We start from the raw sequence: 72,089 nt of genomic DNA on the forward strand, positions 1-72,089 counted from the left end.
CCCCATTATAGCCAAGCATAACCTGTCGTCTGCAAACATCATTAACTCACACAAACCCCCAAACGCCACCCTTCTTCAACTTCCATCTCCTAGTAACCCTACTATATACACTATTCCAACATCTCCTCTGTCGGAACCAAGCATCCACCTAAACCCTCCCGAGCACCCCGTATAAGTACAATATCCCTATCACCCTTCATAGCCCATGTGCCCCGTCACCAAAACAGTCTTGACAGAGCTGCGCTGTCTGCTCCACAACTGCAGATCTGCAATAAAACACAAGCTTGAAATCTCCGACACCATCACCGTTCACAATATTGACATGCTCTTCCTCACAGATACCTCGTTCAACGATACCTCTCACTCTATGTTCTATCTTTGATCTATATTGCAGTCATCTTTAGAAACACCCTTCAACTTAAGGTTTTTCCTGTCAGCTCCTTCCGCACTTTTCAATGCCTATCTCTTGAGCTTCAATTACACCACCGCTCACCCCTCAGATTCCATGCCATTTACTGCCCACCTTGTAGTGGCACTTCGTTTATGGAGGAACTCACTGACTTCATCAGCGACCAATACTCGCAAAGTGACAATCAGACCTTCGTGGGTGACTTCAATCTCCACTGGGGCTCACCGCAAGACTGTTCTGCAAATTTGCTGGCCACCTTCCGCTCTGCAAACGATCTTATCCAACACTGCACAGAATCAACACACTTTAAAGGCTCAATCCGTGACCTATTTATTTCTAAAGCAGGCATGCTTTCTATCGCTACCCTTATTCATGTAGACTGGTCTGACCACCTCCTCATCCCATTCGCTCTTCACCTATCACACTCTATAACTCTTGGCCAACCTAAGAGGGCTATCTCCTGGTTACGTGACACTAAAAATATTGACGTCGATTCCCTCTGTGAATCAGCTTTGCCATCACTTCCAAGGCTAGACCCGAACCTAGATGTTGACGAACACACCTCCCAATGCCTCACAGTCCTTGCAGTCGAAATCAACAACGTCACTCCTCTCCAAAGCAAAAAGAAAAGGACCACTTCCTCAGCACCTTGGTTCGACAAATCCCTCTATGAAGAAAGGAAGTACCTAAGATTCTTGGAGAAACAATGGAGGCAAGCGCCCTCCAACGATAATTTGGCCACTCTTCGTTCAGCAAGATCCAAGTACTACAAGCACATCTTCCTTGGAAAAGCGTCGCACTTCAGAACCCTCCTTGACTCAGCCAAAAATAGACCCAAAAAACTATTCGATCTCATCAAGAATCCTAACTGCTCTCCCCCAACCTCCAAGTTGGAGGATTCTACAAAGAAGCAGCGGATTTCGCTATATTCTTTGACGAAAAAGTGAAATCACTTGTGGATCAGGCCGTTCATCCTACCCCTCCAGAAGAGCGCAAATCCTTAGCCATTTGGCAGAACTTTGACCCCATCTCTGAAGATGCCCTCCTCAATTGCATCTTCGAAACAAAGCCCTCCAACCATTCTCTTGACCCCATCCCTAGTGCCATTGCCATTGACTTCTATACCCATTCTCTTTCCTGTTGGCTCACTCTGGTCAACCTCTCCCTCTGTCAAGGCTCCCTTCCTGTCTCCTTCAAAACTGGGCAGGTCACCCCTCTGCTTAAAAAACCCACTGCTGATGCGAATGATCGCAACAACTTCCGCACCATCACCAATCTACCCTTTCTTGCGAAGATCACAGAAATATGTGTAGCAAAACAACTCTCTTATCATATCAAGGATAACGATCTTCTTGACAATTTCAAGTCCGGCTTCATCCAAAACTCCAGCACTGAAACAGCCCTGCTGCAAGTGATTGATGACGCCCTGCGGATACTCGATTCGGGGGGGTCTTGTCTTCCAATTCTCCTTGAACTTTCTGCAGCCTTTGACACAGTCAATCACAACACTCTCCTCAACACTCTTCAACAGAGAATGGGCATGGAGGGCACTGTGCTTAAATGGTTTGCTTCCTTCCTCTCCGATATATCCCAAATGATCAAAATAGCGAACAGTCTTTCATCTCCTTTGGCGGTAGGTCAAGGTGTTCCTCAAGGCTCTATACTTGCACACAATGTGAGCGTTACTAAGAATTTGGACCACCGCTGTCATTTACTTAACTCCTCTCCACAATTACACGTAGAAACGTTATTGGCTTGCGTAATTTCCATGCGTGGAGCCTGGGTAGTGTATGGTATTTATGAAACGTATATAAGAAAATGTCTTCCTATTTGCAGTTGTATCGGGGCATTTCTGACAAACTGCTGTGATATGTCCGCATTAGACATGAGATTTCATAATATCAGCCCCCATTGCAAACGCCGACTTAGGATTTTTTCTGCCACCAATACCACTCGGTCAATGGCAGCCTCACTGTCCATAGGCGGCAATAGATGTCAATGAGCATGCGCGTCAACACAGTGTTCAGACACTGTTGTCTGAAGTAGCTCGCACGTACGCATGCGTGAAGAATCAGCGCTGTGTTTGGCCGCGACGAAAAGGTTCTTTTCTCGATAGCGGCACAGTGCGAGAGGGAGGGACATATGCAAACCACGCCGTGATAGGCGGCAGATCCAAGCACTTCGGATATTTAAATCAGGTGGGTGATCCCGCCGGCACCTTCCCTTCCGCTCGAATCCAGTATGGGGTACCGACGGAGAGGTAAGCCAGTAGTTGTTTTGTTTACTTTGTCTTACAGTTGGTTTACTTTGGTTTACCATTGGAAAGAGGCGCCTTTTTGTGTCTCATATATATATATATATATATCCTTAGCCATTTGGCAGAACTTTGACCCCATCTCTGAAGATGCCCTCCTCAATTGCATCTTCGAAACAAAGCCCTCCAACCATTCTCTTGACCCCATCCCTAGTGCCATTGCCATTGACTTCTATACCCATTCTCTTTCCTGTTGGCTCACTCTGGTCAACCTCTCCCTCTGTCAAGGCTCCCTTCCTGTCTCCTTCAAAACTGGGCAGGTCACCCCTCTGCTTAAAAAACCCACTGCTGATGCGAATGATCGCAACAACTTCCGCACCATCACCAATCTACCCTTTCTTGCGAAGATCACAGAAATATGTGTAGCAAAACAACTCTCTTATCATATCAAGGATAACGATCTTCTTGACAATTTCAAGTCCGGCTTCATCCAAAACTCCAAAACACCTGATATAGGTGAAGGATATTTAGGTGTGTATATTTTCTCAGCTGTTGTAATAAGAACAGGAAACTAAGGTCCTATTTGTCTACTTAGATATGGGATCTTTCCTTTTTTCGGCACATTTTTACCATAATGGTGTGCCGTGCAGACTTCAGCATAGCGTGACCTAGATGCTTGTCAGTGGTCGCAGTTACTACCCGACCAGAGCTTATTGTCAAGTCTGAGCTACTATTATGGGCCGTGTTCTTGAGGCATAAAGATAGAGGGGTAGGCTGGTGTCTATCACACGTTCTTTGGGGTAGATGTGTAGCATAATTTGGTGGGGTACAGAAGCTTTGTGCGTTGACTGTGCCCTTTCTTCCCTACACATCAGAGCGGGGCCTCCATTTCCCGAGCGGTTGCCGGGTGAGGAGAGGTCGTCACCCACAAATAAGCTGGGTGAGTATCACGAGGAGGAAATGCCTCCGTGTGATTGAGCTAATATGTTCGTTGTTATGTGGAACGCAAATTGTTTCCGCATGAGTGTCTTGTATGTGCGGTGTCAGTGAGGTTATGTGGCTGTTTGTGTACTATTTAATAAACAGGGTGTACTTTCTGTATTTTGTTAACAGGAAGAAGATTACCTTCCTGTCTCCAGCGGACATTGGGGCTCCAAGTTCCTGGCAGATACCGATTTTTCCAAGTACACTTCACGTTATTGGTTTTGATGCAAATATTCAGTTGTTTGCAATCTCAAATATTAAGTATAATTTGTTGCAGTAGCTGATTAATTATTAGGTCCTGACGAAAGCTGGAGCAATTCTCCATTAAGCTGAAACTAGTTGACCACACAGCACAGCGCCATAGTGTATTTTTTCCTCTTCATTCACTAGGCGTGTTTTTAATCTTGGCACCCACACTTGTCTTTAGTAAATCATTATCTCAAGTTCGGGTAGTCATTTTTAGTTAGCACTATCATTAGAGCACTGCACCCATTCAGCATGACTCATTGAGCAACACTGTGGCCTTATGCGTCGCTTTATCCATCCGCACCGTCAGTTGGCGGTTGGGCGGTAATTGGAGCGAATGCTTTTTCCCACATGATGTATTTCCACCACGAGGGTGGTCTGAAGGGAAATTTAATAGCCCAGTGCGACTCAGTTAATGTTACACACGCATCCATGTGATTCTGCTTACCGCATCTTACAGTACACCACACCAGACCTGGTCCTCTCTTTTGTATGTATGCACCCACATTGTTCAATCTCTATTTAGAACCACTGGGAAATCTCCTGAGTAAATCCGGGATCCACTATCGTCTATATGCAGACGACACTCAAATCTACCTCAAGGTTGCCTCCACTCACGATCTCTCCATCCTAAGCTCTACTCTCGACTCCATTCAAAACTGGATGTCAGCTCATCAACTGATTCTATATCCCTCCAAAACTGAATTCCTCCTCCTCTACTCCTCACTTTCTCCTCCCCCGGTTCAATCATGGATGGATCAGATGAATCTACTTAACAATAAACCCATCATTGTTGACAGCGCAAAATCCCTTGGGTCATACTCAACAAAAAACTCAATCTAATCCCCCACATCAATTCCATTGCAAAGTCTGCTCGATACCAACTGCACCTCATTTGGGGAATTTGTCGCTTCTTCTCGGAGCAAGAAATTAAAACTCTGGTCCAATCGCTGGTCCTCTCCAGACTGGACTACTGCAATTCTCTTCTTACTGGCCTCCCCAAATCCCACCTGGACCCCCTCAAATCTGTTCTCCATTCAGCAGCTCGCTTCATTTATGGGGCCAAAAGAAGCGACCACATCACACCCATGTTATCCACCCTCCATTGGCTTCCCATCGAGGCAAGATCTATCTACAAGACTGCCTGTATCACCCACAAAGCCTTGCACTCCTCCTCTCCTCGCTACCTGGCGAATAAACTGAAACTTTCTGGAGGCTCAAGACCATCTCGTAATGCGGAAAATCTACTGCTTGAACCTCCCACCTTCAAGAAGGAAAGATCGATGGCCCAATCCTTTTCAGGGAATGCGGTGAGAATCTGGAACTCACTTCGGCCTCAGCTCCGGACCACCACCTCCTCTCAGGCCTTCAAAACGGACCTCAAAGTTCTCCTCTTTCAAAGACACTTCCAAATTTAATTCACACCCTCTCTATTATCTGAAGGAAGACCTTCCATTATAGAAAATTCTATTCTCCATGACTATGGAAGTGCCTTCCCAGTGTGCTCTTGCGGTTTGAGTGTCTGCCATTTATTGCAGTCTTATCCTTCTGTTAGAATTGGGGGTCTCTGGTTGGCACAGGTATGCACTTGTGACAAGCAGGGACCCTCTCCTCTAGTCAGGGCCAAGGACTACTCTTAGAAATAACCCCTGCTTACCCTCTAGGGCGGCGGCGTGGCGTGAGCAGACAAGGCTAATCCCCAGAGCATATATCGTTAAGCATTTGTAATAACACACATAGTGACTTAACAACACACCACAGAGAGACACAAGGCTGATCTTATGTAAAAATATAGTTTTTCTATATTTAGACTTTCAAGCAGGCTTAGTTTACAGGCTTAGTAACTTTCAAACGGTTCCAGTAACTTTAAAAGTGGTTCTACAATACTTAAATCAAAATGCAGGCCTTGGTTGCAATGTTTATCTAGACTGTGCACTTTGTAGCGCTCCTGTACGCTTGTACGGCTTCAAGAAACAATGCCCCGCTAAGTCTCACGTGCCTCGCGTTACGACGCTTACGGCGCGGATGGCGTACACAAGGGGTACGAGTCATAGCACTCCTGTGCGACCCGTACCTCGATGATGAAAAGCGGCTTTCAAAGTGACACGCGCCTTGCGGACACTGCAGTCCGGAGCGCGGTGTATGTTACAGAAGTACCAGGGGCTTGCTTAGGGAAGAGGCGTGAGGGTCGTAGGCTGTAGCGAGACCCGCACGGCGTACAGTTCACGGCTTTGAAGTCACAGTACCTTTGCTTGTAGTTCGGTGCGGACGGGGGGAAGATCCGACGTCCCACGCAGCGGTGCCTTCCTCCTTTGATGCGAGCTACGACTCGATGGCTCAGCAGTCTTTTCACCTTGAGGGCAGCGATGCGTTGTGGGGCAGGCTCTTGACCTCGGCGTACGCTTCGATCCTGAAGAGGGGGGAGCGGCTTGAGGCGATGCCAGCAGCAAAGCGCTTTCAGCAGGGCGTCACACGGAGAGGTGAGCCCAGGCGGAGTACGTCTTTACTTGGTGAGCTACGGCTCGGGGGCCACAGTATCACGGTGCTCGGACCGGACGGATGCGTTCTTGCGTTGCGAGCTTCGGCTCGATTTTGCAGCAGTCACGGTGCTAGGGCCAGGTGGGGCTAGCCTTTATTGTGCGAGTTGCGGCGCGATCGCCCAGGAGTTGCGTTGCTCGGCGGGATGGGGGTGCACAGGCTCTCAGAGTGCGTGGCAAGCTTCACAGCGCACTCAGTTCTCCGTGGTTAGCGCTGCAGGGGAAGACAGCACCTTCAGCAGCTTTCTTCTTCAGGGGGGTAGAGCCCACTGTTCCTGGGGCTCAGTTCAGGGGGCAGGTTCACACGCAAGCCCTTGGAGATCTGCTTCAGAGATTGCACAAGTTGAAATAAATAACGTCTTTCTCAGTCTTTTCTCCTCTCCTTATTGCAGCAAGGCACCCACCACAGGCCAGTCTCTCAGGCTAGAGACAGTAGTCCTCCATGCAGCTTTCCCAGGTCCTTCTCTTCGGGCAGAGTTTCTTCTTGGCACAAACAGGATCTAATGTTGAGGAGCAGGGCTCCTACTTTTATACACAGCTTCTTTTGTTTTTGCAGGCCAGGGGGCCTGAGCCTGGTTCAACCCAGTTTTGGATCACTTTGTTGAGATGAAGCTGCCTTCTTCTTTCAGGGTCCAGGTAAGAGACATCAGACGCTCCGCAGGAGGTGGAGCCAGCATTGTGGTGGCAGAGCACAGCCCTATTCAGAGTCAAGGGGCACTCCTCCCACCTATCCTGGGGGTAATCCCTCTATTCACCACCTGGCAGCCCAGACTGTCTCCTGGAATTCCCCAGCCCTGTCACTCACACAAACCAGACAGCAGATACACATCCTAGCAGAGGCGGGCTGAAATAGTCAGGCAAGCAAATGCTAACTTTCTAAAAGTAGCATTTGCAAACACAGGATATTAAAATAAACTTTACTAAAAGAATATGTTATGATTCTAAGTTCATTTTATACAAAACAAGGGAACCCAAAGGTATAGCACTAGGGACCTTGGGCAGTAACGTATTACAAAAAACAGGGGTCCCTAGTAGTTCAGGGATCTTTTCGCAAAAATACAGACCGCCTTGTTCGTTCTAACCCCATCCCCTTGTTTTGTCTTGTCCCCTGTGGGTTGCTGGCTGCACCCACTGTGTAAAAAATCCTCTTTATTCTTGCTTATCACTTTAATTAAAATTCCTGTCCGGCTGGACAAAGGTCATACATACTATTGAGCGTATGTCTATCATTTTTGCGAAAGATCCCTGAACTACTAGGGACCCCTGTTTTTTGTAATATGATTCTAAGTTCAGGCATAGTAAACTTGACTTTCTACCATGTTCTCTGAGCCTACTGGGATTATAGAGTGTAATAATTTCAGCAGCCCATTCTGGCCTATGAGAGCAGGTAGCCTTACAATAGTTACAAAAATCAAGCCAGAACAGGGGATTAAGGCTACTATGCCCGCACTGGTGACAAAATCCCTAAAGTAAATGTGTGTCTAGGTGCAGATAGTCTGGGATACAATCCCCTAGATCCCAATTTTCGAAAAACAAGAACTTGTTTTACAAATCAAAGTTTGCTCAAGTTGACCCCGCACACTTAAACAGTAAATGTTACAATATCATTAATGTTGTTCACATTGTTCCAATATCTTTTCAGTCATTCTCCCAAGAATTCCAAAGTCAGGTTTCTTCAGTAGAAAATTCTTTATTCTCAAGAAACTTTTAAAATCAATAGCCAACGCGTTTCGTCCGTGACCGGACTTCTTCAGGGCTACATTAAAAATACAAAACATAAAAAACAATATATTTACATATGAGTAGCATAGACCTATTCACAATTCATCTATACAATATTTTCATTCAATTAGTAATTTCATCTGAACACCAGACACTTTATGACAAGCATTAGTCAAAAAACTGCTTTGGATATAATAGTTCTTTTAACCAGGGAGAATACATATTATTGAAAGGAAAAAGGTATAATTGTCTTTCACATAGATTTACGCATTACAAATCATCAAACCTTTTCATGCATGAAATGACATAAGATTTGCACACCAACAAGTAATAGTTAATCTACATCTTGTGAGCTTTTCTGGTCAATTGTATTTAAGGAAAAAGCACCTCAATAACCTCTATCTCCTTCTATAGTTTTTTTAAATTTTCAATCATTGAATACCTTATTTAGAATTCTCTATGTAATGATGTTTCACAATGGTCTTCAAGCTTGAGGTATAAATATTCTGTGAAAGGATAGTATAATCATAGTCATTTATAAAATCGTTATACCACGCTTAAACATTTGGTTAAACATGTTTCTAACATCATGATCATATTTATGAGCAAACAAATTACATTACTCTCCTCAAAAGATTTTATAAGTTCATATCCATCTAATGTGTGATGGATTGTTTTATATACATAACATGTTTATTCATTCCTAAGGACAGATGATCAAACAAGTCATCATTGGTAACACTTATCCTAAGTAGATGCATTTTGACTAACCGATTTGCTGCCATTAGTATGGTAATAATTTATTTAGGAGGGGATGATCAATTGAATCACTTACTTCCATATGTCTAAGGGTTATCGTGATCTCAAAGTCAATCAAGTTTCAGTATATTTTTTGAGAAGATTAAAGTATTAGTGAAAGCCTACGGAAAGAAGAAAAAATAATAATAATAAATAAAATATATTTTTTTTGAGAGTTTATTTAGGAAATATAACATCACAATTTTCTAATAATGTTCAATATCTTTTCTCCCCTCATAAGTATACTAGTGTAAGCATAGATAGCACAATCAAATCGATCTTATAGAGAGCTATCATGTTATATTTGAAAATAAGAGAACAGCAACAGTCAGTTGCTGGTACTATTATGTTAGGAACTTTTTCTTAGGTGGCTTAGTACAAAAGCATCATACGACTAAACTTTTTCTTCTCTTTTCTAGTAGCTGAGTACAATTGTAAATAGATTTTACATCATTACGCAGTTAATGAACCTTATATTATGACTGTTGCTGTTCTCTTATTTTCAAATATAACATGCTAGCGTTCGCTAGCAGTGTGGCTTTCTCCTTTAAAAAGAAGGGGGAGACTATTTGTTAAATGGGCCTTCAGTATTTTGCTCTCTATAAGATCGATTTGTCCTTAGGAATGAATAAACATGTTATGTATATAAAACAATCCATCACACATTAGATGGATATGAACTTATAAAATCTTTTGAGGAGAGTAATGTAATTTGTTTGCTCATAAATATGATCATGATGTTAGAAACATGTTTAACCAAATGTTAAAGCGTGGTATAACAATTTTATAAATGACTATGATTATACTATCCTTTCACAGAATATTTATACCTCAAGCTTGAAGACCATTGTGAAACATCATTACATAGAGAATTCTAAATAAGGTATTCAATGATTGAAAATTTTAAAAAACTATAGAAGGAGATAGAGGTTATTGAGGTGCTTTTTCCTTAAATACAATTGACCAGAAAAGCTCACAAGATGTAGATTAACTATTACTTGTTGGTGTGCAAATCTTATGTCATTTCATGCATGAAAAGGTTTGATGATTTGTAATGCGTAAATCTATGTGAAAGACAATTGTACCTTTTTCCTTTCAATAATATGTATTCTCCCTGGTTAAAAGAAGTATTATATCCAAAGCAGTTTTTTGACTAATGCTTGTCATAAAGTGTCTGGTGTTCAGATGAAATTACTAATTGAATGAAAATATTGTATAGATGAATTGTGAATAGGTCTATGCTACTCATATGTAAATATATTGTTTTTTATGTTTTATATTTTTAATGTAGCCCTGAAGAAGTCCGGTCATGGACGAAACGCGTTGGCTATTGATTTTAAAAGTTTCTTGAGAATAAAGAATTTTCTACTGAAGAAACCTGACTTTGGAATTCTTGGGAGAATGACTGAAAAGATATTGGAACAATGTGAACAACATTAATGATATTGTAACATTTACTGTTTAAGTGTGCGGGGTCAACTTGAGCAAGCCTTACAATAGTGAAAAACGAAAATGGCTGTAATTCACTATTAGGACATGCCACACACATCAGGGCTTGTCCTACCTTATGCTTACAATGCACCCCGCCCTTGGGCCTACCTTAGGGGTGACTAATATGAAGTTAAGGGAAGGTTTAGGGACTGGCAAGTAGGCGTACTTGCGCAGTCAGCGTGACAGTACCAGACTGCATGCAGGTTCTGCAATGGCAGACCTAGACACATTTTACTAGGCCGCTTCTGTGGGTGGCACAACCAGTGCTGCAGGCCCACCAGCAGCATTTGTATTTACAAGCCCTGGCACTCCTGGTGCACTTTACTGGGGACTGACAGTAAACCAAATAAGCCAATCATGGAAACCAATCAATGTATACACTTTTCATAGGGAGCACTTGCACTGTGGCACTGGTTGGCAGTGGCACAGTGCTCTGAGCAGCTAACACCAGGAAAACACATGAGGCACATCAGCAAAAAATGGAAGGGAGACTCACGCCAAGGTGCCAGGTCTAACACCTTCTACCTGTGTTTGGTACTCTTTTGTAACATGCACACGTCACTTTTCTCTTGTAACACACTGTTTGCTACCTCTTACATTTTGTTTGCTTTAGATACTTGCACAAGTGTCACCATTGCCTACGTAACGTTTCTTCTTGTGCTTGAGTGTCTGCCATTTATTGCAGTATTATACCTCTACTTGTACTTTCTACGCAATTGTAACTTGCACACATGCCACTTTTTCCTCCTGTAATGTACCGTTTGCTACCTCTTGTATTTTGTTTGCTCACAATTGTCACTTTTGCCTCATGTAACTTAACGTTTGCTTTTGTAATTTGTTCTCATGTAATTTTCTCCTCATGTATCATTACTGTTCCTATTGTGAAGCGCTCTGACACCTTCGGGTAAAGTCGGCGCTATATAAAAACGCATAAAATAAATAAATAAATAAATCTGTTACCCTCCAAACAGCCCGGGACATTCTAGGCTAAAAAAACTACGACCTCTTCAGTACTGAAAATCGCAATCCCCTTAAATAGGATCCATAGGCTCACGCTGACCATCTGTATACTTCCAAACACACATGTCCCAACAAGGTACAGAAAGGCGGCACTACCCGCAATGGATAAACTATATGGATGAACCAACTGCATCAAAATGAACAGACACCTTGTGGTTGGGATGGGGGGATCAGCCTTTGGGCACGGGGGCACCTACCCCCTCTCTTTCCTCCCTATTTTGCTCGGACCCCCCTGGAGCACTAACATATGGTTGCCGAGGAGCGAGGATGACCGCGGCTGGTCTACTTTCCCCCTGCGAATGCTTGTACTATATTTAATATGTTGCCCCTAATGGCGTATGTTTGGTCGAACACACGTTCAAGGATGGACCATTGTATTGAGATGGTTCTGATAAATGTTAGCAAGAGTTATGAAGGGCACACTCTCACACAAGATACCACCCTAGCTAAAGAAGGGCAGAAAGTAGAAAGGAGCGTCGCTAACACACAGGCACAGCACAAATGACAGCGCAGTCCACATATAATTTTATAACCTGGAACGTGAAGGGCATGGGCTCTATCCACAAACAGCATCGTATTCATGCACAATTAGGTAGGCGTAAATTCCAGATAGTGTTCCTGCAAGAAATACATCTAAATGCCGCTGTGGATCAGGGCAGAGGTTCCCTTTGAGATACATGATCAGTGCATAGATGGGGATGTCAGATATGCGATGGTGAGAGGAAAACTGGATGGTATGCCAGTGGTACTGGGTAGCATTTATGCCTCAAACTCGGAACAAGAAGCCTTCTTAATAAAAGTTAGTGCAGCGTTTGCAGAAAGGGTCAATTACCCGTGCATTCTGGGTGTTGATTACAACCCAGTTTTAAACACGCAGCTAGATAGGTCACACCCCCACTCCCCGGAGCGCCGGCAATATGGCAGGCCAAAGCGTTGGAGGCTTGGATACACGGAAAGGCACTAGTAGGCACATGGCGTAGTAAAAATGAAAGAGGGCACAAATACTCTTTCTATTCCCCAGTACATAAACGGATAGACAGCATCCTATGCTCCCCACCCTACTGTCGCAAATAGCAGACAAAACAAATTTGGGCAAAACACTGTCGGATCATAGCCCTCTTGAACTCACTCTTACATGGGGTGGAGAACCATACCAGTCCTGACATGGAGATTTAGCCCCCAATAGCGTGAAGATGGCGCTTTCCGAGGACATCTGGCGGGCGCAATTGGCGAATACTTTTCCAAGAATGCCGATACTGTCTATACGCCCATAATGAAATGGAAAGAATTCAAAGTTGTGGTGAGGGGAACAACGATTGGTGCTATAGTAGGAGCGAGGCTCACGATTACTCGCGACCTCGCTGAAGTGGAATACCAGCTTGGAGCCCTAGAGAAAGATGCTGTAGTATCCCCAACAGGGGCTAAGAAGCTACAAAAGGCTTGTATAGAGTACGCTGAGCAGCTAGAAAGAATGTAGGTGATAGACTACTGTGCCCATACACAGAGAGTTCATACAGAGGCGGCTAAAGCAGGCACACTGCTAGAGCGGATAGTCAGGGACCCCCATCCAGCCACCCCAATAACGAATATTCGTTCCCCGCTGCGGACAACAGCAACTACCCAGGTGGAAATAAACGATGCATTCCGGGAATATTATGAGTACTTATATAAGGCCCCCCAAATTGCGCCTCCCCAAGCGATGCATGACTTTCTCCAGGCTGCGCAGCTCCCTACTCTAACTGCGGATGACCAAGAAGTGCTGAAATTACCAATCACTATGGCAGAAAATAAGGAGACGATTAGGGACCTCCCGCGTAATAAAACCCTGGTATTAGATGGCCTCCCTGTAGAGATTTACACAGCATACGCAAAAGAGTTATTGCCCCAACTAAAAAAACTATATAAATTTGTACTGGAAAAGGGTGCCTTGCCCCCAACCACGATCCAAGCACTCGTAACCTCCTTACCAAAGCCTGGCAGAGATCACTATAAAGTGGCACTGGAAAAGGGTGCCTGGCCCCCTACTATGATCCAAGCACTCGTAACCTCCTTACCAAAGCCTGGCAGAGATCACTCTATCCCTCTGAAACACTGAATATAAAATACTAAGTAAGGTACTAGCAGGCCATCTGCTCCCACATCTGGCTAAGCTAAAAAACACAGATCAATGTGGGTTTACTCCTGGAAAGTGCACGGCCCACAATGTACACAGATTATACCAAGTGATGTGGGCTCTCCCAGAGTATTTCTTGCAAGCAGGCTGTCTCTCATTGGATTTGATACCCTGAGCTGGGACTATATGCTGGCTGCCCAGGAAAGATTTGGGATTCCCGAGGAATTCCTGCAATGGGTTAAGCTGTTGTACACCGCACCGACAGCTTGGGCGCGAACAAGTGCAAATAATTTTAACTCGCACATGATCCATAGGGGTACTAGACAGGGATTCCCATTTTCACCCATGCTCTTCGTGCTGGTATTAGTGTCTTTAGTGCAGTTTATGCATGACGGCTGCGGGATGGAGCAGACCAATTGGACCTATTACTAATGCAATATCCCAATATGCAGACAATATTATACTATATGTTAAAGATCTGCACTGTGGGTTCCACTCTGTCGCGCCAATATACACTCAATTTCGTGCACTGTCCGGCTTGGCCATCAATTTTGATGAATCCCTTGCCTTCCCCTTTCGGGAAGTAGCCGGATGATTGGTGATAGCAAAAATGGTCATGCTGCCATGGGTGCTATATTACTTTACTGCGCTCCTTTAAGAACTGGCACTTCTTGGCGTGATTACCCCTGATTTTTTTGCCTCTAACTCCTCTATTTTTGATGCTGTGATGGATTGCATTTGACTGGCTTAGATGCTATGGGCACTTTGCCACTGCTGATCAGTGTCAAAGTGCAAGTGCTCCCTGTGTAAAGTGTAATGGTAATTGGTTGTCCATGATTGGTATGTTTGCCTTATCAGTAAAGTCCCTAGTAAAGTGCACTATGTGTGCCAGGGCTGGTAATGCAAATGCTACTAGTGAACCTGCAGCACTAATTGTGCAACCCACACGAAAGCCCTAAAGAGAGGATTCAGGCCTGCGCGCAGTTTGTTAAACTGCCTTGTCGTCCTCACAAGTGCACCCACTTGCCAGGCCTTGCCCTTCCCTTTTTATGCACATCAGACACCCCTATGGGCGGCCCAAGGTACCCCCCTGGGCAGGGTGCCAGTGTATGTGAAAGGTAGGACATGTACTAAGGTGTGTACCCTTTCCTGACAGTGAAAAACTGCCACATTAGTTTTTCACTGTTGAAAGGCCATCTTGCCCACAGGACAGAATGGAGGATGTTGTGTAATATGCTACCAGCCTATCTTCCCATAGGCTTAAGATGGAGAGGTGAAGTTTAGTGTGCCTGAACTCACAATTTAATAACACATCTTTTTGTGAAGGTGGTTTTTGCATTGTGTATTTAGAAACCTCGCTTTTAGAAGTGGCTGGTTTTCTTGTTCTAACAATTCTTTTTTTTTTTTTATTATTTTTATTCACAAATTGATTAGGAAGACATGCCAATCTACATAATAAGTATAGTTTGTGCCATAACAAAATTATTTCATTTTCCACTTGGAGCGTATTTATACAGTAGCTCAGTTATTTACATTGAAAGCAGAAATACCAGTAAAAACAGAGTTATCCACATTAGCAAAATAAATATCCAACTGGAAGAGAAACATTAATTAACCAAAAAAGAAAAAAAAAGTCTTCGAAAGTCTTCAAAACAGGAAGTTACGCCAAATTTTCTCAAATTTCTTTAGTGAGCGGGCACCTCTGAGCTTTGCGAGCCCTAGCTCCATAGAGTGAATTTTGTTTACTAGTGACCACCATTCCCATATGCTAGGGGGATCAGGATGTATCCAGGCTCGAGCTAATGTGAGTTTAGCGCAGGAAATAAGGATGGTTATCAAAGCAGATTGGGGAAGGGAAACAGGGTAGATGTCGAGTAATATTATTGGTATTGTGAGTGAAGGTAAGAAAGTTTTCTTGATTTCCAAGACTTTAAGCATTTCTCCCCAAAAATCTTTAAGAGTTGGACAGGAGAACAGCATGTGTCCTAAGTCTGCTGCATAAGCAGAGTATTTGGGGCATTTGGTACGATCGCTTTGATTGTTATTAGGGGACCATTTAGAGATCTTTTCCGGTGTGTAATATAGCATGCATATTGTTCGAAACTGCTGTAATCTTAAGCTGGACGACCGTACAGAATTATTAATATTAGATAGAGAGCGTGATATTTGTTTGGGGGTTACAGTTGAGCCAATTTTACTGTTCCATTTCTCTGCAATTTTTTGACAATCGTCAGTTTTAATAACACTAAGTTGTTTGTAGGCCTCACTTATCAAAGATTTATTTTGGATGCTGTATAAGCAGTTCCAAATATCACCGTCAAAGATGTTATGTATCTGACTCTTCCTTATTAGAAAGTCATATATTTGTAAATATTTGAATCTCATAGTTTCCGTCAGATTATACAGAGTTTGAAGTGTATCAAAATCTAAGAACCCTTGCGCGCCATACAAGTCTCCCAAAGTTTTAATTCCGTGAGCAGACCATCTAAGGGCCATGCCATCGTTGAAAATACCCGGAAAGCCTGGGTTACCCCATAGCTGTAGTTTAGGATGGTAAAAAGATGTTTTACAGTAAGAGAGAATGTTAGCCCAAATCCTAAGGATATCTTTTGCGGTCTTGATGTCACCCTCTTGTAATAGTTAGGGTCGTTTGCTCTTAGTAGAAACATTTTTGAGTTTGAGTTTAACATAAAAGTATGAAAGAAAAAAGTATTCTCAGTTTGTAATAAAGACCGAAGACGTCTAAAAAAAAAGAGGACCAGAAGTACAATTTAAAATCCGGGATGTTTAGGCCTCCTTTATCAATACTGTTTTTTAGGAGCTTCAGCGATCTTCTAGCTTTTTTGTATCCCCAGATGAAACTACTAAATATTCCATCTAGTTGTTTAAAAAAGGAATTGTTTAATGCCAAAGGAATAGACCGAAAGAGGTATAAAAATTTCGGTAGTACCTTCATTTTAATAAGGTTAATTCTGCCTATTAGGTTCAGAGGCAATCTATGCCATTTTTTTAGCAATATGGTGGTAGATTTGATTAGTTCGTTATAGTTAAGATTGTTTATTTCTTGTATTTTGGATGTAATTCTGACTCCTAAGTTTGTGGCAGTTTTACAGATCTCTGGGATTTTTACCGCTGGTGTGTAGTTGGCTATGATTTGAGTTTTCTTTGTGTTTAGCTTATAGCCGGATACTTTGCCAAATTTACAAGCTTCGATGTTAATCCCGATTAACGCCTTAGTGATGTCTGAGGAATAGATGGCAATGTTGTCAGCATATGCCGTAATTTTCAGTGTTTGTTTGTTAGATTTAAAAGGAACGATTCTATGTTGTGTCTGAAGGGAGTATAAAAATGGTTCGAGTGAGAGGGCAAATAATAGAGGTGATAGGGGGCAGCCTTGGCGGGTACCACGAGAAATCTTGAAATCTGTGGAGGTCTGCCCCCAATAGCTAACGTGGGCTAGAGGGTTATCATATAATGCCTTTATCCACTTTAAGAAGTACCTGCTGAACCCCATTTTAGTCATGACTTGCCATAGATAATTCCACCCCACTCGGTCAAAAGCCTTTTCAGCATCCAGCAAGATCATGCCGAGCGGGGTGGAATTAATCTTAGCAACGTTGAACGCGGTTATAGCCATGTTAACGTGAGTGGTAGTGTCTCTCCCGGTGACAAATCCGTGTTGTTGTGGGTTAACAATTTTGGGCATGTTGGGAGCTAGCCTAGTGGCTAAGATTTTTGCAAATATTTTTGCACCAGTGTTAATCAAAGAGATGGGTCTGTATGACCCCCTCTCCTCTTTTGGTTTACCCTTTTTAAGGAAAAAAAATATTTTTGCTCTGTTCCATGATTTAGGGGCCCTCCCGGTCACCCCAATGGATTGTATGACCTGCAATAGTAAAGGTAGGAGTTCCTCTAGGCATATGTTGTATATTTCCAAAGGGATGGTATCTTCCCCTGCAGCTTTTCCTATCGGTAAAGTGGCTATGGCTTGGCGTATATCTTGTCCTGTAATATTTTCAGACAGTGAATCTAGTTCCGACGAGTTAAGTATAGTTGTTAAATTCTCGTCTAGGTAGTTCTGTATAATAGTTTCGTTTGGAGTGAGTTCGGGTGTATATAAAATCCTATAAAAATCCACAAATTGTTCCAGTATATCGTGAGGTTGGTCGTATGTTTTGTTGTCAGAGCCACGAACGTGTGTGATTGTGGTGCTAACTCTATTTTCAGCCACTTTGTAGGCCAAGATTTTGCCGATTTTGTCCCCTCCCTCATATTGTGCGATCTTAAATTTATTTTTTGAATAAACTTTGTTTTTGTTTCGGATTTCAATTGGTTTAGTTTGAGGCCTATCTCTGTTACAGCAGGTGAATTTACCCGAAGTGCTGTAGCTAATTGTGCTTCGTAGTCAGAGATATTGGTAATCAAAGCTTCGCTGAGTTTACGACGTTCAGAGTTTTGTTTAAGCACATATCCCTGCGTGAATCCTCTAATGCTTGCCTTACACGTATCCGAAACCGTATTATGTGAGGCAGAATTCCAGTTAATTTCTATAAATTCAGTGAGATGATTTTTTAATTGTGAAGTATAAACAAAATCTGAAGTTAAGTATTTGGGAAATGAAAATGGTCTATGGCATGTACCAGTACGTGGAGTATCAAAAGTCAGTATTATTGGGTTGTGGTCTGACGAGATACGAGGACATATTTCCATTGTGCTGATATTCAGTAGTCTGGCGTTAGCTAAAGCCATATCTAGTCCGGAGCAGAGTTTATGAGAAGCGGAATAGTATGTGTAGCCAGGAATATGTGAGTGTAGATATCGCCAAGCATCTTTGATATCATGTGTATGGCATAGGTCTAGGATTGAGGCTCTAGTTTTGCGCATACGTTGGAAACTCCTAGATACTTGCTTACGCCGATGACGTGGCTGTCGTAACATCAACACCCACAGAGGCTATTAGATATGTGGAGCTGGAGGCCAAAAAATTTGGGAAAGTTTCGGGATATTCCTTGAACACTGGAAAAACACAAATTATAAAAAATAATAAGGTTATATGCCAGAATTCACGGGTGGTACAGACAGGAACTTATCTGGGTATAATTATAACCGCTGAATTAGGAAAGCTAGTAGAGCTAAATATAGACCCCATTATACGTAAAGTGGGGATAGAGTTAGATAGACTTAACAATCTACACCTAACATTGGTTGGCAGAGTAAACATCATAAAAATGCTAATATTGCCAAAATTCCTATATTTATTCCGGACAATCCCATTATGGTTCGATAATCTTTGGTTTAAAAAAATGGAAAAAATGATTAATAGTTTTATCTGGTCTAAAGGTAAGACTAGAAGAGCAGCAAGATTTATGGCACTACCACGGGAGAGAGGAGGATGGGCACTACCGGATTTGAAATTGTATTATTGGGCTACAGCCTTACAATATATGGCCGGATTAATAGGTGGAGCAGAAGTGGAAGGAGAAGATGATCTGGGTTCACTAGCGATATATGGTATACTGATGGGAGAAGAAGTTAAAAATATATTTTTGAAACATTTTGACACAGCTTATTTTAAAAGAACACGATTCAAGACTATTTGGGGTGCACATAACATTTGGAAGGTGTTTATTAAGAAATTTGGACTGGGGAAAATAAATAGATACACGAGGATAAATGATAATATAGTATTTCCTGTAGATATATTTTCTGACTCAATATATATAGAATGGCACCGGAAAGGGATAATGAAAGTTGGGGATTTGATGTCCCCACAGGGGATGAAACAATTTGTAAAACTACAGGTGGAATATGATTTGCCATCAAGACACTTTTTCAAATACCTACAAATAAGAAGTTTCCTGCAAAACAAGAGGGGTGGATTGAGAGGATTTGAGAAAAATTCCATATTAGAGGCATTACATAATGGAGTAGATTGTACAATCAAAAGGTTTTATGCAGAGCTAATCGAATCTAAAACAGATGATATGGTCAAGTGGGGGGAAAGTTGGTCGGCGAAGTTAGATATAGAGCAGGAGTGCTTTAGTATATCGCTAGAATTAGGAAAGAATATTCTGTGCTCTGCGTCCCTGCAGGCTCAGCATTATAAAACCATCTATCGGTTATACTATACTCCAGCGAAACTCGCACAATGGGGGGCGACCACTGGTATAAATTGCCCCAGATGCAGAAGTTTAGATGCAGATATTATTCATATTTTTGCAACATGCCCATGCTTATCGACATTATTGAATGAGATAGAAATGTTTCTTCAAAGGGCATTGAAATTATCTATCAATTTAACACCTGCGATTATACTATTGGGTGTAGATTCGGGAAATGATTATGAAAAGGGTAACTACTTTATCTTTGTCGCCATGGCAGTTTTTAGATTATGTATCGCCTCAGCGTGGTTAGAACAATCTGCACCAGTATTTCAGCAATGGTTAGCCAAGGTTTTAAGTATATATAGTCTGGAAAAGGCAATATATGCAAGAAGAGGAAAGAATGCGAGGAAACTGGGCTTGGAAATATGGGAGCCAATAATGAAATGGAAGGAAGAAGAGTAATGTATATATAATGTATAAAAAAGGGTGTAAAGATCTTTGGGATAAAAGGGAGGGGTTTTGGTATCAACAAGAGATGAAGTGATGTTTAAATTGTCTATATGTAAATATGTAAATACTAGAAGTTCAAAGGATATGTTGTTTCTGTGGTACATATGTTTTGTGTAAATACTAAGGCACGAGGGAGGAGTTTCAGGTGGAATATAAGTTATAATGTGTCATATGTTGTGCATACTTTAAAAAGATATATTGTTTCTATACTTCCAGGGTGGAAGCATTATTGATGTATTATAGTAAATTGTTCCTCACCCCCTCTCGGCCTTGAGGGGGGGAAAACAAACTGTTAAAAGTCATTAATAAAAAGATTTTTAAAAAAAAAAGGAAACTCCTAGGCCTAGTAGTATCTCGTTGGTAATCCATAATGCAGTTAAAATCCCCCATTATAATGAGCTCTCCCTCCAAGTTTGAAAGTTTTATGTTTAAATCATCAAAGAATTTAGGTTCATCTTGGTTTGAGCCATACACCACACAAACTATGTAATTATAATTTTCAATATTCAGTTGGGTAATAGCCCATCTACCATCTTTATCATAGATGATTCGTAAGGTTTCTACGTTGAAGCGTTTATCTTTAAGAATTGCCACCCCTCTAATTGAAGCTCCAAAAGTAAAGCAGCAAATAATATCATAACCTAGTTGGGAGAGTAGTTTTTTGTCCTTGCCGGCTATGTGTGTTTCAGTTAGAAGTATAAGATGAGGGTTGTACAACCTCAGTTCTTCCGACACGAGACGTCTTTTGTTTTTACTGTTAAGCCCTGCAACGTTCCAAGCAAGACATTTTATTTTATACATTTAAAGAAAGAAAAAAACCCTTGTGATGCAAAACCAAGTAGAAACTTTCATTGAACCATACAAAAAAAATATGCATTTACTTTTTTTTTTCCTTAGCATGTCTCCACCTCAAAGTATAATCCCTTTTTTTAGTTCCCCTCCCCAACCCCCCACCCTGCGGAGAGCAAAGACCCCCCCCCCGCCCCCCTGTCACCCACCCGCAACGGGAAGGGACCACCCTTCATCTTCTGCTGCTGTTGAAAGGGCAGCAGCTGCAGCAGGCTGACTGAAGGGACCCCACTACCCCCACCTCTGAAGTGTCATATTTTTTTTTCCCTTCCGCCCCCCCCCCCCCATTTTCCCCTCTTTAGATGTCTTTTTTCCCTCCATCTCTTTCTAGATAGTGTCACTTAAAGAGAACAATAAGCGGAGCGAGGATAATCATCCATTGAGGTTCATTTCAAATAACTGATAGAAACAGAAAGTCCTAAGAAATGTGATAAATAAGGTCTAGCTTTTACTTAGGCTAGATAGGAATTGTTCAGCTTCTCTAGTGTCGTTAAAGAAGGGCGTGTGACCGCCTTTGATGACTTTAAGACGTGCAGGCTCCTGTAGGAAGACTTGCCCCCCCATAGATTTAATAGGGTCCATCAGTTTGCGTAATTCCCAACGTCTGTCCATAGTAGCTTTACTAAGGTCTGATCGAGCAAACAGTGTCAAGTTCTCTATAGTAATTGGGGCGTTAGGTCGTGCTTTCTGCCAAACAGCCTGTCTCAGTAAGAAATTGCCAAAATACAGAAGAAAAGGACGTGGAAATTTGCTCTCTTTATTCTTTTGGACTAAAGGTAAGCGGTGTGCCCGCTGAATTTGAGAGTCCCAGTCCCAATCTGCTAAGTCTGGAAAGGCTTTCTGAAGTAGCCCGACAAGATAGGCTCTAGGATCTGAGCCTTCTGACACTTCTGGGACCCCAAAGAGTCTCAGATTAGATCTTCTCTGTCGATTTTCCAAATCTTCGACTTTGAGTTGGAGAGTCATAATCTGAGTGTCGTGTTGGCTTATTGTTGAGTTCATACGAGATGTTACTTCCTCTACGCCTACTACTCGGTGCTGCAGTTCTTCGATGTCTTGTGAGACCCCACTAAGGTTAGAGGTCAGCTCCGATATGGAGGTTTGTAATTTGTTATTGTCCTCCCGTAATTGTAAATAATGTTCTTGTGCCTCTTTGCGTTGATTGGTGAGTATTTGGAGTATAGTGTCCAGTTGGGAAGAGTTCGACTCTTGTTTATCTTCCTCTTCGAGATCTCGGATTGGAAGGCTTTTATCAGTCGTTCCATCTTTGTCAGATATGCTTAAATTGCTGGGCTCTGATGGTTCACAAATTGGTGGATTTATTACTTTGAGTTGTAGCAGAGACGTAGGTGTAGGTGTCATGTCTTGCTCGGGTGTTACGTCTAAAGTTGTATCCAGGAGTTCGCAAGGAGCGTTATTCTCCAGAGAAGTGGAGGGATCTAGAAGGCCTGAAGTAGGGTCAGGGTCCGTGGGACTTGTCCCAGATAGCCTTAATGTCATGCTCTTTACGAGCCCCTTTGCCTCTATCCATTTCCTAAGGGGGCTTTTATCAATATGAATTTTCTTGATAGCCGAGGTGTTATTTGAGATCAGTCGCTTTAGATTGGTGCTAGCTTTGCCCCTTTTTTTAGCCTTAGGTTTGGTTTTTATCTTGCGCTTTCTGGCCATCAGGGCTCCTATTGATACTTCTAATGGATCCGTTTCTTCTTCTGTCTCTACTTCATATTCGTCTTGAGAGTCCAGATTTCCGTTAGTCTCTGCCAACTCCTCATAATCGTTATCGGCCTCTTTATTTGGTAATCCAATTTCATTAATTACTTTGTTCGTTGTACTTATTTGTTCATCTGCCATTGGCCTTCCGATTGTATCCCCCGGTACACTGATAGTAGTTAGATCGTTTGAGCCCCCATTAGTAGCTGCGCTTAAGTCACCAGCATTCATAATACATCTTTCCGCTATAGTCGCCGCACCAGTTATATATTCCATGGATAGCAATAAGTTGGAGGCTATGTTAGTGGTTAAGTTTGAGTCTAAGCTTATGCATGGCAGTGCTTGATTTGGAGTCGGTACTTTGCTAACAGTCGGTGAGTTAGCTTCAGTGCTTGTAGGTACAGTGGTCACAGTGACTAAACAGTCAGTTGCAAACACAACAGTGATGGACAGAATGTGGATCAATGTCACACATTCACCCCAGCCCAAAGATCTGGGCCCAAATCCATCGTTTTTCCACTCCACACCACCCTGGGTTAGACAATGGCGATATGCAAATCAGCGCTGACCCTGTGCCCCATGGGAACAGTCCAGTCCGAACTACAAAAGCCATGTCCTTCCCAGAACGGAAACAAGCATCCGAGGACCGGCCCGGTTTCGAGGTAACACCTCTCATCAGCCCGGCTAGCTTGATTCCAGTGGTGTGGAGTGCCTGGGACTCACGTCTGAGCATCCCCAGTACACTTAGAGCGGTAATTGCAAACACAACAGTGATGGACAGAATGTGGATCAATGTCACACATTCACCCCAGTCCAAAGATCTGGGCCCAAATCCATCGTTTTTCCACTCCACACCACCCTGGGTTAGACAATGGCGATATGCAAATCAGCGCTGACCCTGTGCCCCATGGTCAGTTGCAGCGCCTCCCTCACCTCCCTCTCCTCCGTTCGTGACTGCGGTTAAGTCATTGATCTTTGCTTTAGTTTTGACAGTATTTTTTGTAGGTTTCTTAGAGACAGATAGCATAGGGGGGCGTAGTAGTGGCTTACCGCAGTTTGCAGTTCCAGTGTCTTTATGCGTGTCTACAGCTGCTATTCCTGCCGAGGAGTTGGTCTTGGCAGCGTCCGCTACCCCCAGGGATTCCGGAATCAGAGCCGAAGCCGAGGCTGTGTCGGTGGGCGGAGCTTCTGTGTCCGTTACGCTGGACGAGGACGAGGAAAGTGGGACTGCTGGGGCCGGAGTCATTGCCGTGATCGTCGCATTCGTCAAAGGGGGTCGAAGCGGAAGCAGCGATGGGTTTTGTGTTTCGTGTGATACGAGGTGGATTCTTAGGAGACATCCTGAGTAGCTGCCTTGCGCGTGTCGTAGGTCGTAGACCGAACCAGCTGAGCTCCGAATTGACGAGCAAGCTGCGAATCGCTTGCCCGATCGTTTCTCTAGCGGTCCGTGAAAAGTCCAGCAACCACAGCATCAGCGAACGTCGGTAAGCAGTTTGCTTTAGTCCAAAAGTTTAGGCTTTCTCTTTGTGTTTGTAGTTGGGGGGTAGTAGGGAAAAACTAGTACCGGCGTCTGTATACGGTAATTCATTTCAGAGGGATGAGGAGCTCCCTGGTCAGCCGCTCGCTTGCATCCTCACTCCGCCAACTTGGATCCCTTTGTTCTAACAATTCTGTGTGTCTCTGCCTGGTTGTGGATTGACTGTCTGGAATTGAATGTGACAGGGTCTGGGAAATGTCTTATCCAGGGGAGGACTAGGAGACAGCAACAGGCTGACCTGCATCTGGAGTGTAGGGGGGAGGAGTAGTCCCTGAAGGTGAAGAGGCCTGGCCTGCTGCCATAAAACAATGGCTCCATCTCCTGCTGAGTTATTGAAGATCCAGACACCCACTATCAAAGGAAGAAGGTGTCACTGGCAGGGAGACACCCAGAACTGATTTGGACAGGGGTCAGTGCTCCCCTGAACACAAAGACTTCAAAGATATTTAGGGGTATAACTATAAGAGCTGAACCCCTGGACTTTGGACTGATCAAGACTGAAAAGGATTGAAACTACTTCGCGGTCAAGAGGAACCTCTGCCAAAGGAAGAACAGCTGAAAAGAAGGACTGACCCTTGCTGTGTGTTCTGGGGCTGTCCTGCAGGTTGCGTATTTAACTAATGAGAGGCTAAGGGACTTTGTTGTGTGTTGTGTCCCCCTGCTTGAAAGATCTTTGCTGTGTGCTGTGTCCCGAAGTAATGTGTCTCCAAGGGCCCGAGGAGAGCCGACTCCCTGTTATGGAAACTCAGGAACATAAAAGTTTTCCAAGTGAGCCTCAGCAACGCTTTGTGCATGTGCTTCGTGCAGCCTGAGACCTTCGTGAGGATTGCCCTGTGATCGTGTGCACCCGGAGCTCAAGTGCGTTTCAGCGACGCTGTGAGTGTGTGCTTCGTTCAGCCTGAGACCTTCGCGAGATAATTCCCCTGTAATTGTGTGCACCTGGAGCTCAAGTGAGTCTCAGCTGCGCTGTGTGCGTGTGCTTCGTGCAGCCTGAGACCTTCGTGAGGATTGCCCTGTCATCGTGTGCACCCGGAGCTCTCAGCGACACTGTGTGCGTGTGCTCTGTTGCAGCCTGAGACATGCGTGAGAAATTGCCCTGTGACTGTGTGTCCCGGAGCAGTCTTGTTCTCTGCTTCGATCGACATCGTGTCCAGAAGTGCTGCGATCGTCATTGCCATCTGCCCGGACCAGCATCCCCAGAGGAGCTGTGGGAATTTACCGCCGCCGGCCTGAGCCTGCCTTTGCCAAAGAGAGACCTCGAACCATCACCGTCGGGGGTCCGAGTCCCACTGCTCACAATCAACAAAGTCGCATCGGAGGCTCAAGCTGCGAGGAGAGGAGAGTGAGATCGTATCCCCCAGGTAACGCTCAGCGAGCAGGGGCGTAACACAGGCCCCCGCAGCCCCCGCGATGCGGGGTGGGGGCTACGCTGCAGGGGCCCCCTCCCTTTATTGATTATGACATCATTTTATTGGTGCGTAGTGCGCATGGCACACCGGGCAGGCCGTCCTCAATAAATTAAAGGGTGCACACGGCAGGGGCGTAACACAGTTGCGAGTGGGGGCGCTCCAGAGGCCCCCTTACTGACTTTGTTTATTGTGATTTTAAAAGCACCGGGCATGCACACACACTCTTCTAATTAAATGGTGGTGCGCGCACACGCCCGCCCCGGGCCTCAGAGGCTCGCTCTTTGACTTTGATTGATTTAATGGTGCGCAACTGCTGTGCGGTGCGCACGCGTGGGCCCCGGTCGGTCCGCAGTCTGAGCCTCTTGAGTTAATTGGGGGGCGCCGCGGGCCCGGCCGGGCCTCTGCCCTCTGAGGCTAAAATGGTTAGTGGGTGCACGCGGCGCGCAGTTGTCTTTGTGACACGCATGCGCGGGTTTCAGGGGTGGGTTCAGGGGCTGATGGTGTCGTGACTTGTGACCAATGCACTGAATTGAATACTGGTGTGGCGCCAGTCATGCTAACATGCTTGCGGTCTTGTGCTTTGCAGAGCGAGCAATTAAAAGTGCGGCGTGCCGGTGAGCTGAGACCGGAGATCCGATACCGATACCAGGTCAGACCAAGGCAGACCAGACGCCACACTGAAAAGGACCGTCCGAGGTTCGGCGACGTCCGTCACCGACCGGCCAAAATTTACACATTATTAATAGCCCAGGGCCCTTCCTGGCTAGCCTTGCCCAGTTGCCCTGCCAGGCCCAGCTCGGCCTCCGTAGGATCAGCGTGAAGCAGCCAACCAGTCACTGGCAGCTTCCCTCCACGCCAGCCACTGCTCGGAGTCAGCAGATGCGAGCAGCTCCCGCAATTGTCAGCCCCTGGCCGCGGGAGAACTTGCAAAGCCCGGCTGCTCACGCGGATGCCCCGGTGCCCTTGGCTGGGCTCTCCCTCTGCTCGTGTTTTACCTCCCCTTGGTGAAAGTATTCTGCTTTTGTACCATGCCCCAGGTCTGAGGTCGCTGCTCAGCACCATGGTCCCCTGTACTGGGGGCAGCCCCCTGCCCTGCTGATGCTTCTGTTTCTTCTACCCCCCTGTGGTTCTACTTCCACCGGACCCTCCTTGGAAAGACCCGAACCAGCGATCCAAAGGCTGAACAAACAGCGGGAAGCGCCCCTCTATCCCATCCCGCCCCCCTCCTATTCTCCCACAAACCCAAGTGCATCGGGCCGGGTGGGCCTTCAACTCGCAGCCTCGTTAGAACCTCACATCCGAGCCTGGGAAATGCCCCGGCAGACAGCGAGACGGCAGGAGCACCCTGGAGAGCCGGAGAGAGGATGCTTCACAGTCCGGGGGTGGCAGAGCCGGTGGCCAATTTCAGAACATTAGATTTACATCCATTTTGACATGATATGATGGGCTAACCTTAACAAGTAGCTAATACAGCGTGGTTCCAAACCGAATCTAACATCCTGAAAAATTAAATTTGCATTCTAATCATTTTTGTCTTACGGCAAGGTCGCTAACCGGTGTCAGATCCTTTTTACCAACTACGCTCTCACGTCCGAGATGCGCATGCGCCACCCGGGCCCGTTTACCCGCGTGCGCTCCCTGAACTCCATTTAACCATAACAGGAGGGCCCTTACACTCGCGCACCTTGATGACGTCATAGTGTATGTGAGGGGTGGCTACCAGCCTGAGGAAAGCGTAAACTCCCTCCCCCGCACCCTTCTAAGCGATGGATACTTGCCCCTGAAGTTCTGGGAGAGACCAGTGGCCCCTCCCCCTGGGGGGCCCCTTTCGTGAATGGGACCGCCCCCCCCCCCCCAAGGACCTTAAATTGCTGCTCACCGATTATGACCTTACCGCCAGATCCACATAATAAATACGACATAACTAATCTAAGAGGGAAAAAGAGCCTAAGGAAAAAGAGTTAATGCCACGGCAAAACACACCCAATTTTTTTTACATATTTACATTTGCCTGTAAACGGGAAAAGAGCCTAAGGAAAGAAAACATTTACTCCTATGACATTGCATAGCGTTACACCGTATACCTACCAGTGCCCTCACCAAACTTCTGCTACAAGGGGATGGAGGGTGGGGAAAATTAGACGGCCCCACGGTGGGGCGAGGAGCGAGCATGGGAAGCGCGGGCACAAAGAGGCCGCTTCCCGCGCTCCCCAGGCTCTTAACCCCTTCCATGCTGCGGCCCCGCACCCCCAACCCGGAAGCGCAACCACCGCTTCCGGGGCGGGTGTGGGACGCGCAACCAAACAGGGATCGGCCAGAAAGGGGGGGGGGGCCGGGCCCAGCCATGTGTGCGTGGGGGCCGATTGGCCCCCCCTTTTCTCATGGTCTGGGACTGCCGGCCACCCCCCGCCTCAACACACAGATTACATTACCCATTTAACAAGTCAACACATAATTCTTTGGAAGGCAGGGGGTCTGGGACCCCCTGGCCGTATTTATTAAAATATGAAACATAATTACAAATTTTAATAAAATAAACATTTACACGATTATTAAATGCAAATTTCAGAACATTAGATTTACATCCATTTTCACATGATATGATGGGCTAAACTTAACAAGTAGCTAATACAGCGTGGTTCCTAACCGAATCTAACATCCTGAAAAATTAAATTTGCATTCTAATCATTTTTGTCCTACGGCAAGGTTGCTAACCGGTGTCAGATCCTTTTTATCAGCTACGCTCTCACGTCCGAGATGCGCATGCGCCACCCGGGCCCGTTTACCCGCATGCGCTCCCTGAACTCCATTTAACCATAACAGGAGGGCCCTTACACTCGCGCACCTTGTTGACGTCATAGTGTATGTGAGGGGTGGCTACCAGCCTGAGGAAAGTGTAAACTCCCTCCCCCGCACCCTTCTAAGCGATGGATACTTGCCCCTGAAGTTCTGGGAGAGACCAGTGGCCCCTCCCCCTGGGCGGCCCCTTTCGTGAATGGGACCGCCCCCCCCTAAGGACCTTAAATTGCTGCTCACCGATCATGACCTTACCGCCACAGGCCAGCATAGTTGACCGACTATCTGGCCCCCCAAAGACTACACTGCAACAGGTCATAACCCCCTTGCAAAGCCCTCTACCCATGCTAAGATGTTCCTTATGAATAGGGCATTCCCTGACTCTGTTAAATGGACCCCGTCCCGTACGTAGAACTGCTCTCCCCAGATGCACCCATGAGGTATGGTCTGTAGGACCGGAGTTCGGAATAGCTTGTTCAGCTTATTGTTGACCCTCTTTACCGAGTGATTCAACGCGCTGACTGAATCTCCCCCCCTCCACTGCAGCCTTGGTATCAACTGAGACCACACAATAGTGCAACCTGGTAACAGTTTTGCTAGCCACCCTGCTGCCTCTATGATTTCTTCCAGGAGGACCCTTCTCCCCAGATCCGCTAAATCATTCCCCCCCAGATGTAAGATCACCGCTTAGGGAGGTGAGCTGTGTCTCTTGAGTAGTCCAGACATATAATCCCTAAGCTGACTGAGGCGAAGCCCCCCCCTGCCGTGAAAGGAGACCATACAACCCTCACTCTCCGCCCTCTGTCTACCTGCTCCTGCAAGGAAAATGGGGTTAGCACGTTTCACATATGAATGACCAACTACCCACACTACCAAAGTCTTCCTTGTGTCATCCTGCCGGTTCCTTGATGTTGATGGATGGTTGTGATGATCCTTGTGCAGTTTCCGTCCTGCGTCACAGGCCAGAGAAACTGTAAATAAACCAGACAAAGACATCAGGCGTAAGAAAAGGTGGCGGCTGACCCTCACAACATGTGCAACCGCACGTAACGCTTATATGCATTGGAAGACCACCTCCCAATCCTTTGCACACTATTCGTACTCAAGCCGCGAGCCGTGGCTTCCGTGGCTGCCCCTATCCGGAAAGAGTGTGTCCCAAATTCCTTGTGGTTAAAGCCCGCCTTGGCCATGCTCATAGCTAGAACTCTTTGAAATTGAAACCTGGTCAAGGGGGTACCATCCTTATGCATTAGCAATGCTCCCCTAGACCCCTCCGCTCGCTGCCTAATCAGTGCCTCCGCATGTGTCACCGGGCAGCAAGGGTTGTTCTGCGCCCGGTGTAACACCAGGCTTTGACCCCTAGCCTCCTGGTCAGTCTTGGATTTTCTAATATGAACCCGCATCGTGTCGCCCCTTACGTTGACATCATGCAGCTGAAGGCCGCCTTCACCATCCAGCCTGTTGGCCGCTACCAGTTCGCCTACCCTAAAAGCCCCATAAAATGCCAAAGAGAAGGCAGCTCTAAATAAAGCCACTTCGGCTGTAGCACTGCATACGTCCGGCAGGGCGAGGAGCACCGCTGACAATCGCTCAAAACCTATCGGTTTCCTAGCATCAGCGGAAGGAGCCTGCAAGCGCCGCCATCCTTTCAACGCTTTCTGCACCTGGAAGCTGTTTGTTGGGTCCCTCACTCCCTTGGCGCGTGCGAAAAAGGAGACTGCTGCCTTGTGTCTGCTAGCTGTCGCCGCCGTGCACCCTTCCCTGTGTAATGTGCTCATGTACCTGTTGAAACTAACCTCTAGGTTCCACTCGCTCTCCCAACCCTGACCCAGAAAGTTACAGTAAGACCTGAACACCCCTTCGTAAGCTGTCCTTGTCTTTGGTGCTAGGCTGGCTGCCACGAGGTCATGTAGTTGGGGGCACCAATCTGCCAGAGCGTCGCCGGGAAAGGGCCGGGGATGCCTCTGCCTCCGGCATGTGATCCCTGAATACCTGCATCTTAAAGCGAGAAAGGGCATCAGCTGCGTTATTTAAAGCCCCTGGGACATGCTTGGCCCTGAAATGTATATTCAATGTCATGCAACACAGCACAATCTCTTTCATTAGGCGCAGTATGAATGGACACCTCGCCGCCTGTTGATTGATGCATTCAACCACGGTCATGTTATCCGACCAGAAAATCACAGAGCGATTGGCCAATTCCTCCGGCCACACTTTTACTGTCACCCAGATTGGGAATAGTTCTAGGAACCCGATGTTCATCGTCAGCCCGCTCTCCTCCCACCAGGCGGGCCACTTCTGCGCCACCCACTTCCTGCCAAGGATTGCACCAAACCCCACACTGCCTGCAGCGTCCGTCCATAATCCTAAGTCCTCTGACGACAGCGTGGGGGCACCCCACAGCACTCTGCCATTGAAGTCCTCCAGGAATGCAATCCATATCCGCATATCCTGGCGAACCTCAACAGATAGCCGTGTCCGATGATGTTTCTCCCGCAGACCCTTCATGGCTTGTGCAATTGAGCGGGAAAACGGGCGCGCCATGGGGATCACCCTCAATGCAAAGTTTAGCTGACCCACTGTCTGCTGTAACAGTTGCAAAGTGACTTTCTTTGAATGTAAGCATAGTTCCAGAGTTGCCCTGAATTTTTGGATCTTTTCTGTGGGAAGCCTAAAACAGCCTTCCACTGAATCCAATTCAATTCCCAAGAATTCTAAGCACGTCGCTGGCCCTACCGTTTTCCCCTGCGCTAGCGGGACCCCAAAAGAACGCATGAGCACGCAAAACTCCTGCAATGCTGACGCGCACTCCCGTGATCCCGCCGGACCCAGGAAAAGAAAATCATCTAGATAGTGCATGACATACTGGTGACCTGAAGATTGTCTGAAGACCCACTCTAGAAAAGAGCTGAATTGTTCAAAGTATGCACACGAAATAGAGCAGCCCATGGGCATGCACTTATCCATGTAGTATTTACCTTCAAAGGAGAAACCCAACAGGCGCTGGTCCGCTGGGTGCACTGGGAGAAGCCTAAAGGCTGACTCAACATCTGATTTGGCCATCAGTGCCCCAGGGCCCAAGCTCCTCAACATATCCGCTGCCTGATCAAATGAAGCATATTTCACACTACAAATTGACTCGTCTATTGCATCGTTCAACGATAGGCCCTTAGGTGCCGACAAATTGTGTATGAGCCTATACTCGCCCTTCTCCTTCTTTGGCACTACTCCTAAAGGTGAGCAGACAAAATTCTGTGCCGGAATGTCATTAAATGGTCCCGCTACCCTACCTAAGCGCAGCTCCTTCTCTATTTTACTCGCCACCACCTTGGGGTTCGTCAGAACTGACAACTGGTTCCTGCACTGCGGTGTCCCGATATAACCCCCAGCTGGAATTCGGAAACCATGCGTGAAACCCTATTGTAACCTCCTAGCGGAAGTGTGATTAGGATACCTATTGAGCCAGGGGATCATAGCCGTCAACAAAATAGGGGAATGTGCCATAATCGGATGTATCTTGCTATTCTGGTTTCTTCCTCCCTCTGTTGCCAGACCCATTTCCCCTTGCCCTGCATGTCGTCTCTGGGTGGGAAGGATGGCCGCATAAGTTGCACGCGTGCCTGAATTTGCAAGTGCCCGGTGCTCTGCTGCATGTCCGCCTGTTGAAATCCCAACACACCCCTTTTCCACCCGCACTACCTCTGGTTTTATTGCCCATCTCCCCACCCTGCGCTGGTCGAAAGGGCTGCTGAAAGGGCTGTTGGGGTTTGGGGGAATAACCTTTGTTCCAGGCAGCACGAGTGCTTGCGACCTGACCCTTCTCAAACTGGGAATGCCAGGAAATAGAATCGACCTTGTCCCATGCTAAAGACCTGTTGAACTCCCTAGATTTCCTGAAAGCAATGTCGTATTCTTTCCATGCATCCCCCCCATGATTCTCATGGTACATTGTGATCCTGCTCTGATAGCAGGCCATAACTGATTGCATACCTGGGAAGCGTTCTCCAATCACTGCACTATACACAGAAAAGGCCCTGAGCCAATTGATGAATGTCTCCTCCACCCTAAATTTGGGCAGTTGTGATCTCCATTCGCTAGGCAACATCATATCTTTCTGTGATTTTGCATATTCCCATTCCCTGTTATCAATCAGCAATGAAAAAATATTAACATACTTGTCTGCCCAAATTAATTCCTTCACACTCTGAGATACATGCTGCGCTAGACACTCCCCCCTGGAGGGAATCGCGCCCTCGCCCAGCACCGGCAGGGCAACCTCCTTACCACTGTCGTTGGGTTGCGTCGAGTCCACGGTCTTGGCTGCTCCCCCATTGCTTGCTGTACCTGTTTGGGGAGAAATTGGTGCACCCGGCGTGCTGCCCTGACCACTAGCCATCAAAATTTGAGCAACCAATTTTTGAGCCTCTGCCGTGGGGTCTGCTGTGGCAGGCAACACTCCCCCAATCCCTAACCAAGGCAGTACTGCCGCTATCTGTGCCGCCAATTCTGGTGGCACTGGTCCCGGCACGGGGAAGACCGGCGGGACAATAGTCGGTACCGGGATACTCGCTGGCGCAGTTGGTGGCGGTATACCCACGGGGACCGGGGCGGTGGGTGGTATGACCGGCGCCACTGGCACACCCACTGGAGGCTGAGGGGCAGGAGCCGGGACGCCCGCAGGGGGCTGAGGGTTAGGTGTTGGAGAGCTAGGTGTCACTGGCAGCCCATTAGGAGCTGGACTCGGGGACCCCACACCCTCCCCAGATCTCGGGGGGCGAACCACCACTTTCTTGGTTCTAGCACGCTTGGGCGGTGATTCAAACTCACCCCTCGGTTTGGGGGGCACTATTGTCCGTTTAGGCCTTCCCGATGGGCCTGCCTGAGCATCCACCCTCACTCCCAGTTCCGCCACAGTCTTACCCAACTTGTCAACCTTCCCCAGTCGCTTGTCCATTGCTGACATCCTACGCATCATTGTCTGAAACATCCGTCCAACGCTCGGATTTCCTGACCCCCGTCTCGCAGACATATTACTCTCGCCCTAAACTACACAATAGGTTACTTATGAGCACACCGTGCTCCGTACCTGACCAAGTTGGAGGCTCACGAGCTGGCCGTCCGCACCGTGCAACTGTGACCGCACACCCCAGCTAGCCTGGAGTGCTTAGGCGAGTAAACTCAAGCCCAACGGCCCGTCAGAAGCAGTGAAATGCCGGCCTGCCCGCGTCCTCAGGATCCGCCGTCTACCCTGAGCTCCGCAGCTACCTGGCCCGCAGAGATCCTAGTCTTTAGCTCCTATGAGATAAAATTCATTAAAACCGAATTGCAGCAGTATGTAAATGCAACTCAACTGTTGAAAATTAATAAAGACGGGAAAGCACGGCAAAGGCTACTGCAAAAGAACCATGCCCAATGGCTATTCCACTTGTGTCAGCATATAGACGTACTATTAAAGAACACCCATAAAGCTTATGTCCATATCATAAATTTAACATTGCACCAATACCTAAAGAAGCACTGCTAACTAACACTCTAACAGATTAATTTAAATAGCGACTGTTGAAACTTGCATCAAATGCCTATCCCCCCTGTATGAGCAATACAGCGGTACTGCTAAATCATATACTTGCAAGGTTATACACCTATAATCAAAAACTGTAACTCCCCTTGCAACCCCACCAACGATATTGCTGTAAGCAATACAGCAGTACTTGTCAAAAATATACAATTTGCAATTTTATACCCTTTTTATCAAAAATGCAACACCAATTACAACTCCAAACAAAATTGTGCCTTTTAATAGCACGACATTATCACCCACAAAACACTGCTCCGCGCTCGATTTTTTTTCAAACCACCCTCTGGTCTCCCATCCACTCAGTGCCCTAGCTGTCCCTGCTTAGCTTCACAAAAACAACAGGCCTTACCGCTGCAACCCTTGCATCGAGCGGCCGCTCCTGAGCAGCTGAAAAGTCCCCGCCCGCCCCGCACAATACCTCGTGTCCCGCTGGCGTCCTGCTCCGGTGGGCGACTCCACGATCCACCGCTGCCCTGCACACTACCTCAGGTCCAACCGGCTTCCCGCAAGACCCGATCCGCCTTTCAATATCCTCCTCTGGCAAGCCTGGTCACCGCAACCGCTCCGGCTTCTCGAGGATTCCGCTCCCGTTTGCCTGCTTCTTTGTTCTCCGCCACACCCCGACAGCCGCTCCTAAAGACTTGCGCCGCTTCCTTCACGCTGACACGCTGAAAAATAAAACAGAAAATTAGACGGCCCCACGGTGGGGCGAGGAGCGAGCCTGGGAAGCGCGGGCACAAAGAGGCCGCTTCCCGCGCTCCCCAGGCTCTTAACCCCTTCCATGCTGCGGCCCCGCCCCCCCGACCCGGAAGCGCAACCACCGCTTCCGGGGCGGGTGCGGGACGCGCAACCAAACAGGGATCGGCCAGAAAAGGGGGGGGGGGGCGGGCCCAGCCATGTGTGCGTGAGGGCCGATTGGCCCCCCCTTTTCTGGGGCCGATCTCTGTGGCAGTGAGGCAAAGGGACTACGCTCACCCTGGAGGGGTGGTAACTCAGTACACCCCGTCGGAAATAGAGAAGACAACATTTGTTACCGATTGGAATCCAGTGCAGGGGTCAGGTCACCACCTCTCGCAAATAATGGACCCATCCATGCAGGAGAGCATGCAGACCAACGTTACACCAGGGATGAGGAAAGCACACCCTCACATCTCAACAGAAGCAAGGAGGCGAGAGGTACAAAGTAACATTCTATCGGAGCCAGACAGACAGGAAGCACAAACTCACATCTCATCTCAACCAGGAAGAAGAGAAGCACAAACTCACATCCCATTAGAAGCAGAGACGACAGAAGCACAAACTCACAGCTCATCTCCATCAGTGAAGCTAGAAGCACAGACACACATGATAGCTTGACCAGGGATGGTTGAAGCACAAACTCACATCCCATCTCAACCAGGAAGAAGAGAAGCACAAACGCACATCCCATTAGAAGCAGAGACGCCAGAAGCACAAACTCACAGCTCATCTCAATCAGTGAAGCTAGAACCACAGACACACATGCTAGCTGGACCAGGGATGGTTGAAGCACAAACTCACATCCCATCTCAACCAAGGGGACGCAATGCACATATTCACATCTCATCAGAACCAGAGATGGCACAAGAACACACGTATATTCCATGTGAATCAGGTAGACAAGAAACATACACTCACATAGTACCAGGAAGACAAAAAGAACAGGCCAGCATCCCTTCAGAAGTTACAAGAGCATATACTCAGGCTCATAACCCATCAGAACTAGAGAGAGCAGTACCAGAAACTCACATCCTATCAGAACCAATGAGTGCGGAAGCTCACATCCCACCACGATCAGAGAAGTTGAAGGTGCTGGTCTCTTCAGAATCAAGGAGATCTGAAGATAGGACATCCTCACAACCCTGGAGGCCAGAGACTGGGCATACAGAAACACATATCCCCATAGAACTGGCTAAGGCAGAGCCCCAGACGCTACCAGAACCTGGCAGAGATGGTGGTGGATCTCGAGGCCGATTAATACATGCTAGGTCACATGTAACGAAATTAATAGCTATCACACTTTCAAAGAACAAGATGCTTCTTCTGTTCAGACCCAAGGCACTGAGACCCTGCCTGAACAGGGAAGAACACAATCCCCATCAGAATGGAAAGGAGTTCGAGCTCTGAACCGATCGAAAGGACGGTGATAGTGACAAGTGCATCAGGTGCAACCAGAAGTTCTTTGGGTTTAGATGTACTGGGACAAGGAACAGCAAGGCCTGCTGAGACTCTGTCAGGAGAGCCAAGAGACCCAAACCTATCAAAACCACCAGACACTAGAGGTGAAGCCTCCTCAGAACCAGATATGAGGACACTTGTAACCCTGCTGGAGCCAAGGGGTGCAAGAACCAGAACACCCCCACAGCTGGATGGAACCAATAAAGGGACCACTTCCAGAGCGTTGGAGAACGAACCTCACTCCCCACCGGAACCTGGTGAGGCAGCAACCCAGACCCCCAGCGGTCCAGAGTCTTGACAGACAGCAGCTGAGGCAGACAGGAGGTCAGAACGGACAAGCGCTCAGGCATCCAGAGGTCCTAAGCCATCTTGGATGAGAGACCCTTTTTCAAGTGAGTCAGAACCAGATAGGACAGAGGGCCACATTTCATAGAAGGCTTGGACTAGTCCTCTTGGAGTCTTGGATTGAGACTGGAGAGGAGGTCTGGAGCGGAAGCAAGTTGAACCAGTTAGCATGTCCGAGCCAGGTGAGCCCAGTCTGTGGCTGCAGTTATAGGACTGTGTTCAACTCCCATTGTAGTCTGTCAGCGGGTGTTGGGAACGATTGTATGACTAAACAACTACCTACTAAATCACGAGTGCCTGAACCACGAAGGCTAAACAACGACCTATGCCAAACCACTAATTATTTATCCACGACTTACTGAACCACGAACTCCACGTTTAACTACTACACACAACGCACTCAAAAAAATCCATCAATCGTAACGTCAGAATCCTCGGTAGATTTCCCAGATGCGCGCGCTGCCAAGCTGCTGCAACCTTGTCATGTGAAATCAAGACGTTTCTTTTTTCACCAAAATCTGTGTAGGCAAACTCCGCAGCCTCTCGAGCACATAAACTTAAAGAAGAAGAGCACGCTGCAAGCGCCGACTAGCTAACCACTTCTTCCACATGTCAGAAATATTGAAGCACATTAAAGCAGATCTATTTATTTTTAAAAAAATACGCAGTTACGAGCTTCTACTCCCTCGTGTCCCTACCCTACAGTTTTATTATTGGAAAGTAAACGTTTGCGTAGAGATACTAGGTTGGCTACGGAGTGAAAGACTTTTTAACACGCGCTTTTGTGAACCACACCAAAAAATTCATAAATTAAAAATAATCTGTGTCCGGTGCTCGGTAATACTCCCTGTGAAAGTCCTACATTTCCCTTACGAGTTCATTTAATGCGTTAATGATCTAGAAGCAGATAAGGGTGTGGGAGGCGAAGCTTTCCTGAAATGTTTCTTGTTTTAAATCCGTAGAAAGAAAATAAACAAGTATGGTCCATAAATCTGTCATGGGAGAGAACTGCAGCACCATCCGTGAATTTCTGCTTACGCAGCTGAACCTTGTGTGAGACATCGACTGCGACGAAACTTCTTTTAAAACTATTTGAAAATGAACGCAGTACTGAATTTATTATAACGATCACTGAAACTAGATTCGATTTTTATTTATCTTCACTTTGTATTCAGGGCGGTGCCCCCCAGTCCCTAGAAACGAACCCCTCTTACCTGTTCCTGTTTTCAAGCTCCTCAGAACAACGACTTTCACAAACACTAGACCGTCTTAGCCTGAACCACGCACATGCGTGGTTCAGGCTAAGTCGTTGTTCGGCCTTCGTCACTCAGGAACTCGTTGTTCTGGAGTCGTTGTTAAGGTTGTTTCCCGTTGGGAACGGTGTCTCCTTTTCTCTTAATAAAGTATTTGGAGTTGTATGGATGTTTAGCACCTCTTTTTTATTTCACTGTTCTCCTTTGTACATTTTTTGGTATAGATAATCACACGGTCCTTCATTTTTGGCTACCCCACAGATACAGTTCTGCAGTGGTGTGAGAAGCTGTCTCTAAATTGGTGAAACCCACTATACACAGCAATAACACATTAACTGCCCCATAGAGAGAATATAAAGGTGGGAGGGACTCCTAATCCAATGGTGTGACTTAGCAATGATAAGAATGTAAGGTTCCTTCCAAATGAGTGTAACGCCCAGTGAAGGAGTAAAGGGCTAATTTTCAATTGGTGTAACTCACTAGTGTTAGGAATGTTGGTCTCCTTCCACAATGATGTAACTAACTAATGACGGAAGGCTGGACTTCTCTTCCATTGTTTTAATTCACTAAGAGTAGCAATGGCGCACTCCACAACCAATTTGTGTAATTCACTAATGATGGGAGCGAGGGGCTCCTTTCTCATTGGTGTCACTCAGCAGTGTTGGTAAAGTCTAATTTCTTGCATATCACTGTAACTCACTAATGAAAGCAGTGTTTGTTCTTTCATTTAGGTGTTACTTACTAACAGCAGTAATGTGGGCTCCCTTCTACACGAATGTAACTCACTATGTTAACCGAGTTAATATCTCGGTGTTCTGAAGGTCCCAAGCCGTCAACCTTCAATTACCACAATTTGCCCTAGCCATCCCTCCCGTTCTAACCGTCAGTGGGGAGTGGTCAGAGATGCTGCGTGCCATGTATTCCGCCTCACAGTCATTGCCCAGTGCCCGCCGCGGGAGAAAGACATAGTCTAGCCGGGAGTGCGTTTTGTGCGCGCCAGAGTATTATGAGTAACTTCGAGTGTCTGGGTGTAGATACCGCCATATGTCTGTCAATCCCAGCATGTTCATCACCTCCGCCAAATGCACTGTCGGGGGTGGTCGGTACAGTTCCCTGAACGGTCCATAGGGAGGGACATGACGCCGTTGAAGTCACCCCCTATTATATGAAATGTGTCCGGGGTATCAAGCAGGATGTCAGTCAGCCCCCGTAGGGTCCTGTCCTGTAACTTCAGAGGAGCATAAACCGAGATCATGGTAACTTTCCGTCTACCCCATGACCCTGTCACTTCCACGTATGTGCCCAGGGGGGTCTGCCCATGTTCGAATTACCCGGAAAGGGGGAGATTTCCTGAGTATGATTGCCACCCCCGGGAACCAGCAGTGAAACCCGCATGTGCCAATACGGTGTAAGCTCCCCTTGCCAGGAACCAACACTTTGTGCCCCTAAGGCAGGGGTCTTCAAACTGTGGGGCGCGACCCCCAGGGGGGCCGTGGAGCGATGCAAAGGGGGTCGCGCCTTCACCGTGTCACTTGTGCCCTGGCCTCCAGGGCTTCAGCCCCCCTCCTCCCCCATCCTGTGTCTCAGCCCAGGCTGATGCAGTGCAGCTCGCACTCCTGGGGCCTCGGCTGGGCAGTGTCTGGAGTCTTATCTCCGCCTGAGTTATTCACAGGTCTTTAAAGACCATTAGCATATTTACATGCCTTTGGTAACTGATTACCAAAGCTTAGTTTTTTTATGGTTCCAGTGCCCCCTGGGCCCCCACTCTGCCTATTCCTTACATTTGTATTTTTACACTTTCTGCTGTAGTGTGAGATTGCATTTAATGAAAAGAAATATAAAGTTGGGTTGCCAAAAGAAACATGCCTGCTATGTGTTGTTTAAAGATCCTGCAGACACCTGCTCTTGACACTAAATTGAGTTATAAATAAAAAGGTAAGTATTAATTAGTTATGTGACTTTTCTGTCTTTATTCTCTTTAATTATTAGTCATGGATCATTGAGGCATCCCTAGAACACAATTAAACGTGCTTTCTATTTATATTTGCTGTTCTAAGTATTCACAGATAAGTGCAACAAATACAGCTGTAGGTGACTGCTTATTTCTGGGCCATCAAAATAATGAGCTGGTAACCCTAATCATTAGACTGGAAGTTTGTTGCAGGATCAGCACATTATTTATTTCCTCCACCCTCGAACCCTGATTAATGCCATTATAGCAATAGTTTAACTTATATCTGAAACCCTACGCTTCAAGTTTCTGGGAATGCACCCTGCTTTCAGACTACTCACTTCTCATTCTCGCCTTCACTTTCACGTTCACCCTGCACTCCCAGCGATCACCATGCACTCACCCTGATCACCATGCACTCATAGCGATCACCATGCACTCATAGCGATCACCATGCACTCATAGCGATCACCATGCACTCATAGCGATCACCATGCAATCATAGCGATCACAATGCACTCACACTGATCACCATGCACTCATAGCAATCACAATGCACTCACACTGATCACAATGCACTCACACTGATCACCATGCACTCACAGCAATCACAATGCACTGAAACTGATCACCATGCACTGACACTATTCACCCGCTCACCCTGCACTCACACTGATCACCATGCACTCACACTGATCACATGCACTCACACTGATCACCATGCACTCACACTGATCACCATGCACTCACACTGATCACCATGCACTCACACCAATCACCATGCACTCACACCATTCACCATGCACTCACACCATTCACCCGCTCACCCTGCACTCACAGTGATCACAATGCACTCACACTGATCACAGTGCACTCACACTGATCGCCGTGCACTCACAACATTCACCCACTCACCCTGCACTCACAGTGATCACAATGCCCTCACACTGATCACAATGCACTCACATCATTCACCCGCTCACCCTGCACTCACACCAATCACCATGCACTCAATCAAACAGGGCCATCACTAACTATGCACTAATTCGTCCCACTCTGTACTTACAGCCGAACCCAAATTCATATGGTCACCTCACTCACCCTGCAGTCACTCCTTTTATCCTACTCTCACACTGTTGCATTGCTCACCGTGCAGTCACATGGGCACTCTTGTCACCCACACAGTGCAGAAGGTTAAAGTGACTGGTACAAAGAAGATGTACCATGCACATCACAGAACTGAGTGTGAGTAAAATATGAGTAGCGCTATAAAAAAATGAAATGTTTGTCGGACAGGTGCTATAGAGAGATGAGGTGTATTGTTGGTGAATGGTAGTGAGGGAATTCATGGAGAAGGTGGAAAGACTGTTGCACCGTGTGCGACCAGTACTTGGACAAGCCCTGGCTGGGAGTGTTAACCCCCCCCCCCGAAGTTCGGGTCTAGTGGATATCCCCTGCTTCTGCCTATTATTTACATTTGTAGTGCGCTACTGTTACCAAAAGGTGTCCTGGGGCTAATAACCATCTGCCTGCAATGTGAGAGAGGGATCCGGGGTTGGGAGAGGAGAGAAGAGAGGGATGGAAGGAAGGGGGTTAGAGAAAAGGGGCATGGGTAAACTGCTTAACTCTGCACAAGACGGCCACGGTTTGAATGCACCCTTGCTGCTCCCGGCCATGGCCAGGTGAGCTTCTAATGTGGCAGCGCGTATTCCTGCGGATTGGGAGGCCCTTCACAGAGGTTGACTAGACATCTTTCTGATGTTAATTGCTGTATTTTGGTTATAAACTGGTAATGATGGGGTGAAATATTTCCTCAGTATTACTGTGTTTAAAAAAATTCTAAATAAAAAAGCAATGCTACCCCAAAATACGCAGCATCAGAGAAAATTATTTACATTTTCTACTCACACAATTTAGTCAAGCCTGTCGCATAATTTGGTCCTCACCTTCCTCATAACCTAGAGGTTTAGAAATGTTTGTCAGGAGGGGGTCCTTACGCTTGAAAATGTTGACAGGGGGTCTCGGCATCCAAAAGTTTGAAGACCTCTGCCCTAAGGTGAGTCTCCTGCAGTAAGACAACACAACATCCGGGTGGGCCCGTTTTATACATGTTAATACCAATACCAGCCCCCTCTTCATTTTATCCCCTAGGCCATTTACATTCAATGTAAGTATCCTGTAACTATCTGCCTCCATCCCATCAGCAGTGGGGGTGCATTGAGTCACAGGGGCCATAGCAGTGGGTGCTCAACGTATATCCCGGGTGGGAAGAGCAGGTGAACGCACGTCTCCGAGTGACCATGTGACTGTCTGTACACAACAAACGTATAACAACCCCCAACTGTAGAACTCTGGTGCCCCCCCAGCCCCTGACCTCCACCCCACCCCTCCTGAGGTCGCATACCCTGCCAGTCGCCGGAGAGTGAACACTAGGTTGGTGGAGGTTTATCGCCCTCCCAGTCCCCACTTACGCCACAAGTTCCGAGTCCCTCAACAAACCCAAAATCCTACCAAATGAACAGATGAGTGAAGAGGAAACAGGGACAGAGATAGAACCAAGGAAGAACACTCCTGCCAAAACAGGCGAGCCGCTACGGGTCCAAGTCCACAGCCACACCAGGGCAGTGGCCTGCGGCACTTCGGGTGTCCTATATGTCTCTGTATGTACCAACAGAAATAACGAAGAAAGAAAAAGGAAAAGGAAAATAAAGAGAAAAAGAGGGGGAGGGGTGAATACCCAGCCTGTTGGCTTCGGCATATCAGTTTAAACCACGGCCAACTCTGCAGACCACTCTTCATGAGTGCGAATCCGGCGGTTCTCCCTGCGACACTGTAGTCTTCTCCGCCGCGTCTCGTTCCATCGCGAGGATCTCAGCCGCCAAAGAGAGCATGGAGGGAAACGCAGCCTCATCCTTACCGGAGGAAGAGTCTCTAATTTCGTTATCGTGTCTGGTTGGAGACGGTCAGGAAGGTGGAGCATGTGTACGCCTGCTGAGAGCCGTGAGACCAAGGAGCGTCCACCGCATCGTCTGATTCTACATGTGTCTTTGGCACGTATGGAGTCGTCCCCAAGAGTCTTCCCCTGCGAGATGTCACGAACGGAGTGATCGCTGTGCGCCTGGGGATCGTCTGACTCCCCCTCCCGAGGGCCCTGTTGGACCCGGCCTCGTGGCGTGGTCCTCATTGACCCGTGGTACTCCCCCCTGACCCGTGCAGCCCCCCAGGGCCCTGATTCACCCGACCATTCCCTCCATGACCCACATCCCCGACACTGGGCTTCCCCGTCCTCTCCCTCCATTTTCCCTGGTACCCGAGGCCGATGCCCATGTCCCTGCACCTAAGGTGGCCGCCCCGGCCCCAGCCCGACCTCGGCCTTCGGTGCCATACCCGGCCAGGGGGTAGAGCGCTCCCCGTGAGTGAGAGAGGGAGGAGAAGCTCGATCACACCTCCCACCTCCCCTCGAGAGATGAGTTTCGATCACCCATCCGGCCTCCCTGAGGGCTGGTTCCAGGCCTGCTGAGTGTCTGGGATCCCTCCAGACCCAACTTGAAAGGATGAAAGGAGCCGCCGAGGCGAAACCCCCAACAACCGGCTCCCAGGTGCTAAGACCCCTGCCTGCGAGGACTCCGGACATCAAAGGCGAGGAGTCCTATATCAAGGGTTGCTCTGGACTGATCAAGTTAGTTGTATCCTGGACTACGTGAGCCCTGCTGACCTTGTCGCGGCTCCTACCTAGCAGAGAAGGACTTCTGCCCAAGACCACCTGAGCCCTGCTGACGCTGTCGCGGCTCCTACCTAGCAGAGAAGGACTTCTGCCCAAGACCACCTGAGCCCTGCTGACGCTGTCACGGCTCCCCTGCAACCGTGAGACTCCTGAGCCCTGCTGATTCGATCGCGGCTCCCTAAGACTATCCTGGTCCGGCTGGACCCAAGATCACCCCGTATCCCCCGGCTCGAGGATTGAGAGCTGTGCGCCAGATACGCAACCGCAAGTGACTTTGAACCTTGAGACTGTCCCGCTACCCTACCCCTACCGAGACCCTTTGAGCCCTTGCTCGCCTGTACATAAGAATCTGCGGATCATAATGATCCATTTTACTTGAAGATATAAAGAATACGTTCTCTTAATCCTACGGTGTGGTATCCCTTTGTCGAGAGGTGCTAGCGCAGCGCGTACAATCCTAGAGTTGAGGTCCTCTCCCTGAGGATCTCCCACCAGTGCTCGGCTGCGTTCCTAGGAGAGGTGGGTCACTGGGTGGTCAGGTGCGGACTCTGTCCTCCCCGGGGATCGCCCCTCTAACATTGGTGGCAAGCGACGGGATCAGAGTTCACAATCTAGAGATCGTACAGTAAGCGGCTGACGCACTACCGAACAAAGATGGCAGAAAAGAACACCAAGAGTACCACTGAAACCGACGCGAGTATCGCTTTCCGGGAGGAACGGCTGGAAGAATACACGCACATAGAACTGAAAGAATTTTGCAAAACACGAGGCATCGCTACCACAGGCCTGAATACGAAGGAAGACATGCAGCAAGCCCTACAAGCTTGGGTTGAGTCCGAGGAAAACCCTCCCCCGTCAAGAGGAGGGGCAGGGCAGCCGACCGAACTCGACCTCAGCCCAAGATTAGGCAGCAGCGCTCCGGTACGGAGCAGCGCACCAGATGGGGGCCTCTCCCCAGAAGAACTAGCGGACAGAGACCGAAACCGAAATCATGAACTTGAATTGGCGAAACTCAAAATTGAGTGCGAGTTAAAGCTAGCAGAGAAGAGGCTAGCAGTAGAGCAGCTACGAGTGCAAGGAGAGATAGAGGAGAAGAAACTCCAATGGGAACATGAGGACAAAAGACTCCAGCTGGAGCACGAGCGTGGCCTAAAGGAGATCGAGCTTAAGGCCCGGAGCGAAGAAAACCGAACCGCGGGGAACAGAGAAACCGTTCCCCTAGTAGAGCCAAAAGTCCACATCCCCAAAGATGTGGTGAGAGAATACTATAAGAACGATGATATCCAGCAATGGTTCAAGGCCTACGAAGTCGCCATGACCTCCCACCGAGTTCCACAGAAGGATTGGGGAGCTGGGTTGTGGGGTCGATTCCTGAGCGAGGGGAGAGACACCCTGCTCGATCTGCCGTCCTCTGTGCAGACCTCCTACAGCCACATGAAGGAGGCCCTCCTCACGAGATACGGACTCACCCCCGAAATGTATCGCCAGCGGTTCCGAGAGTGCAAGAAAATCCCTGGCACCACGTGGGTGGAGTACGTGAACTTTTACAGTCGAGCATTAGAAGGGTGGATCAAGGGCAGCCAAGTTACCACCTTCGAAGGACTTATCGACCTCATTGCATGGGAACACTTGTCCGCAAACTGTTTTGTGGACCTACGCCAGCATTTGCTGGACAGCAAGCTTTCAGACCCCAGGAAGCTGGCCGTGGAGGCCGATCGCTGGGTAAACACCCGGGTCCCCCGGGGCCCCGTAGGAGATCACCCCCGAAGCAGTCAGGGATCTCCCCGCCAGAGGGGAGGGGGGAACCAAGGAAGACAGAGGGATTCCCAGTCAGGACCCCAGTGTAGCCCTCCCCGAAACCAACCCCAGACCTTACCAGCACCCCCCCTCCAGCCAATCCCGCTCCCTCGGGTAACCGTGGGCACCGGGTCACGATTTCCTGTTTCCGTTGCCTAAAGCCAGGGCACTACGACAGTGACCCCCAGTGTCCCATGGCCCCAAGACCCTCCACGACAGCTCCCCCAGCCCGACAGGTAGCCAATGTAGCCCTAGTGGAGGAGATGGAGGACACCGAAGAGTGGGAACCTGCTGCCATGGCCCTTGTCTCCTTAGGAGACTGAGAGATGATTCCCGGGGCTCCCCTACCCGACAATACCAAGAAATGCCGGCAACTGGTGACGGTGAACGGCCACCGAGTGGAGGCTCTTCGCGACACTGGGGCGAGTATCACCGGTGTCCTCAGCCACCTAGTCAGAGAGGATCAGATCATCCCGAATGTCCTGTGCCCCGTACTGTCCGCTGACAACACCGAGAGTGTATGTAGGATGGCCCTAGTCCCGTTCGAATGGGGGGAGTGATAGGAAAATTACGAGTTGCTGTCCGAGCATCCCAACCTGTAGATTGCCTCCTCGGCAACGACCTCGAAAGTTCCCCGTGGAGACAGGTGGAGCGCAAGACCCACCTGGGCATGATGGGCCTACCCGAGTGGGTGTGCGCCACCACCCGATGCATGTCTGCTCGACTACCCCCCTCGGGGCCGTCGACGCCGAACCTCTCAGCCACAGCCCTGTAGAAGAAGATAGGGACGGCCGAACTGAGCCCTCCGGCTTCTCCCCAGGAGGAGAACCCATCACCGACAACGAACCCTTGCATCCCGATCCCGCACAGATCCCTGAGCTGGGTGATCTGCCCGAGTTGGCGCAGTGGCGTCACGAGGGGGGCCCCTCCCGAGAGGTGTTCTGCCGGGAGCAAGCCACTTGCCCTTCCCTGGTCGGACCCCGGCGACAGGCCGCGGCCCAAGCTGCGGGCGACCAAACGGGAACCCATTCCGTGTATTGGGAGAATGGCCTCCTATACAATGAGCAAAAGTCTGCAGAGCTAGGGTCAGCCCGAGTGCTGGTGGTTCCCCTACGCTTCCGAGACTTCCGCCTGGACCTGGCCCACGATGTACCCCTGGCGGGACACTTGGGCCAGGACAAAACCTATGACCGCCTAGTTACACACTTCTGTTGGCCCAAGATGCGAGCGAATGTAGAAGCCCACTGCAAGTACTGTCTCACGTGCCAAGCTAGTGAAAAAAGTGGAGGAACGTGCAAGGCCCCCCTCCAACCCTTTCCTGTCGTCAGTACCCCCTTTGAGCGGGTCGGAATCGACATAGTGGGGCCACTGGACCCTAGGACCGCCCAAGGTCACCGATTCATCCTAGTCCTGGTGGATCACGCCACCCGATACCCCGAGGCCATTCCCCTCCGCACCATAACGACCCCCGTGGTGGGCCAAGCGCTGATGGGGATCTTCTCCCGAGTGGGTTTTCCCCGCGAGGTCGTGAGCGACCGCGGCACAAACTTTATCTCCAAATACATGATGTCCCTGTGGCAACAATGTGGAGTGTCCTACAAATTCACCACCCCGTATCATCCCCAAGGAAATGGCCTAGTGGAGCGGTTTAACCGGACACTGAAGGGGATGATCATGGGCCTAGAAGAGCCCCTCCGGCGCAAGTGGGACATCCTCCTCCCCTGCCTCTTGTTCGCCTACTGGGAAGTCCCCCAGAAGTCCCTGGGGTTCAGCCCATTCGAGCTGCTGTACGGGGACCCCGTCCGGGGGCCCCTCAGCCTGGTCAAGGAGGGATGGGAAACGGCCCCCCGAGAACCACCTCCGGATGTGTTCCGCTACATCCTCACCCTCAGAAACCAGACACGGAAATTCCGAGCGCTGGCCGAAGCCAACCTCGAGGCAAGTCAGGAGGAGATGAAGCGCTGGTATGACCAGAATGCCACTCTGGTCGAGTTTCAACCGGGCCAGCAGGTCTGGGTGATGTCCCCGGTGAAACCCTGCGCCCTCCAAGACAAATGGACCGGCCCCTTTAAGGTCGTGGAGAGGAAAAGCCAAGTGACCTACTTGGTGGACGTCCAGTCCCCTCGGAACCCCCTTCGGGTTCTCCACGTGAACCAGCTCAAGCCTCACTTTGTGCGGACGGAGTTGAGCTTGCTCTTAGCCACTGACGACGGAGCGGAAGAGGAAACAGAGCCTCTCCCTGACCTCCTGTGTGCCAAAGAGAAGGATGGCTCCGTAGACGGAGTGAGCCTCTCTCCCTCCCTCACTCCTCAGCAGCGTGAGGATTGCCGCCAGCTCTTGGGGCAGTTCCCAGATTTGTTCTCCTTGGTCCCCAACATCACTGACTGGTGTGTCCACGATGTGGACACCGGAGACAGCCCGCCGGTGCGACACCGAGCCTTCCGAGTGCCTGACCGAGTCCGGACCTGCATCCAGGCCGAGGTGTCGAAAATGCTCGCCATAGGAGTGGTCGAGCCCTCCGACAGTCCCTGGGCCAGCCCAGTGGTACTGGTCCCGAAAGCCGCGGCCCCTGGTGCCGTCCCCGAACTTCGGTTTTGTGTGGACTACCGGGGGCTCAACGCAGTCACCCGAGCAGACGCCCACCCCATTCCCCGCGCAGATGAGCTCATCGACCGCCTGGGGTCTGCTCGCTACCTGAGTACCTTCGATCTGACCTGCGGCTACTGGCAAATTGCGCTCACAGAGGGAGCCAAGGAGCGGTCCGCCTTCTCCACCCCAGACAGGCACTATCGCTTTCGAGTGATGCCGTTCGGGATGAAAAACGCCCCGGCCACCTTTCAGAGACTGGTGAACCGAGTCCTGGCCGGGTTCGAAGAGTTCAGCGCCGCATATCTGGACGATATTGCGGTGTTCAGTTCACAATGGGATGAACACCTCCTGCACCTCCGGAGGGTGTTGCTAGCCCTGCGCCAGGCAGGCTTGACGGTGAAAGCCAGCAAGTGCCAGATTGGGCAGGGGTCAGTGACCTACCTAGGCCACTAGGTCGGGAGCGGGCAGGTCGCCCCTCTCCAGCCGAAGATCGATGCCATCTTGGCCTGGGAACCCCCCATCACTCAAACCGAGGTCCGAGCCTTCCTGGGCCTCACCGGTTACTACCGGAGGTTTATAAAGAATTAAGGCAGCATAGTGGGCCCCCTCACAGAGCTGACGTCCAAGAAGCAGCCCAAGCGCGTGCACTGGACCCCCTCATGCCAAGAGGCGTCCGAAGCCTTGAAGACAGCCGTGTGCTCTGCCCCCGTGCTCCAAGCCCCAGACTACTCCAAGGAGTTTGTGGTCCAAACCGACGCTTCCGAGCATGGCATCGGAGCCGTACTGTCCCAGTTCAATGAGGAAGGCCTAGATCAGCCCGTAGCCTTCATCAGCAGAAGGTTACTGCCCGAGAACAGAGGTGGAGCACCATCGAACGAGAAGCGTTCGCAGTAGTCTGGGCCCTCAAGAAACTCCGACCCTACCTGTTCGGAACCCACTTCCGAGTCCAAACAGATCATCGACCCTTACGGTGGCTCATGCAGATGAGAGGAGAAAACCCCAAACTACTACGATGGTCAATCTCCCTCCAGGGGATGGACTTCACAGTAGAACATCGCCCTGGTACCGACCACGCCAACGCTGACGGCCTCTCCAGGTTCTTCCGCCTCAGCGGAGAGAACCCCCAAGAGGATGGGTAGTTCTCCCCGACCTTCAGCTGGGGGGACGCGTGTTGGACCCGGCCTCGTGGCGTGGTCCTCATTGACCCGTGGTACTCCCCCCTGACCCGTGCAGCCCCCCAGGGCCCTGATTCACCCGACCATTCCCTCCATGACCCACATCCCCGACACTGGGCTTCCCCGTCCTCTCCCTCCATTTTCCCTGGTACCCGAGGCCGATGCCCATGTCCCTGCACCTAAGATGGCCGCCCCGGCCCCAGCCCGACCTCGGCCTTCGGCGCCATACCCGGCCAGGGGGTAGAGCGCTCCCCGTGAGCGAGAGAGGGAGGAGAAGCTCGATCACACCTCCCACCTCCCCTCGAGAGATGAGTTTCAATCACCCATCAGGCCTCCCTGAGGGCTGGTTCCAGGCCTGCTGAGCGTCTGGGGTCCATCCAGACCCAACTTGAAAGGATGAAAGGAGCCGCGGAGGCGAAACCCCCAACAACCGGCTCCCAGGTGCTAAGACCCCTGCCTGCGAGGACTCCGGACATCAAAGGCGAGGAGTCCTATATCAAGGGTTGCTCTGGACTGATCAAGTTAGTTGTATCCTGGACTACGTGAGCCCTGCTGACCTCGTCGCGGCTCCTACCTAGCAGAGAAGGACTTCTGCCCAAGACAACCGTGAGACTCCTGAGCCCTGCTGATTCGATCGCGGCTCCCTAAGACTATCCTGGTCCGGCTGGACCCAAGATCACCCCGTATCCCCCGGCTCGAGGATTGAGAGCTGTGCGCCGAATACGCAACCGCAAGTGACTTTGAACCTTGAGACTGTCCCGCTACCCTACCCCTACGGAGACCCTTTGAGCCCTTGCTCGCCTGTACATAAGAATCTGTGGATCATAAAGATCCATTTTACTTGAAGATATAAAGAATACGTTATCTTAATCCTACGGTGTGGTGTCCCTTTGTCGAGTGGTGCTAGCGCAGCGCGTACGATCCTAGAGTTGAGGTCCTCTCCCTGAGGATCTCCCACCAGTGCTTGGCTGCGTTCCTAGGAGAGGTGGGTCACCGGGTGGTCAGGTGCCGATTCTGTCCTCCCCGGGGATCGCCCCTCTAACAGGCCCTTCGTCGTGCCTCTGCGTTTCCGCATGCCCCAGAGCGGGGCATTCCTCCAGCCAGTGCCAGGCCTCCTCCAGTGTCTGGAAAAAGTGGGATTGCCCAAGAGCAGGACTTTCAGCTTCGCTGGAAAGAGTAACATGTATTGAATCTTATGTTCCTGCAGTTTGGCTATGACTGAATCGAATGTGTGGCGCTGCTTCTGCACCTCTCTGCTATAATCTAGGAAGATCATTATGCGTGTGTTCTCGTGTTGGATCTCCCCAATCTTTCTGGCTTCCCTCAGAATCATATCTCTATCTAGAAAGTTCAGAAACGTGCTTTCACCGGTCATGGCTGTGCCCCGGCAGGGGCCGGGCCATCAGCGCCCTGTGGGCCCTCTCTATGACAAAGCACATTGAAAATGTGTCTTTTCTGGAAGGTGCTTAGAAGCCATGTATGTAGGAACTCGGACATGTTCACTCCTTCAATTCCTTCTCTGAAGCCCATATTGGTAGGAATGTTGAGCTACTTCCACAGTGATGTCTCTAAAATGGCAGAAACGTTGAGGTCCTTTCACACTGATGTGACACACTAATGGCAGGGGTAGTGAGCTCTTACCAAACTGTTGTACCTCACTAATGATACACATTTTGGTGGGGCTCCATATACGTTTATGCAACTCACTAATAATGTAAGAATGTTGAGATGCTTCCAAACAAATATTACTCACTAATAGTAGTAACGTTTAGCTCTTTCCACATTGTTATAGCTCACTAATGGTAGAAATGTCGGGCTCTTTTCCACTGGTGTAACTCCCTGCGTATTGGAAGGAGGACTCTTCACCCATTCACCTTTCACATTGGTGTAATTAAGTACTGACAGGAAATTAGGGCTCACATTCTACAGGTCTTGCTCTGCAATTGTCAGAATTAAAAGCTTTTCTTTCCCATTGGTGTACTTTATTACTAATAGAAATGTTGTCATTCGTCACCTTTGAGGAGTGTCGGCTTAATAGAAGACCCTATTCCCAGCTGTGTGTGAGGCGCTTGTGCTACGGATACTGGGCTACTTCCCTGTGGGTGTATTTCACCAATGACATGAATCCTGAACTTCTTCCCCATCTAAGTAACTTCCTTCTAATGGCAATTCGAGGCTCCTACTTCTCTAGATGGCTCTACAGTGATAGGAATTAAAAGTTTACTATTCGATTGGTATCCCCGTGGTAGGAGAATGGTCTCTTTCACTAATATTGTAACACTCCCCCATGTTTTCCCGATTCTCCCATGCTTTCTCTAGTATGGTAGGACTCCAGGGGTGTAAAAAACGCCCCCGCAGCCTCCGCAGTGCGGTGGGCCTCCAGGCTTATCCATGTTGGAGGGGGGCCCCCTCAGCTCTTACTGATGTGAGTGTGAGGGGCCCCTTCAGCAAATCTTGCAGGGGGCCCCCTCATGTTTTGTTATGCAACTGTCAGCGAGCGTGCGTGTGTCGCCGCCTGGGACGGGGTGCGGACTACCAGAGAAACGCTCTCTGCCTTTCCCATCTTTGCAGAGCGAGCCTCTGCTCAAGTCCGTATCGTGGCCCGTACTTGCCGAGGAGTGGGAGTAGCGGGGCCGGGTGTGGAGCTGCACTTTGTTTTCCATCATAACAGTGTTGAGGGCATATTTTGGCAGTAGCTGACTGCGATTCAGTAAGAGTGGCATAGATACCGTCCTGAGCACCGTGATTGGTCCCGAAGTACCTTATTTTTGCATTATGAACTGCCTGATTGTTGCATTACGAATTGCATTATTTTTGCATTACGAACTGCCTGATTGTTGCATTATTTTTGCATTACAAATTGCCTGATTGTTGCATTACCAACTGCATTATTTTTGTATTACGAACTGCCTGATTGTTGCATTACGAATTGCATTATGAACTGCCTGATTGTTGCATTACGAACTGCATCATTTTTACATTACGAAGGGCCTTATTCTTGCATTACGAACTGCATAGCATTGCATTAGGACTGCATTGGATCATCGAGATTTGCTTATTAATACTGCAAGAACCTACAAGGGCTTGCTGGCATAATAACCGGCAAGGTGAAATATTACAAATACGCATATGTTGGATTTTTATTATGTGGTCTCATCGTATTTAATAAACATATCATTGTTTTTTATGAAACTCGTGTGAAGTCCATTTGTGGTGTTATTATTGGGTTACTGAAAGCGTGCCTGCAAATATTGTACACATTTGCCTTGCAGATAAGCATGGCTGCTCGTGCCAAGCTACCGAGGGGGTGAGCAGGGGCTATCTGAGAAGGTGCCCTTCCTTTCCCTGACTTAGAAGCACAGGTCCCTATTTGGACTAAGGTACCTACCTCAGCCAACTAGAGACCCCCAGTTCTAACAGCTCCCTATAGTAATCCCTCCAAGGGTCTTCAAACTATTGGATTCTATCCTTGTGGAACTAGTATGGGGCACAGGGAGGCGCAGGTTTAGCCTAAAGAAGCTTCAGCTACCGACCAGTTCCAGGGGAATGGGGGCCCCTTACTTTAGGGCTTACCGCATAGCAAGCCAACTGCAATGACTTTCGTACTGGTTGGTGGGGCACAACCTACATGAGATTGCATTCACATCTAGATTGATTGCAGGAGGGGCTCTGACTCCTTATTACACACTGGGCGATCGAATCATCACCATTACTACAAGTGGTACTAAATTACTGGCAACAAGCGCTAAAACACACCACGCCAAGGATACCCTATGCGCCTACTATCCCATTCGTTGGAATCCCTACCCCAGCAGGAGTCACATGACGGCATCAGCTGGCTGCTTGGGAGTGAGAGGGAGTGACCACCGTCGGAGCATTATTTAATGACGGCGCCTTACTGTTTCACGCAGACCTTATTCACGCTCAGGGCTTGCCCAACACGGTATTCCTACTGCATGCCAGCATAACCCGATACGTCAGGAGGTACAGGGCCCGGAGGGACTGGAACCTCCAACGCATGAACTAGTACACATGCTACACTTGACGGAAACAGGGAGACACTTAACAAAATGGCTCTGCATAAGCATAAGGGTAAATGTACCCTTGCCTCTAAACACGCTGCGGATGAAGTGGGATGAAGATTTAGGAGAGGCCCTAATAGATAAAGCATGGGATTGCCTTCTTGCCTACCCAAAAGCAGTCTCATGCAATTCACGCTTTAAATTCATTCAATATATGATCACGCAATGGGCATACCTTACAACGCATCACTTGCACAAGATGTTCCCCAAAGTGGCAGCGAATTGTCCCCGATGTGTAGAGGCAGATGCAGACTTCATCCATATGATGTGGGCCTGTCCTGCACGGTCCTCATATTGGACGCAAATAGCGCAAGCACTGGGGGAATTGGTGGGCGGGCAAACATGGAACACAGCAAAGAGCTGTCTACTGGGGCTTTACCCACACCCCAAGGGATATAAAGTACAGGAGACATATTAACTCGAAGTGTGCATAGAGTGGATTTTCAACTCTAAGATAGGAAGAATGGACCCTTGGCTTACTGCATAAACAATTGTGAGTGTTGTTGCCCAGTTAGTTAACTCTTTGGGGGTGGGAGAGTTTGAATAAGGGTTCAATAGTAATAAGGACGCACTGCAACAGTCAATGACCTTTGAAAAATGTCACAACCTAAAACACAGTTACAAGATATTGTCTGTACCAATTATTTTCTTTTTCGTGTGAAGGACACCATTATGAGTGTACTAGAAAATGTCGAATGTTAGACTATTCATTCATACTCTGTATCCATGCATGATGTCTATAGCATGTAATATGTTGCTCCTTGCTAAAATAAATAAAAAAGTATTTTAAAAACAAAAACCCAAGCATGAGACTGCATCCATCCAAGCAAGAGACTGCATCCACAGATTAGATTTGGAGGTTTGGCAAGTATTTTGCAATCATATATTTGTAACATTTGGCTCTGTGACTATCAAGAATAATAACTGTATTTGATTTTGGTCATCTTTAAAATTAGAGCTCGGAATCTCAGGAAAGGCACAGGATCTACTGGGTAGATATGACATCAAAGGAACCCCATCTGTTTTGGTCTATTTTCTATAGGCACCGTAGACATGGACGCAAACGTGTCAGTTACGTCATCATGGTAGGCTGTGTCAGTCCACCATTTTGTGATCGTAGGTGGAGACCCGCGTGTCCTTGCCATTGCATTTCTACCCATGGCGAGGAGCAGCATATTGCAATTCCCTTTCTTCTGCGCAGTGGGATCTCACCCACATACCCTACACCTGTGCTACAAGAGGGGACGTGTCCATTTGATAGTCGGTGATGTTACGAATGGTTTAAAAAATAAGACAGCGCCAGGCCAAATAAGTACAATCAGCCATTCAAGCTTTAATGTGCACACCCACCGAGCATGCTCAATTACCACTATATATGCCCCATAGTCTAGATGTGCACGATCCGCAGTAAATGTACCAGTACGGCGCACACACATTTTTCATGAAAAACTGGGCATTACAAAAGCAATAACTCACTCCAATGCAGATTAGGAGGTGACTGGCACCTCAGATCTACACCAGGCATCCTATCCTGTGGACAATGAAATAATGCGGCAATGGTGGGCAAAAAAATGCAGCAGGTTTGACTACATTTGGTAGCAAGAAAGGCAAATTACCTCCCCGTCTATCTTCCATGATCCAGTCCTAACCTGCAAGACTTCATCTCCTTCCTGTAGAACCTGTTCCCTGACTAGCTGACCTGTAAAATTCCCTCAGCATGGCAGTCACTACTCAGCAGCCAGTAGATAAGGGAGGAACACCAACATAACTTCTTGTCATTTGCACAAGCTCAAATACAGCAAACAGAAACATATATTTTTGAGAAAGGGTGCTATGTCAGCCGAAAAGCGTCTCTCATAAAAGATGCTTCAAATCCAGCTCTCCTCGTTTGTGTATATATATATATATATATATATATATATATATATATATATATATATATATATATATATATATATATATATATATCACAGCTCCCAATATTGCACCAATTCCGTGCATTCCCGTGCGGGTGCTTTTAGGCGGGTGGTGCCCCCCGCATCAATGACTGCTTCATTCTTCGTTCCACTCTCTCACAAAGAAAAGCACTCGTGGGGGCGAGTCTCAATAGATTTTATTTAGAGACTCACGGTGTCCAGACGCGTTTCGGCTAACGCCTTTCTCGATGGTAACATGGCGCCGCCAAAACAGCAGTGTTTTATGTCTATAGCAATACAACAACATCAAGGAAGGACAAATATGCCGTGTCCACGGCCACCATATTGTAATGTGTACGTTGCATTCATTAAGCCAGTAAGCATACTGTGAACATCGTTCAACATAACATTTAGCCCATGGATGGGCAGTTACTTGCTAACATTTAGCCCATGGATGGGCAGTTCCTTGTTAACTTTATCAAGTCCACCGATGGACTTATACTGATAGAGCAAATACAACCGCACACACATTTCAACAATCGTCTATCCTTAATGTTGCATAAGTGTCAATAAAATATAAACACCAATAAAGAGTTACCCATGACGAATACTTTCTCACCCTATATACATACTTTTAACATGAGAAATGATCAACATCAAATTCATAAACAGTTTGATCTCTCTCGTCATCTCAAATATAAGTCAGTCATTTAAACACAGCATCTGTTCAGTCCCCCAAATGTACAGCCAGTTCCTCATGTGAATTTGGACCTCTAGGAGTCTTGGTTTGAATGTCTATTATGTACCTAGATTCTAACCTTCTAAGGCTCATTAGCCTATCTCCCCCTCTGGGGTTAAGTGGTACATGATCCAAGATGAAAAAGGTTAAAAGATTCCTATCACTAGTGTGGTGCATTTTAAAGTGGCGTGCTACTGGGTATGCTAGATCCCCATTCTGAATAGCTCTTGCATGTTCCAATACCCGTACCTTAGTTTGATGTATCGTGCTGCCAATGTATTTAAGCCCACATGGGCAACTTAAGCAGTACACTGTGCTAGGGGTAGTGCATGTAACAAATCTTTTGATTTCTTTAGGTCTTTTGACCCCTGGGACTGCATAGGTCAGGACTTTCTTGCTCCCCACGCACGCTTTGCACTTACCACAGGGATGAAAGCCTTTGACATCCTTTTCAAAACCCCTGGGAACTTTTTTCCTAGAGTAACTGCTAGTTAGTGCGTCCCTCAGGGCCCTAGCTCTCATGAAGGTTAACAAGGGTGTCTTCGGAATATCCATTCCGATGACCGGATCCATTTGAAGGAGGCCCCAATGTTTCCTAAACACACTTCTCAGTTTATTAGCATCCTTCGAAAAGGTGGTTATCATCCGAAAACGACCTTTATCGTCCTTTGTTTTAGTATTGGTTTCAAGGAGTTTATTTCTTTCTAACGATTTCACTCTTTGAAGAGCTCCTTTCAAGTTCTGTTCCCCATAACCTCTCACTTGAAACCTTTTGGTACTTTGGTCAGCAAATTTTGAGAAGTCCACTTCCCTTGTGTTGTTTCTTTTTAAATGTAGAAATTCCCCGTATGGGATGCTATTAATGAGCCTCGGGGGATGGCCGCTCCGGGCATGCAAGATAGAGTTTCCTGCCGTTGGTTTGCGATACAGTTTAGTGCAAATTTTATTGTCGATCACAATAACTTCTAAATCCAGGAAATTTACCGAGTTCTCACGAGACTGCACGTATCTTAACTGACATCGAGAAAAACGTGTTACAGTTAGGGCTGACCTTCAGTCCTAAGAAGAAATTTGAATACACACAAACTCGCATCGACCTGTTTAAATTTGTGAGAAAGTTAAAGTTACACAAGTTCTTCAAATTACGTCCCAAAAAAATCGAAGGACGAATTAAATAATCGCAGCAGGAAACTGATGTCTTACTAGGACGGGATATGCCAGCTATACAAGTCCTAGAAGATTTACGCGAGGAAATCGATGGCGAGGTAGAAGAAAACCCGGCTGGGTTTCGGGGCATTGAACAGAAGAAAATCTCGACAGCATTCAGGCCAGTATCCACCTTTCTTCCTCAAATGCCGAGTGATATTATTGATACTTTTTCAGACAGAGTTTTGCAAGATCTGGTGCAATTGCGAGAATGTGAGGACAATGTGAACAATGAGTGGAACTTTACACGGGATCAATATATGGCTATTGATAGACTTAAGAAAGACTCTTCTATAATTGTCAAACCTTCGGATAAAGGAGGAAATATTGTGCTACAGACATCTGATGCGTATAATAAAGAGGCTTTACGGCAACTTGACATGAAAGAGTCATATATAAGGGTCAAGAGAGATGTGTATACCAAGAGCATTGTGGAATGTCATGATATGCTTAAGAAGTGGTACGAGAAGGGGATGTTAGAAACTGAAGACTATCTATACTTGAGAAAGCTTAATCCAGTAATACCATGTTTTTATCATCTCCCAAAAGTGCACAAAAATGCTCTCTTACCTCCTGGCAGGCCAATAGTTTCCTCTCAAGGCAGCCTGTCAGAACATAGTTCTATCTATATTGACCATTTTCTGTCCAGTTTTGTAATCAAATTGCGATCATATACTAAAGACACAAAGGATTTCTTGAATCAGCTAAGCAGAATAACTTGGAGGGAAGGAGATTTGATGATTGTGATGGATATCACGAGCTTGTATACCAGCATAGCTCATGAACAGGGATTGGAGGCAATACAGTTTTTCTTGAAGAATAGGCCACTGAAATACATAGACCATAATACCATGTTGTTAGAATTTCTGAGGTTTTGTCTATACAATAACATCTTTCTATACCAGGACCAGCACTTTAAACAAGTGTCTGGAACGGCGATGGGAACCTGCTTCGCCCTCAGTTACGCGAATTTATTCGTGGGCTGGTGGGAGGAGCAGGTAGCCTGGGCCGGGGACAAGAGCCCGTGGACAGATAAGATTGTCACCTGGCACAGATATATAGACAACCTCTTCCTAATTTGGAGGGGGACTACAGAAACGGCCCAAGAGTATGTGCAAATGCTCAACAATAACGAATTGAATCTGGAGTTTACCGCAGAGATGAGTGAGAACTCGGTAAATTTGCTGGATTTAGAAGTTATTGTGATCGACAATAAAATTTGCACTAAACTGTATCGCAAACCAACGGCAGGAAACTCTTATCTTGCATGCCCGGAGCGGCCATCCCCCGAGGCTCATTAATAGCATCCCATACGGGGAATTTCTCCATTTAAAAAGAAACAACACAAGGGAAGTGGACTTCTCAAAATTTGCTGACCAAAGTACCAAAAGGTTTCAAGTGAGAGGTTATGGGGAACAGAACTTGAAAGGAGCTCTTCAAAGAGTGAAATCGTTAGAAAGAAAGAAACTCCTTGAAACCAATACTAAAACAAAGGACGATAAAGGTCGTTTTCGGATGATAACCACCTTTTCGAAGGATGCTAATAAACTGAGAAGTGTGTTTAGGAAACATTGGGGCCTCCTTCAAATGGATCCGGTCATCGGAATGGATATTCCGAAGACACCCTTGTTAACCTTCAGGAGAGCTAGGGCCCTGAGGGACGCACTAACTAGCAGTTACTCTAGGAAAAAAGTTCCCAGGGGTTTTGAAAAGGATGTCAAAGGCTTTCATCCCTGTGGTAAGTGCAAAGCGTGCGTGGGGAGCAAGAAAGTCCTGACCTATGCTGTCCCAGGGGTCAAAAGACCTAAAGAAATCAAAAGATTTGTTACATGCACTACCCCTTACACAGTGTACTGTTTAAGTTGCCCATGTGGGCTTAAATACATTGGCAGCACGATACATCAAACTAAGGTACGGGTATTGGAACATGCAAGAGCTATTCAGAATGGGGATCTAGCATACCCAGTAGCACGCCACTTTAAAATGCACCACACTGGTGATAGGAATCTTTTAACCTTTTTCATCTTGGATCATGTACCACTTAACCCCAGAGGGGGAGATAGGCTAATGAGCCTTAGAAGGTTAGAATCTAGGTACATAATAGACATTCAAACCAAGACTCCTAGAGGTCTAAATTCACATGAGGAACTGGCTGTACATTTGGGGGACTGAACAGATGCTGTGTTTAAATGACTGACTTTTATTTGAGATGACAAGAGAGATCAAACTGTTTATGAATTTGATGTTGATAATTTCTCATGTTAAAAGTATGTATATGGGGTGAGAAAGTATTCGTCATGGGTAACTCTTTATTGGTGTTTATATTTTATTGACACTTATGCAACATTAAGGATAGACGATTGTTGAAATGTGTGTGCGGTTGTATTTGCTCTATCAGTATAAGTCCATCGGTGGACTTGATAAAGTTAACAAGGAACTGCCCATCCATGGGCTAAATGTTAGCAAGTAACTGCCCATCCATGGGCTAAATGTTATGTTGAACGATGTTCACATGATGTTTACTGGCTTAATGAATGCAACGTACACATTACAATATGGCGGCCGTGGACACGGCATATTTGTCCTTCCTTGATGTTGTTGTATTGCTAAACGGCTGTTTTGGCGGCGCCATGTTACCATCGAGAAAGGCGTTAGCCGAAACGCGTCTGGACACCGTGAGTCTCTAAATAAAATCTATTGAGACTCGCCACCACGAGTGCTTTTCTTTGTGAGAGAGTGGAACGAAGAATGAAGCAGTCATATATATATATATATATATATATATACACACACACACACACATAACTTCGGTTAACAAAAAGGTCCAAGCCTGCAGCCCCGTTGTTCTTTTCCACATTAAGGGAAGAGAAGAGCTGTTGTAAAAATCTAGAGCGACCTTGGAGAAAATCCTATTGCGCAAGCTAAGATCAATACAAAGAAGGTCTGAAAATTTTTTTGAAAATATTCCTGTAAAGCACAGATAGAGTTATTTTCCTCTCAAATGTTAGCAGCATCAAATACCTCACGTGAGGTAGTAAAACGGGTACCTTCTTTTTTCGCTCTCTGATGCAGTAAATAGTAAAATCAGCGCTTCTAGTGAACTTTGGGACGATCTATCATAATTTTTTCATGCTAAAATTCAGAAAATGTATGCAAGGTATTCCCACAAACATAATACTGGAGGTGTCTGTATGCTCGGGATCGAATCATTTACTCTCAAATGTTCTTAAAATTTCAGAGGAATTTTAGCTGAAATAACTCGAGAAATGTGAATCAACATCCCCAGCAGATCATTGCCCACCTCGATTCCAACAACTGATTGCCTCTACCATTAATCCGGTGTACAGCAAAAAATTCTGAACACCTCCCTAAAGTTTGGCCATTTTCCTCCTGACTGGAGACACTCTTTTCTCCAGCCCTTACTCAAGAAGGCTACTGCAGATCCGGCCACCTTGGGCAACTTTAGTCCATTTCCTTTTACGAGCAGAAGCCAAAATCTTGGAGAAATCGGTAAATGGTCGGCTCTCCTCCTTTCTTGAATCCAATGGCCGGTTGAACGACACATAGGCTGGCGTCCGACAAGGTCTGAGTACTGAATCCTCCTTTGAAGGGACTTAAGATATTAAAGAACATCTCGACTCTACGATGGTGATTATGTTGGACCTATCTGCAGCATTTGTTACAGTTTCATATGCCATCCTTTTGGATAGATTTAGTTGGGCTGACATACAAGGCACAGCCTTCTCTTGGCTGAAGTTGTTTTTAGAGGATAGATCATAGCGGATTTATATCTTCATCCTTTCTCTTCTCACTCTAAGACTCTTCTATTTGGAGAGCCTCAGGGCTCAGCTTTGAGTCCTACTTTGTTCAATCTTTCTCTAGCACCACTGGCCCAGTTGATTGAGTCTTGAAGTGTGCAGGTGGTGTCTTATGCAGATGATACCCAACTACAATTGTCCTTCCAGCAACACTCAGATTCTGCCCTCAGGAAGCTCAAGGAATGTCTAAAGGGAGTTGCTAGTAGGAGGGATGCCAATTTTCACAAATTAAACTCGGCCAAAACTAAAGTACTTTTCTTTGATCCAAGCACACCTCCGCCACCTAGTCTTTGATGGCCTGAGGAAATGAATCCACCCAACCCCTGCTTCCACAGCCTAGGAACAAGTTTTGCAGGACAAAGATTAAATCTTGCAGACAAGGACTGTACTGGGAGAGCCTTGGACTCTGAGTAATGAAGATTACAGGTAAGTAACTGGGACATTATGGTGCATAATGTGGGACCCCACCCATCAAGATGCAGGGGAAGGGAATGTGTAGGCGCCGTTCTGCTGCCTGCCCTCATTTTTCTTTCACCAGATTATGACTCTGGCCCTTTCAAGTTATGGGCCTCACTTTCCATCCTCCTGGCATCAAGACCGTCTCCCTTTGGCTTTCACTCTCCATCGAAACTACCTCCTTCTCCACTCCGCCTGCCCATCTCACCCCATTTTGCACAGCTCTACCACAACTTTGTAAACTTGCTGCTTTGTCTTCCATCACTACCCTGGTGTCATTTGAGCTATTTACCGGCAGCTGTCCACAAGACAGTCAATCTCCAACACAGCCCCATAGTGTTGAGTCCTATCCAGCCCTCTAATATCCTTAAAAAGAAGCAACAAGAAATTCAATGCACAGATCAAACACCATATAATATTTATTTAAATGTGTATTGAGGTGTTTGTGGTTATTTTCAAAGAGTAGCATTTATCAAGGATACAATAAAATGAAACTTTGCCATTTTTACAAGCTAACGTTATCCGGGCAAAAGGTTCACCTAATGAGTAGCCATCTGACACCCAAATACAGCAATAAGCAACAGAAAGATGACCAGTCAAACTCAGTGAAGGGATTTCCACTGTGTAGCAACAAGTGTTGTGCATTTTTGGTAACTTTTGATCCATTTGAGCTAAAAGGAACATATTTTACAGATAAAATTTGCAGCAGATGATGGATAATGCAGCAAATCCATAACTATACACGAAACGCAGCGACCGCAAAGTTATATCATTCCAGTGGCCCTGCCCATAGGGTAATGTGGCAGTGCTGGTGGGGCTGCTCTGACAGGTCAGTGTGTGGGGCTTTTTTTGGCTATTTACGGGTGTGTTTTATGTTCTGGTGGACCGGTTTTTACTGTTGATATTTCTGATATTGCTACAAACACCTTATAAAACACATATGCAGTGTGTCTTTACAAGCTCAAAACTGACCCTATTTGGAAATGTCACCCACATTTGTAGCTATCTGAGTCAATAATGGGGGGCACTTTATTTTGGTGATTTGACATATTTTCTGTCCCAGTCCTATCCTGCCCACTTTTACGACTGCAAGTACACTATTTGGGTAGTTCCAGGGGGAGGGGTTGGCCGGGCAATATTTACAAAAATGTGTTACCAACTATACATTTGAAAGCAGGTGGCGGGTCAGTAATAGTGGTACAAACTGTGCACGATTTAAAGCACCTCTTAACATATATGTAATTGTGAAAGTCACTGCTAATTAGCCTTTGTGTAGTGCACAATTTCACTTTTGTATGGTATTTCCCAGGACAATTTAATGTAATTATTTATTGAGGGATTTATGGTTCTTTTGCTGCATTTACTGAGGATCCTATAGACTATAGACTAAATCTCGGGCTTGCGGTGTGGTCGAAACAAAGATTAGAGTTGGTTCACGAATCACCTTCAGAGTAAGTGGATTCCACGCCAGGGCTCCCTGAACCCTGTAGGGTCTAATACCCCATTTCTTCAAGTTTTCAAGGAGGAGGTGTCTCATAGACGTTTATGTCTTTCGAGGATGACATTTATTTAGCAAATTTCCTTCTTGAAAGGCTGTCCTGAGATGCTCATCTTGGATACTGAATAAGACCTTGATGTCATTTGCATGCATACAAATTAACAGGTGGCAACGCTGTTCAGTAATATTGCTGGAGAGAGTAACAAAGAAACGTGCCTGAAATATGATGTCACTGATATCCTGCAACATCAGTTTTCGGAGCGGAAGGATTATTGCTTTTTAGGTCAAGCCTGGGCCGCGCTGCTCTGCTCTGCGAGGCATGCTGTATTCAGGTATGGACTTGAAGCGCCTCCCATTTTCCCGCCCATGTTTTTAATTGGCTCCTGTCACCGTCCTTTGTAAACTTATGGCTTTTCATTGGTCAATAGGCTTGGTAGTCTAACCACCTTATCTCATCTTGTAACCTCCCATAAGCACTGGCCCTCTTACGTGACTAGTTACTCGCTGTTACTCAACAGGCTTTAATTACAGCCTCCGAGCACTATTTTCTTTAATGACTTTCAGCAGGAAGGACATGCTCCCAACTGCTTTTTTTTTTTAGCCACCGAGTGCCTTACTTTATGCGTACCTCGCCATATCGTTTTTTTTAAAGAGCTGCAACACAGCGCTTCAACTTTAATTATTATTTGTGAAAGCGCTGCATGGTGCGCTTTTACACAAAAAAAAAAATTGTCAACTTAACAAACAAACGCTTTTTCTTTGCTAAAGCACCCCATACCGCGATTTTACTTTAATGACGGCTGCGCACAAAGCGGGTTGTCTAAAGAAAGGGGGTTCGCCGCCATTAAAGTGAAAGTGCGGCATGGGGCGCTTTAACAAAAAAGCATTTGCAATGCAATAGGTCTCACTTTTGCGAGAGTTTAAGCTATTGGCACTGTAAATGACAATGCCCTTTATTTATGTTTTAAAAACCAACACATACATAAAAGGCATTGTCATTTACATTGGCAATAGCTCAAACTCTCGTAAATGCAAGAGCTATTACATTGCAAATGCTTGTTTCTTTTTATTCCGAAGAAGCTGTAGCTCAAGTATGCATATGGGATTGTTATGTGAATGGGAACAATTTAAGCGAATAATTACCACATATATATATTTTTTCATTTTCTGTTGCATCTAGCAAAGTGAAATATCATCACATAATCATTTTATCCTATTAATACTTGCAACCACAACCTATTACAGCACCAATTCGAAATCACTCATGCACAGAGGAACATATGAGTACACGTACAGTTACAGACACACACACTTGTGCGCACACACAAGCACACTGAATTCATTTGTCACTTCCTCTCTCCTGCTTTGCTGCTCTGATCCTACCTCCCATCACAAAAGAACTTTATTTTTTGCAACAATACCCACTAAATGTAAATGCCAGTATTTGTAAAGCGCCCAGCTACCTCCGGAGGGGTGTCCAGGCGCTGGGGGCCGTCGGGAAGATTAAGCAAGCTATTGCCCAGAGTCACATGGTGCTGGGCTAACCTGCCGCCGGAGCCCGGGATCGAACCATGAACCCTATGGTCCGGTGGCAGGCACCCTGGCCGCTGCGCCACACCTCTTGCACTACACAACACCTTATAACTAGATTCATTATCTTCTTTTCTCAAACACAACAGATAACTTCACTGACTGCACACCAGAACACCAAAGTCATATCTGTCAATCAATCAGTCGGTCTTTATATAGCGCTGCTTCTCACCCGGGAGTATCCAGGCGCTGTATATAGTTGGCAAAGTGCTGCCAGCTCCACAGCTCTACCAAGCAACCCATCGACATACGCCTTGGAGGCATTCAGATAATCTTAACCTAAATCTACTACTCACATTGCATCAATAACTTTTACCAGACTAGTGATGCTGCCAGGAAACAATCTTCCTAGGCCGGGCCAATGGACAACTGACCAACCAGCTCAATGAAAAACACCAAAGTGCTTCAGCACACCACAGACTCTGACCACTAGGAAGGACTGTACTTGAATCAGTTCATTTTAGTTTCACGTTAACAATACCCTTCACTACACGAAAGTGTTTAGAAATCACTACTAACCAACACTACCAAACACAACCAAACAATTACTATTTGATTGAAGGAAATCTCCCAATGTAGGAAAGGGCACACATGTGAAAGCACTACAATACCACAGCGGAGGCTCCTTTGCTATGGCGGACTTTTTATTATCTTTTTTTGTATTTTCCTGCCAAGTCTTTGGCGGCGGGCCCGGGGGGATGACGGGCACTGAGGGGAGTGGTAGGCCCCGCCTTCAGTGAGCATGACGGTTTGGCCGGCCATCTCAGGCCAAACCGTCATGCGTGCTGAAGCGGTCTCTAACACGGGTTGCATTGCCGGGTTGGAGAAAGCAGGCACAGGCTCCAAGTCTCACTGCGTAAATACACGGCGCTCAGACCAATCATGACACTGCTTTCATACTGCCACCAGCAGAATGAGAGCAGCATCAGGATTGGCCGCAGTGGAGTCTGGGAGCTCGTGCCTGGAGGAGAAGAGCAGAAGAGCACGAAGCGAACAGCTGAAGTTAAGTTTTTTTTCGTCTCCGCGCCCCACCATTCTTGGTCAACACCCACCGCTATTGCAATATCATACGCATAGTACAAGCCTAACAGAACAGATAGCAAGACAACATAACAACACTTTAGAAAACCTAATACCCATACGTTAACCCCTTTACTGCTCAGTCGAATGCTCCTTGACACATACTCGTAACTCAGGATTGCACATATTCGCCCATTTTCCACAACCCAACAGAAATTTACTCACATTCCCCATTTCCACAATGCCACAACAATGCACACATTTACCAGAAAGTAGCACAATTCATTGACACACTGGTGAAGTGTGTGGGTAACAGACAAGCACACATAAACAGTGGCAAATAGGTCGACAGTGACACACATGCAGGTGCACATAAACTGGCAAACTGTGCAAAAGCACAGTGTCTTGCAAGACACCTACTATGCCAGTTTGCTCCCGACACACAGACCCGACCGGGGCTGTGCAGGCGGAGGAATGCACCCCATACAGAGAGGCTGGGGGCATCAACAGAAGGGTAGATAGTGTGGTGGGCAGGCAGAGACTGGCAGAAAAAGGTTGCGAAAATCAGCCTTCTGCTATGCAACACACACAATGGGAATGGGCATGCATAAGTGAGCCCCCCCACTCCATGTGCTAGTGCTTGTATGTGGGGGGGGGCTTGAACCAGGTTCCTCCACCTTGCTCCTCCTTCATGCACCACCAGACCCAGCAATGACAACCAACAGTGGACAGTGCAGCCAGTTAGCACTGGCCCACACTGGCTGTCAGTCTGGCACTGAGGGACAGCCAGCCTGTGCCTCGCCTTGCCCCTGCCGGTCCCCAATCCACTGTCTCTGCTCCAGCCTCCAATAATTCTGCCCCTGCCCCACAGCCTCCATTTATTTGCACACGCCTCAAACTGATGACATCTTCTGACTTCACTACCTCTCTCGCCTCCCCCAAAGCTAATCCTTAACCCCAGCCACCCCCATGACCACCTCGTCATTGTGGCAGCTCGTCCTTCGCTTGACACTACAGCCTCCTGTAGTCCCAGCATGCCTTGCCCTCCCACTCTCACTACCAATGTCTGCCAGGACTCTCTCCCTGAACCCACCAAAGACCTCTCAGTCCAACAGTCGTTGCGCACCTGGTGCACGACAATGCAATGACGAAAATATTTATTGTAAACGAAGAATAAGAAAACTTCACATTTTAAATTCATAGAAAAGGCCCGCGCCTTCCCAGCATCAGGATCCTGTGAATGGAACACCTGTGACGTGCCAGGCCCTGCACTGTGATGTCACGAGGTCCAGGCTAGCACCAGCAACAGAATCCTGTGAATGGAACACCTGTGACGTGTCAGGCCCTGCACTGTGATGTCACGAGGTCCAGGCTAAGTGCAGAGGGGAGGCCTCCGCCGCAGCAGAGACGAGGAGAGGCCCCTGAAGGGGGAGAAGATCGGGCAGGATGGAATCGTCTTTGAGGTTCATCGCAGGATCATTCTGTGACTAAATAGGTTTGATTTTTTTTTATGAAATGGAATTAAAGCCGTGTCTCGGCTGCCCCCCCCCCCCCTTTACACTGCAACACCTGTCATCACCCATAAACCAGTGATGCATGATGACACGTTGAAAAGTCTCTATTGTGACGTGTCCATGGTAGAAAAGGCTGGTAACCAGGCAACCCCAGCATTGCACTCATGAGCACCAGACGGAGAGGACCACTGCTGGCGGCCGGAGCCGAGGCCCGCGAGAGGCCCAAGCAGCCCGGGCCTACCAGGCTCCAAAAAAGAAGTGGGTGAGGCTGGGTCGAAAGAGACAAGGTGAGTATATAAACCAAACGAAAACCGAACTTGAAACCGAACTTGAAACCGAACTGAAACCAAACTTGATACCAAAACGAAACCTAACTTGAAACGAACTTGATACTGGCTTGATACTGGCTTGATACTGGCTTGATACTGACTTGATACTGGCTTGATACTGACTTGATACTGGCTTGATACTGACTTGATACTGGCTTGATACTGACTTGATACTGGCTTGATACTGACTTGATACTGACTTGATACTGGCTTGAAACTTCCCTCTTCCTTTCTATTCTCTTCTGTCCCTTTTTTCTTTCTCTGCCTTACATCCCCATCTCCCCTCTCCTATCCCCTTCTCGCCCTTTCTTTCCACTCTCCTTTCCCTCCATTACTTTCTTCCTTACCTCTTCAACCCGCTCCCCTTCAGTCAGCCTCCCTTCCCATCTCTTCATTTCCCTTCCCATTCTACTGATTCCGGTCCCATCCTGCACTCTGTTATCTCTCCTTTTCACACTCCACCCTTTCCCTTCTCTCCCTCTCCTTTCCCTCCCATACACCGCCACCTCCACTTCCACCACATTTTCTTTTTCCCCCATTCCGTTCCGTTCCAATCTGTTTCCGTCCCCTTGCCTCTTTCCCCTCCCCTCATGATTCCCTTCCTCGTTATTCTTCCTCCCTTCACCCCCTTCCCATCACCTTCCCCTCACCTCCCTACCCCTTGACTCCCCACCCTCCTCACTCTTTTCCTCATTTCCCCTCCGCTCGCCTTCTCTTCCCTGCCATTCCCTTCCCATTCACCCTCACCTTTCCTCCACACCACACCCCTCTTTTCTTCCCTTCCAGTCTTCCGTATACTTCCTTCCCATCACCTCCCTACCCCTTACCTTCCCACCCTCCCACCACTTCCTTGCCTTCCTCATCTCTTCTCATCGCTCTCCCAACCCCTTCTCTTTCCCTTTCTTTTCCTTTCTCTTTTCTTTCCCCATCTCCTCCCGGCTCATTGTTCCGTCCCCTCACACCCCCATTCCTTTCTTTCCCTTCTCCTACCTTCCCTTCCTCCTCACCCTTCCCCTCTCTACCCTTTCATTCCTTCTCCTTTTCCTGTCCAAGGCCACCCCACTCTGTTCCCATCCCCTCTGCTCTCTTCCCCTCCCCTCACCTTCCCCTTACCTCCTCACCCTTGCTCCATCTCCCCCTGTCCCGCACTCTCCCCTTCCTTTCTTTTCCATCCCCAACCTTCCTTTCCCCTCTCTACCCTTCCCTTCCCCTCTCTACCCTTCCCTTCCTTCTCCTTTCCCTGCCCACCCAACCACATCCCACCCTGTTCCTATCCCCTCTGCTCTCTTCCCCTCCCCTCACTGTCCAACTCACCCTTCCCTCCCTCCTTATTCTTCCTCCCTTCACCTCCCTTCCCACCACCTTCACCTCACCCTTCCGTTCCCCTCACCTCACCTCCCTACCCCTTGGCTCCACACCCTCTCCACTCTTCCCTTCCTTTCCCCTCTGCTCGCCTTCCCTTCCCTGACCTTCCCTACCCCCTTCCCTTCACCAATCCCACTCTTCACCCCCTTGCCTCCGCACCACACCCCTCCGCTTGTCTTCCCTTCCCTTCCCTATACTTCCTTCCCCTCCCCTCCCCTCCCCTCCCATTGCCCATTACTTCCCGCCTCATCGCTCGCCCCTTCTCTTCCCCTTTCCTTTCCTCTCCCTTTCCTTTCCTTTTCCTTTCCCCATCTCTCGTCTCATCGCTCACCCAACCCCTTCCACTCCCCTCCAGACCACACCCCTCCTCTTCCTCTCTTCTCCCTTTCCCATCCCTTAACTACCTTTCCCTCCCCTCCCCTTCCCTTTGAACATCTCTATACTTCTTCCTCTGAACCTCCTTACCCCTTCCCTTCCCTCCCCACCACACCCTCCCTTTCCTTCCCCTTCACATCTCCCTCTCTACCCTCCCCCTTCCCCTTTGCATCACTTCCCTTCCTTTCCGATCTCTTCTGCTTTCCCTCCCCTTCTCCTCACCCTTCCTTTCACTTCCCATCCCCATCCCCTCCCCCTTCCCTTCTACCCTTCCCTTCTCGTTCCCTCATACCCCCCTTGCCTCTGTTTCCTGCCACACTCCTCCTCTTCCATTTCTTTCCCTTCTCTACCTTTCCCATTCCTACCCCTTACCTCCTCACCCTTCCTCCATCTCCTTCCCCTCACTCTCCCCTTCCTTCCTTTCCCTTCCTCCTCACCCTTCCGCTCTCTTCCCTAACTTCTCCTTCGCCTGCCCAACCCCACCCCCCTTATTCTTCCTCCTTCACCTCCCTCCCTCCCTCCCGATCACCTTCCCCTCACCCTTCCCTTCTTCCCAACCCTACCCTATCATTCCCTTAACCTCACCTCCCTAACCCTTGACTCCCCACTCCTCCCTTCCTTTCCCCTCCGCTGGCCTCCCCTTCCCTTCACCAATCGCATTCTTCACCCTCATCTTCCCTCCGCGCCACACACTCCGCTTTTCATCCCTTCCATTCACTCACCCATCACTTCTTCCCTATACTTCCTTCCCCTCACCTCCCTACCCTTTACCTTCCCACCCTCCTCACCCCTTCCCTTCTCCATCTATTCTCACCTCATCACTTGCCCAACCCGTTCTCTTTCCCTGTGTGTGTGGGGGGGTGAGGGTGGGGTTGAGTGTGTGGGGTTGTGTGTGGGTGTGTGTGTGTGGGGGTTGTATGTGTGTGGGGTTGTGTGTGTAGTTGTGTGTGTGGGGTTGTGTGTGTGGGGTTGTGTGTGTGGGGTTGTGTGTGTGTGGGGATGTGTGTGTGGGGGGGTCTGGGTGTGTGTGTGGGGTTGTGTGTGTGGGGTTGTGTATGTAGGGTTGTGAATGGGGAGTTGTGTGTGTGTGTGGCACTGTGTGTGGGGGGTTGTGTGAGGGGTTGTGTGTGTGGGGTTGTGTGGAGGGGGCTGTGTGTGTGTGGGGTTGTGTGTGTGGGGGGTTGTGCGTGTGTGGGGTTGTGTGTGGGGGTTGTGTGTGTGGGGTGGCGTGTGTGGGGTTGTGTGTGGGGGGTTGTGTGTGGGGTTGTGTGTGGGGGGTGTAGTGTGGTTGTGTTTGGTTGTGTGTGTGGTTGTGGGGGGTTGTGTGTGTGGGGTTGTGTGTGTGGTGTGTGTGTGGGGGTTGTGTGTGTGTGCGGTTGTGTGTGCGTGGGGTTGTGTGTGGGGTGTGTGTGTGTCGGGTTGTGTGTGGGGGTTGTGTGTGGGGGGCTTGTGTGTGTGTCGGGTTGTGTGTGGGGGGATGTGTGTGTGGGTGGGGGGCCTGGGTGTGGGGGGGGTTGTGTGTGTGGGTTGTCTGTGTGTAGGGTAGTGTATGGGGGGTTGAGTGTGGGGTTGCGTGTGTGGTTTTGTGGGGTTGTGTGTGGGGTTGTGTGTGGTTGGGAGGTTGTGGGTGTGGTTGCTGGGTGGTTGTGTGTGGGTTGTGCGTGTGGGGTGGTTGCAAGTGTGTCGGGTTGTGTGTGTGGGGTTGTGTGTGTGGTGGGTTGTGTGTGTGTGGGCTGTGTGTGGGGGGTTGTGTGTGTGTGGCCTTGTGTGTGTTTTTAGGGTTCTGTGTTGTTGGTTTTGTGTGTGGGGGGTTGTGTGCATGTGGGAGTTGTTTGTGGGGGGTGGGTGTATGTTTGTGTGTTGGGTGTGTGTGTGGGGGGGTGTGAGTAGGGTGGTGTGTGGGGGTTGTGTATGTGTTTGGGGCTCTGAGTGGTAAGTTGTGTAGGGTGGTTTGTGTGTGGGGTTGCGTGTGTGTGGTTGTGTGTGTGGGTGTGTTTGTGGGGCTGTATGTGTGGGGGGGCTGTGTGTGTGTCTGTGGGTGGGTGTGGGGGGTTGTGTGGGTGGGGTGTGTGGGTTGGTATGAGGGGTTGTGTGTAGGGGGTTGTGTGTGTGTCTGGGGTTGTGTGAGTTGGGTTGTGTGTGGGGGGGTTGTGTGTGGGGGGGTTGTGTGTGGGGGGGGTTGTGTGGGGGGGTGTTTGGGGGGTTGTGTGTGTGGGGGTTGTGTGGGTGTGTAGGGGGTTGTGTGTGGGGGGTTGTGTTTGTGGGTGTTTGTGGGTGTGTGTGTGTAATGTGGATGTGGGGGTTGTGTGTGTGGAGGGGGTTGTGTGTGGGTAAGTCCAGTGGGTCGCTCACTACTTATCCTATCAGCGTGTAGCCCCGATGCGTTGTGGTCCTTGTAGTCAGCATCAGCGGGTGCGCCTCTGCCTGGGTCTTGAGGAAAAATCAGTCGCGTTGGCCATCCCTGGACACCGGTGTTTCGAGGTTGTTGCCTCTCGTCAGCAGGGAGTAGGAAAGTGTGAAGGGGTGCTGAGTAGGCTGCCAAAAATATTTTCAGGTTTGGTACCGCTCGTGGCACGTAGGAGCGCAACCCGGGCTCGTCAGCCCCACCGGCTCAAGGGAGCCTGAATATACAAGTAAGTCCAGTGGGTCGCTCACTACTTATCCTATCAGCGTGTAGCCCCGATGCGTTGTGGTCCTTGTAGTCAGCATCAGCGGGTGCGCCTCTGCCTGGGTCTTGAGGAAAAATCAGTCGCGTTGGCCATCCCTGGACACCGGTGTTTCGAGGTTGTTGCCTCTCGTCAGCAGGGAGTAGGAAAGTGTGAAGGGGTGCTGAGTAGGCTGCCAAAAATATTTTCAGGTTTGGTACCGCTCGTGGCACGTAGGAGCGCAACCCGGGCTCGTCAGCCCCACCGGCTCAAGGGAGCCTGAATATACAAGTAAGTCCAGTGGGTCGCTCACTACTTATCCTATCAGCGTGTAGCCCCGATGCGTTGTGGTCCTTGTAGTCAGCATCAGCGGGTGCGCCTCTGCCTGGGTCTTGAGGAAAAATCAGTCGCGTTGGCCATCCCTGGACACCGGTGTTTC

General features: G+C 48.0%; 1 pseudogene; it reads left to right on the forward strand.

The window, feature by feature from the left end:
• The first annotated feature begins 26,753 nt into the window (after window positions 1-26,753).
• Window positions 26,754-36,819, forward strand: LOC144798156 (uncharacterized; annotated as a pseudogene).
• The last annotated feature ends 35,270 nt before the right edge of the window (window positions 36,820-72,089 follow it).

Source organism: Lissotriton helveticus, chromosome 12 (assembly GCF_964261635.1).
Source record: "Lissotriton helveticus chromosome 12, aLisHel1.1, whole genome shotgun sequence".
Taxonomy (NCBI): Eukaryota; Metazoa; Chordata; class Amphibia; order Caudata; family Salamandridae; genus Lissotriton; species Lissotriton helveticus.